Source organism: Camellia sinensis, chromosome 12 (genome assembly GCF_055761805.1).
Source record: "Camellia sinensis isolate YWXY chromosome 12, ASM5576180v1, whole genome shotgun sequence".
Taxonomy (NCBI): Eukaryota; Viridiplantae; Streptophyta; class Magnoliopsida; order Ericales; family Theaceae; genus Camellia; species Camellia sinensis.
Genome location: NC_138972.1, coordinates 75,730,876 through 75,802,964, shown reverse-complemented (window position 1 = coordinate 75,802,964; position 72,089 = coordinate 75,730,876). Strand labels below are relative to the sequence as shown.

The window sequence follows — 72,089 nt, the reverse complement described above, 5'->3', positions numbered from 1 at the left end:
TAATAATTGGAATAAGAACACATAACGTTTTCAAAATTGGATATCACGGTCAGTAGAGGCCGGTCTTCAGACCGGGCGAGAGGGGGTGCTCATAGCTGACCTTCCCCGATCGTACCCAAGCTCCCGAGCCGAGACAACTCCGGTGATGACGGACATGTAGCCTTCGGCACCGAGTCAGGGTTTCCTAAATTTCCCCATTTTAAAAATATTTAGGTGGCGACTCTGTATCTGGCAAAGCAGTCCATCTTTGGCATTACTTTTTCAAAAAATCTGTTTCTCAAAACGATTTGCCAGATTTGGACTCTTTGGTTCAGATTAAGAACCGTGACACAAATCGAGTCCGAACTGTAGCAGCATGAGGCCCCTCTCCGCGGGCGCGTCTACAGTTTCTGGCGACTCCGCTGGGGAGTTTTAGAGAGCTTGACTCGAACTCATGATATCCTGTTTTGATCTCATTTATGTGTTCCTTTGCATTGCATGTGTATTGGTGCGCCTAGGAACACAGTGTTTGCCATCTGCCATTCCTGAACGGTTTGCCGGAGGCTTGTCTTGTCAAGGCATGACCATAAGGCTGACCGGTTATGGGCTCTGACAGCATGGGAACACAAACCCCGGTTTTACTGGGGCACCCTTTTTGACCATTCGACCTAGTGCATATTGAAATCTATAGTGACCATTCCAAACTAAGACAGGTTGCTCACCCGATGTTAGGTTGTTTGAAAACTGCTGCGTGCATAGTGAAACCCTAGCTCCTGACAAAATAGGACAGGGAAACCCTACCCCAACATAGGGGTGTTTTGGCTCTCCTTACTTGCTATGTGCTTTTAGAGTGTATCTCTACAGGAACGTACATACCAGTTTGCAAGTTTGGGCATCAGGCCTGCGGGCACCAGTTCAGTATTTTGGGATTCAGTTTACCTGAGGGTATCAGTTTACCGACAGAATTTTGGGCAGAATTCAGTAGAGAGCACAGTCGTTCAGCTATGTGCATACCTGTTCTAGTGAAATCAAGCTGAGATACTGTCTGTTTTCTCTTTTGCAAGGTAGTCCTGGAACCATAGCTTCAGAAGGCTCCGATATCCCCCGAGGTTCATCGGACTTGTGCTGATAGACTTTGTCAGGTCAGAGATTCAGTTCAAGGGTAATCAGGGCTAGAGAAGGCTAGTCAAGCACAGACCACCAGTACAACAGCTACCAGATCAGTGATCTTTGAGCAGTCGGGCTGAGATTTCCGAGCCTATTACCAACACAGATATACCGGTTGCTCAGTTAGATTAGAACAGTATGTCGAGTCTGGAAGAGATGGTGCGCCAACTCTAGGATAGTATGAAAGCCATGCAGCAAGACACTGTCCGTCAAGCAGAATTCGCCAAGCAACAGGCTGTGGTCATAGCCCAACAGGCAGAGACAATTGCCAGATTGGAGCAGCAAACTGGAGTATCTACTTCGCACCAGGCTCCTTCCCCACCAAGAGTTCCCATACTCGGGGAGGCAACCCATGTCCAGGATGATACGGACATTCCAGTCGGGCCAGCTCCACCCCCGATTCTGCCTCAACTATCCAAGGCACCCACTCCTATCAACCAATCAAATTCTCCCTTCGAGCCCGAGGTGGAGCCCGTGGCATTAAAAATGCACAAGCTTGAAAAGCTGTTCAAAAAATCTCAAGGTGTGAAGTGCATTCCGGACATTGGAGACGGATACACTGACGCAGCCGTGACGCTGCCGGATCGGTTTAAGATGCCGCAAATCGATCGTTTTGACGGATTTGAGGATCCCATGGTACACCTGCGACTATTTTCAGACGTCCTAAGACCAATGGGCCTCACTAGACTGCAGAAGCTATCTTTATTTGGCCGGACCCTGTCGGGTATAGCGGCCACATGGTATGCCAAATTGGAGGATGACGTCAAGAGAAGTTGGGACGAGATGGCTGAGGCCTTCATCCTGCAGTACTCATACAATACGCAAATCGAGATCACAACCTAGGATCTCGAGACAACGAGGCAAGAACCCAAGGAGAACTTTTCAGAATTTGTAGCCAGATGGCGGGCTAAGGCCTCGATGATGACCTTAAGGCCCACTGACAAAAGATCAGATTCGGATGATTGTGCGCAATCTCCAGCCCAAGCTCATGCAGAAGATGATCGTTCTTCCCTTCCCCACCTTTTCAGATTTACATGAGATGGGGGTACAAATTGAGGATGCTATGAAGCAGGGCCTCATTGACCAGGAGAAGGAGCAGCCTAGGAGGGTGTTTTCCCGCAGTTCGAATGCAACCACCAGCGGTGATGCAGGTGCAAGATCTTCTGAAGTAGACATGGTTACCACCACTGCATCAAAAACAGCTACCCTATTCACCGGTGCATCCGGAAGTAGCTCACAAAAAACCAAATATCCACCTCGAGTCAAGAGGATTTTCACCCCACTCCATATGCCTTTGTCAAAGGCTCTGGAGGTCTTACTTCGGAAAGGACATCTGAAACCGTTGGAACAACGGCCCCTACCCGATCCTATCCCTGCAAAACATGACCAGACTAAATACTGTGCCTACCACCAACAAACCGGTCATGAGACCGATAGCTGCTTTCGTCTGCGCCATGATGTACAGGATTTGTTTGACAACAAGGTCATTGCCGCACCAGCTCAGTAAAGTCTATCACCACTGGATCAGTGAACTCGGGGGATAGTACGAATATGTGATTAGGGGATGAACCACCTGTGGGCGGCACTCGGTTTACTCCAGATGTGACGTGTGGCACGCACTGTTTTGAGCATTTGCAAATACTGGTTTTTGTAGCTTCTGACTTGGGTGTTGAGTCAGTTTTGTGGTTTTGTTTTAAGTCTGTCTCTTTGTTTTGAGTCAGTCTTTTTGATTAAGGGTTTGTCTCGTTGTATCGAGTCAGTCCTATTGTACAGAAGTCGGGTGATTCCGGGGGTGTTACTTCGGATATCACTATTTTGCTTTGTGTTTGTCCTTTTGAGTCTGTTTCTGCCAGGGAGCCAGTTGTGCCAATAGATTTGAATGAACAGTAGTGATTTTCACACTCTTGTGTTTGCTTCTACCGTGTGCCAGTTGCGCTAGAAATTCTAAACGAGATGGCAATATTTGACTAGAAGCTGTGCCTTTTTTGTGCCTTGAAGTCATTGTAATGACCTAAGCTTTTCAAAACCTTTTTGAACACTGTGGTGATAAAAATGAAGAGGAAGGAATTCTTCAGATTTTACAAAATTTGATCAAACTGAGGGAAAGAGAGGCGTGCTAAGCCCTTAATGAATGAGATCATGTTTGTTAATGTGAGTACTGAAAAGGATCCTGGCTTGATCCAGATTGGTCCCACACTGTCTTCAGCGCGAGCGATTTGTCGCTTTCTTAAAAACTTTCGAAAAATGTTTTGCGCAGTCCTGTGAAGACTTGTGTGGAATCGCTCTTGAGATTGTGCAGCCTAGGATCGCTCTCAGCCTCAAGATTCTGTCCATTTGTTTTCAAACCTCAGACTTAAATTCAGAATGTTCAATGGTCAACCGCCATATGAGGCCTGTGTGGCCAGATTCGAAGCAGCCCTCGGACAAGAGGCAAGAAAGTCAGATCAAGAAGATTAGACCTCATCAAAAGAAGCTTGCAAAGCTAGAACAGAAGTACCCTTCAAACTAGGGGCAAAGATGTCAGACGTGCTCGAAGAGCCGAAGATGAGTCCTCTTGCAAATCAACAGCCACTCTCCTGGATACGGATGGCTTCAAAATCCTACAACCATTTGGCATGGACCAAATTACGCTTTTACCCTTTGAGAGGCTCGCTGGGCTGAAAACCCGGAAGGGCGACCCAGGCAAAAGTTAGAGCAAGAGAAAAATACAAAAAAGAAAAAAAATGCAAAGAAAAGAACAGAAAATCAAAAAAAAAGGAAATGAAATGAAAAGAAATGAAAAGAAAAGAAATGAAAAGAATTGAAAAGAAAAGAAAAACAAAGCTCGCAAGGTCGAAAACCCGCATCGGGCGCCTTGGCAAAAGTTAGGGCCTAAAAAGGAGAGGTTAAATACCCGAGTGTACCTTCACCCCGAACTACGTAAGGCTTGATTCCCATGTTTGGGATACGTAGGCAACTTCATTCTGAAGTCCAGCCGTAAAATACTTCAAATTCAACTTGTGTCCATGTGATGGTTCTAGTCATCTTTGTCTTTTCTGTATCCGGGAGTTCGGTTGCAATCATCGCTCTGAGGACTGATTACAATGCGCTACGGTGCCATTCAGACAAGGGGCAACTTTCCGTTGCCATTCAATGCGCTGCGGTGCCGTGCAAACAAGGGGCAACTTTCCGTTGCCATGTAGCTCTCTTCGAGCAAGGAGGCAATTTTCCTCCAAATCTGAGGTTGTGCATCTCAAGAGTGGGTTCCGTGCTTGTTAAGCATTGGCCGTTTGCAAAAATAGTTTTTGAGAATTTTTACTGAAGCTGACTACTTTTCTCGAAAATTGTTCCACCTTTTCCAAAAACTGGACCATTTCTTGGACCCAAAAAGGAAAATCTTCAGTGCTCATAGCCTAACTTGCATGATTTCAAATCAAAAATCAAACAAGTGTGTTAATCTAACTCTCATATTGGTCAAAAATTGTTTTCGTAGAAAACAAAATAAAAAATGGTCAAAATGATGAACTAGGGGCACAATTGAGTCAGGCTTCCTGTCTTTTCCCCATTTTCAACATACTTGCCAAGAAGGGCACTCTACTTGCCAGAAAAGGGCACAACTGAAGTCAACAACAAAGGGCTAAAAGCTCTCTCATCCTCCAAGCAACGAGGAATCAAGTCAAGTACGAAGCACGAACTGGAATGGGGCGAGATATTCCACTCCCTCATCTGGACAGATCTAACCACGTCCAAACTCCCCAGCAGGGCATCATCAACCAATGTTAGCTGCAGATTTGCTACACACCCAGTTGTAGCACAACCCCTCTATGGGAAAAACTTACTGTTGTGAACAAGAGTCTGGTAAAATACCAGGGGCAAGAGCCCACAATTTCCAGCTTATCCATCAACCACCCAGGGGAGGGATGAAAAACGAGAGATTAAAGAATAGAGAGAAGTGCGCTGAGAGAAAAGCGAGAAAAGGGTTTTGAGAGAAAAACCGAGCTTGAGAGCCGAGTGATGTGAGAATCACAAATAAGAAAGGGTGGGAATAATACCCGGTGAAACAGGCTCCCTGTGCACGTCTGTGTGTCGTGTCTTTTGTTTTTTTTGTCTCGATTCTTGCTTTGAGTCGTCCCGAGCGTGTCTCGACGTGTTTAGGTTGTTTACCTTTTGTTTTCCGTTGTTGAGTCTTTCTCGCTATGTTCAGTCGTAGGCTCAATACCTGGTCGAAAACTCATCTCTCAATTTCAAAAATAAATCGTTTTGTGCTCAGAGTGTTGTGCCATCCTTCACGTTTGTGCAAAACAAGATTCTTTTTTCCATAAAACTGCAGGGTCCACCCCCGATAAATGTGAACGGTGAAACCAGGACCTATCTGAAGCTATGATGGTTCCAGACTGCAAAGCAAAAACAAAAGAGCGAAAATCGAAGTATCTGAGTTTGTGTCAACTTCAGAAAATTCCGTGATTGTACTCCGGACGTACCTCTTCAGGGCCTTGTCAATGCTCCGAAATATGAGTGTACCTCTACCTCAGGCGCAAGATCAATCCTGCTTCAAGGTTATACACTCTTCCACTTACATTGTTATGCACCCACTTCACTTGCATTGTAATGCATTATACCTATCAAGTTTCTTCCTCAGTCATGCACGATATTGTATGCACGGTTCATTCAAAGAAGTTCCGTTTTGAGGTCATTCACTTTTGTGTATCCATCACACACACTCACTTTAGTGTATCAATCACACTTCATTCGCTTAGTGTATCAATCACACTTCATTCACTTAGTGTATCAATTACACTCTAATTTCAATTATACTCTAATCTACTTAGTGTATCAATTACGCTTCAGTTACGCTCTCATTCATATAGCGTATCAATCACACTTCATTTGCCTTAGTGTATCAATCACGCTTTACTCGCTTTGAGTATCTATCACCCACATTCTCATTTAGTGTATCAATTACACTCTCTTCACTTAGTGTATCAATCACATTTCTTTCATTTTGTGTATCTATCACACATTCTCATTTTGTGTATCTATCACGCACATATTCGCTTTTGTGTCTATTGCACTCTCACTTAGTGTATCAATCACACTTCTTTCATTTTGTGTATCTATCACACACATTCTCGTTTTCTGTATCACACTTCATTGATTTAGTATATCAATCATACTTGTTCACTAAGTGCATCTATCACACTTTGTGTTCACCTTTAGTATATCAATCATACTTGTTCACTGAGTGCATCTATCACACTTCGTGTTCACCTTTAGTGTATCAATCACACTCTGTTCACTAAGTGCATCTATCACACTTCGTGTTCACTTTTAGTGTATCAATCACACTCTGTTCACATAGTGCATCTATCACACTTTGTGTTCATTTTCAGTATATCAATCATACTTTGTTCACACTTTGCATCTATCACACTTTGTGTTCGCTTTTAGTGTATCAATCACACTCTGTTCACACAGTGCATCTATCACACTTTGTGTTCCCTTTTAGTATATCTATCATACTTGCTCACTAAGTGCATCTATCACACTTCGTGTTCGCTTTCAGTATATCTATCATACTTGTTCACTAAGTGCATCTATCACACTTCGTGTTCGCTTTTAGTGTATCAATCACACTCTGTTCACATAGTGCATCTATCACACTTTGTGTTCATTTTCAGTATATCAATCATACTTTGTTCACACTGTGCATCTATCACACTTTGTGTTCGCTTTTAGTGTATCAATCACACTCTGTTCACACAGTGCATCTATCACACTTTGTGTTCCCTTTTAGTATATCTATCATACTTGCTCACTAAGTGCATCTATCACACTTCGTGTTCGCTTTCAGTATATCTATCATACTTGTTCACTAAGTGCATCTATCACACTTCGTGTTCGCTTTTAGTGTATCAATCACACTCTGTTCACATAGTGCATCTATCACACTTTGTGTTCATTTTCTATATATCAATCATACTTTGTTCACACTGTGCATCTATCACACTTTGTGTTCGCTTTTAGTGTATCAATCACACTCTGTTCACATAGTGCATCTATCACACTTTGTGTTCCCTTTTAGTACATCTATCATACTTGTTCACATAGTGCATCTATCACACTTTGTGTTCATTTTCAGTGTATCAATCATACTTTGTTCACACTGTGCATCTATCACACTTTGTGTTCGCTTTCAGTATATCTATCATACTTGTTCACATAGTGCATCTATCACACTTTGTGTTCCCTTTTAGCATATCTATCATACTTGCTCACTAAGTGCATCTATCACACTTCGTGTTCGCTTTCAGTATATCTATCATACTTGTTCACTAGGTGCATCTATCACGCTTTGTGTTCACCTTTAGTGTATCCATCACACTACGCTTACCTAGTGTATCCATCACACTCTCTTCACTTTTGTGTATCTATCACGCATGTTTGTCCACTCAGTGTATCTATCACACTACGTTCACTTTTGTGTATCTAACGCACATGTTCGTGAGAATGGCATAATCCTCTTACACCCTTTCTGCATGAGATGTAGTTTGGTTCATGTCTACTTGCTGGCATAGCATTCGCTTAAAATGTTGCATTTATTTTGCATAATTGCTTCATCACAGCTACATTCGTGCTATTTTGCGCATCGCACTGTTTTGTGCACCTTACTTGCATTTTGCATGCATCCTATCGCGCTATCTTGCGCACCTCGCTTGTACTTGTAGGTACATTGCATTGTTTTGAACACAAACCGGCTTTGCGTAGCGTATAAGTCCAATTGTCAAAATCTTTTTCGCATCTTATGAGGCATACGTGTCTCATTTGTATCACCTTACATTCCGTATGGCACGCGTGTCGCACTTGCATCATGTGCATCTCAAAAAACAAAACAAAAAAATCATAGTGCATTGTCATGCATTTGCATTGTAGTTTGCATGCATTTATTGCATCACCTTCCGCCTATGGCTTGCGCCTTTCCATGTTGAGCTTGGTCTGGTATGTGCCCTTACTGATCATGTTAAAACACAGTTCTGCATGTGTATCGCGCCGATTCCACGCTGATATGTTGGTTGAGGGTTGCAGCACCTTTTCTGTGTTACACATGGCTCGTACGTGTACATGCCTTTCCTAGGCAAGATTTGGTTTGGCTTGCGTGCCATAACCATTGTATCCACATCCATCCCATTGCATATTTGTAGATATCGCATTGTAGATTGCATGCATTCACTGCATCGCCTTCCGCCTATGGCTTGCGCCTTTCCAGGTTGAGCTTGGTCCGGTATGTGCCCTTACTTTTCATGTTAAAACACAGTTCTGCATGTGTATCGCGCCGATTCCACGCTGATATGTTGGTTGAGGGTTGCGGCACCTTTTCTGTGTTACACATGACCTGTATGCGTACATACCTTTCCTAGGCAAGATTTGGTTTGGCCAGCGTGCCATATCCATTGCCATCTTCCTAGCATATCCATACATATTACATTGTAGTGTAATTTTTGCATCCGGCATTAGGATCGTAGTCCTTTTTCCAGCGGGTCATTTCCCCACTTATGTCAATTCCACCCAATACTTGTTCTTGCGTCTGTCTACAATGCTCACAGTTCAGTTGACCGTTCTGTGGTAGACAGACTTGTTATCTCCATCAATCTATTTGACATAGGTGTGGTTTCGAACCGCTCATGATTGGATCATGATTCAAATGCTTTGCATGTAGTTTGTATTATTTCAATTACATTGCATCTTCATTTGCATTGTTTATACATTGTTTTGTATATATTGCATTTCGTTTTGCATCCACATTTGCATTGTCATGCATGTTGCTAACAATATTGTACTTGTTAAGTTTGTTTTCTTTTCAGGCACGATATTGTATGTACGGTTCATTTGAGGCTGGTGCAACCAGACGAGCCACACAGGTATTGTATCTCCCGAGTGAGACGTATTGAGAATTGCATAATTCTCTTACATCCTTTCTGCATTGTAGTGTAGTTTGGTGTATGCTAGCTTAAAACTGTCGCATGTATGCTTCATTACAGCTTTCTTTGCATGATCATAAGTTATGTTCGGCTTCGTGCATTGTCTTGCATTTCGCCCCTGCCTTCGGGCGCATATCTTGATTGTCTTGCATATTTGTCTAAGTCTTCGGCCTTGTCAAAAATGGGTCGTCTCTGGGCTTTGACATTCACTCCCGTCATTGTTATGACTTTCGAGTTCTGTCAAAGAGGGGCAACTGTAGACACCCCATTTTTGACCGTCCTCAAGACTTGGACGTCACCGTTTGAACAATCGGTGATCATCCATGTTTGTGTTCGTTTGGAGTTCCCGGAGGCCTCGGCTCGCGTGCCTTGCCTCAGGATCTCCGAACTTGACTGTTTAGTGTCTGGTTTCACACCAAACACTTGTGTTTTTCCTTAGAGAGGCAGGGTAGGGCTTGTAGACCATCCCCACCCACCACCGGCAGTGGCTAGAGGCCACCGGCTGGTTTTTGCCTCCACCGGCACTGTAGTTTGCCGGTCGGCATAGTTTTTTGCTGGTCGGCACTTTTTAGTGCCGGTCGGCAATCCTTTTGGCCAAGATGGCATTTTTGGCCGGCCGATTACTGTGCATCTGCTTTTGCAGATATTTTAAGACAGCTGTCTTGCTTTTGCTCCCCTCCATCCCTCTTGTGAAGCTTGTCTTGTAAGCTTTACAAGACAAGAAGTGCCATATAGAGAGAGGGGGGGTCTCTTGGCTTAAGGAGGGGAGTTTAGATATTTTGAGAGCAAAAACAGCCATTGTTAAGCTCTGGTTTTAGGGTTTGAGTTAGATACACTTCCTATATCTCTTTCCCTCTCTTTTGTGCTCTAGGTGTTTTGTGTCTCACTATTGCACACAAACACCTAGTGTTTCACCTTCTTCTTGGAACTGAGGTTCTAAGGGACTAATTTTGAATTTTTGGTGTTGGATTCAAGCTAAAGGAGGCCATTGGAGCACCATTTGTGAAGGGGTCTTCAAGGGTGAGAACCTAGTCTCCTTTTTCCCCATTTTTGCATTGATTTTCTACCTATCTTAGAGCTGTTTTTGTGCTTATTGTATAGCATAAAAAAGTTCTGTTTTTTAGTCCTCTTGATTGTTTATTAAGAGTGTTTTGTGGTTTGGGGGTGTTTGAACACCCTTAGGCCTTAAAAGGCCTCATTTTGTGCCCTTTTGTGCTAGCTCCGGGATTTTGGTGTTGGGGTCTCTTCACCACTGAAATCTTGAGGGATTTCAGTGGTGAAGATGATGCCTTGAAGTCCCAAGAAAGAGAGGGCCACCCCCTCTCCTTGTTGTCCTTGAAAAGGACATATTTTGGTCTCTAAAGAGAGCCTATGCTTGAGTGTGTGTTGAGCATGTTTAGGATGTTTTTTCATGCTTATATATCCATAATATAACATGATTTTAAGTTGGTTTTGGTACTCCATGCATGCTTAGCATAGTTGCCTTGTAATGCCATGTTATTGCCTCAATGTGCCTTAGGTTGTTAGCCTTTGTTGGAGCATGTTTTAGGCTTAGTCTCGTGAAGATTTTGTGCATGTTTTGCCATGTCCTAGGTCTGTCCTAGGTTGTTTGGATCAAATTTGGCATGCATCATATAGCCCCTTTGCATTCCGGCTTGTTGGCCTTAAGTATGTGAATGTATAGCATGCTATCCTTGCATTGTTTTGGTGATTTGGGACTATCTACCATGCCATTTCAGACCTTATTGTATGCTTGAGAGCTCGCATTTGATGTCCCTTTAATGCCTTGTAAGGTTGTCATCTCATGCTCCATGTTTTGGTGATTATGCATGCCTTTGTTTTTGAGTCATTTGGATGCCATCTAAGTGGTCCTTAGGCCTTGTATTAATGTCCCAAAACTCTGTTTTTGGTCAATGAGTTCATACCATGTTTGGTCTTACTAAGTGTAGTTCAATGCCTCATTGGCTTGCTTTGAACACTTGGACTATTTGTTGCATGTTTGGCTTGATTTTGTTGCTTGGTTTGGCACCATCCTAACATGCATTTTTAGAGCTCATGTTGCATGCTAATTAGTCCATGTTCCACCTTTCAAATGTGTTTGAGGGTTGTTCAATTTGTGCTTAAGTGTTGGCCTTCAATTAGGTGCATGTGTGCATGTATTTGGTCCCTCATATTGTAGCATTTTGGCTACTATTTTGGGCCCTATTGGAGCTGCCCAAATCATGTTTAAGACCACCTTTCCATTGGCTAGCATTGCCTCATGTATGCTTGTATGCTTGCATAAGTTAGTTGCCATGACATGTTGCATCCTTAGCTTGCATGCTTAGGTTGCATTGCATCTTGCATGCATGCCTTGTTCCTTGACTTGATGATAGGAATTGGGCCTTGTTTGGTTTGATTGGTTTGCATTGCATTTGATATGAAAGTTGCATACTTGGTTCTTTGGGCCATCATGCATGGAAATGCGTGATTGGTGGTCCGAGAATTGAGGCACATGCCCCTTTGAGTCATTAACATGATAAGGGACATGGTTGGTGCATATATGCCTTGAATTGTGCTGCCATGCTTTGCCTTGCCCTCTGTTGCTGTCAATTGCAGGTTCTGCAGGCATTCCTTGCCGACCGGCAGTAAACGAGCAGCCGATGGCTTCATTTTGTGCCGGTGACTACACCACACTGCCAGTGGCAATTATATTCAGCCGATGGCACTCCTCAATGTCCAGGGAAGCAGTCCTGAGGTTTCGGCAACCTCCAGAGGAGTAAAAGAAGGAAAACAGAGGCAGCCTATGCATGGCGACGCGTTTCCCGAGGCTATTTTCTGTTTTCCTTAGTTTTAGTTAATTTGCTTAGTTGATTAGGCAATTTGTAATGTTAATTAGCTTGCGTAGTTAATTAATTTGTAATATTTATTTGGTCCCTCCGAGTGAGGGCAAATCTGTAATAAGTGTGCGTGAGTGTGTGTATGTCTACCAACCTCACGTCTTTCTTCCCTTTTATTTACCTGCTTACGATGGTAGATTAGGGCACGTTTAATTTAGCATACCTTATGCTATGCATGTGTGCATCCATGCATTTGTATTGCATGCATTAGGCTCGGTACATCACGCTAACTGCATTTGTACTTCAATTCAAAAATTGAATATGTGATAGTTGATCGCATTTCATATGCCATGCTTAGGTTAGCCGAGCCTATCTAATTGCATCATGTATGTGTTGCATTAGGCAATTTAAACATGAACAAGGACACGCATGTTTGCTAACTAGTTTACTGTTTTGGCACGGAGTACGATGTAAGTATTTATGCTTTAGCATCTCGCATATGTGTAACATGACAGTATGCTTGCCATGCGGCTAAATGCTTATGTGTTAAACTGTTTGAATGCCTGTGGGTGGAGGTTGGATTGTTTGAGTTGGAAAAACTCATTGAAATCCGTATTTTAGCCTACTTGCGAGTAGCAAAATTTAAAGCATTTTCAAAACGAACGGATATGCAATGTTTCTTTCCAAATTAGGCAATCTAGTCTATACTTGTTTGCTGCGCGCAGAACATAGTAATTCTAGGCTAATAATTGGAATAAGAACACATAACGTTTTCAAAATTGGATATCACGGTCAGTAGAGGCCGGTCTTCAGACCGGGCGAGAGGGGGTGCTCATAGCTGACCTTCCCCGATCGTACCCAAGCTCCCGAGCCGAGACAACTCCGGTGATGACGGACATGTAGCCTTCGGCACCGAGTCAGGGTTTCCTAAATTTCCCCATTTTAAAAATATTTAGGTGGCGACTCTGTATCTGGCAAAGCAGTCCATGTTTGGCACTACTTTTTCAAAAAATCTGTTTCTCAAAACGATTTGCCAGATTTGGACTCTTTGGTTCAGATTAAGAACCGTGACACAAATCGAGTCCGAACTGTAGCAGCATGAGGCCCCCCTCCGCGGGCGCGTCTACCAACTAGAATTAGAGTTAAATCATGGCAAATAAACACCAAAAATGGGCTGAGACTAAGCCAACACATGCTAGAATAACAAGCTAACTCATTAGGCATGCAAGGCTAGCAAAGAGGATTTACACTACAAGTGTAAGGAGCATGCAACAAGTGATCAAACCAACTAAAAACAGAGTTATAACATGTTAAAAAAGTCACAAAAACATGCTCAAACTAAGCCTCAAGAAAGGAGAAATACATACTCATTTGATAGGCCAACAACACATGCTAACAAGACAAGAGGAGAGGGGACCACCCCCTCCTATTTGGGACCTCAAAACATGGTTTTTTTCACTGAAAAACCTTTGAGTTTTAGTGGCAAAAAGGCCCAAAAATTTGGATTTGAAGGTGGTGAGAAGTTGCACAAAAGGCCTCACAAGCCAAGGAACAAAAAGGGAGAACAACCCCCTAGCCAAACAAGGCACAAACCAACACTTTTAGGACTGAAAAACAAAGGGAAAATAGAGTTTTTTTTTAGTTCAACACCACCCCAAAAACAGCCCCAAAGTAGTTGAAGAAGATGGCAAAACAAGCTATGCAAAACAAGTTTAAAGGGTAGAGTTTATACCTCTTGAAGCCAAGCACCAAAACAGGCAAAAATCTGAGCTCAAATCACCTTTTGGAGCTCAAACAAGGCTCCAAAGAATGTCAGCCCAATGGTGATCAAGTTTGAACAAGGATGCCTAGGCAAAGGAGAGATATATCTCCAAGTATATCTCTTGCATGCACATAAGGGCAAGAGGGAAAGCAAACTAGAGAGAAAAGCTGAAATTTAGCTCTGAAATTTGTAGAGAGAGAGAGAGAGAGATTTTAGTGTGAGAATCTCCTGCAATTGCTCAAAATGTTCTTTTCTTGCAAAATGAGTGATATGGTTCATATATAGCAAAAAACAAGAGCTTCGTCGAAATATCTGATTATAGAACAGCTGGGGGTTGTGGAAGACAGTTGGAGGGAAAATATCTTCAAAATTTGGACTTTCTAGGCATAAGTGGTCTGTCAGCCACATTTTCTGGTCGACCGACCACCTTTTTGGGTCGACTGGCTACTTTTCTGGTCGACAGCCCATTTTTCTGGTCGACAGGCAAAATTTTGCTTTCCAGGTTCAACTTCAAATGGTCATAACTTCTTCGTATGGACTATTTTTCAGGTCAATATTGTGTCCAAATTGAAGCCCCAGAAGTAATCTTTCCAATGGTGGCAGCCTTGCATCAAAATTCCAACTGTGTAAAAAGTTATGCCTATTTTGGTGAAGCCGCTTAGTTTCGATCCTACCCGGATTTATGCTGAACTTCTCCTCAACTAGTTTTCTTCTCTCCTCTCTCATTTTCTTCAACTCCAAACCCCTAAACATGGTGTTTTGAAAGATTTTTCAAAGATTTCATCTCTCTTTCATTCATTTCCACTTTGTCCTCGCTCGGTTTACCGAAAAGGGCAACATTTAACGAAATGCGAGCCTCGGAACATCGTAGGAGCTTTATTTCAAAAATATTTTGAAAGAGAGGGTTTTAAGGTCTAAAAACCATTCAAAATAACTTTGGTCCAAAATGAGGTGTAAGGTTGGGATTTGACTCTCCTCTTGCCGAAGGAATCGAACCTTTGCACTACACAACTTTCACCACCAAGTAAGCAATTAGTGACGCTCAAGTCTTAAGGGCAGTCAAAAATAGGGTGTCTACAGTCGTTTGAAAAGTGGGAGCCGCCAATGTTGCATCAGGGTAGACCCATTTCTACTTCTAATTCAGTCATTGCTTCTGGGGACTTTGCTGTTGACCTGACCAAGACTTTGCTAATGCCAATGGACATGGCAGATCACAACGAGCCCCGTGATATTCCGGTTCTAAAGGAGACCCTTCAAATGATGACTACTGTAAGTGTTTTTGAATTTTTTTGGTGCTCTTTTACTGTTTGCTTTCTTTTAATATCTTGTTATCTGTTGTAGTGTATTCAGAGGATGCACCTGTCGATCACCAGAGCTAAGAAGCTGGAAAAGGCCATACTGGAGGCCGCCATGAATGCTGAAAGACTAACAGTGAATTTGGAAGTCGAGAAAGAGGGACGCAGGACTACTGAGATGGAGACATTCCGTCTGACCAAGGTTATCACCTTGGCTGAGAAGTCCAAGGAAGCTGCCATTGGGGTACAGGCCCAACTTGAAGGGAAGGTGGCTAAGCTGGAGGCAGTTATTGCGGTGATGGCCGCTGAACGTTTTGCTTTGGAGGCTAAGTACTAGCAGCAAGGTTGGGATGAAGTTGAAGCTACTTATAAAGAAGAGGTGTTGGTGTTGCGAGATAAGCTTTTTCTGAAGGGTTGGACAAATGCTCTGGCCGCCGCTCAGATTCCTGAAGGGTTTCCCTTGTTTCAAGATGTTCCTATTCCCTCAAGGTCCTTGGGTCCGAAGGTTGCTGCTACCCCTGTTATTCTTCCAGCTAGGACTTCCCCAGGAACTGATTCTATAACCAAGACTCTGGAGAGCGATACTGCCAATGAGACAGTGAACGTTGAAGAGGGTGAAACCTTGGAAAATAAAACTGCGGGAGATGTGGTTAAGTAGGCTTCTACTTCTCAAGAAGTTGGAGCTACCTCTACTTTTCCTCCCCAACATGGCCTGGATAAGATTATGGATGCTACTCTTGAAGTTCTTCCTGTTGATGAAAGTTGAAGTCACCTTTGGAATGATTTGAAGTTTTTCTTTTCACATTTTGCTTTTTCTCTTTCTCTTTTGTTTTTATTTTTCTGCTATACTGGGGCTCGTTCTTCCTGATGAGTTGCCCTCTTAAGTTGGTCAAGACAATTTCTCTTTCTTCTTGCTACTGTTTTGTGGGGCCAGCTGTGCCTTTGATAGAATTTCACTTCTGATCTTGCAGTCTGATATGTTTTGTTTTCATACTTTCATTTGTTCATACTGTTTGCCCCCAGCCGAGTACTGTTGGGTCCACGGGGCCGAATAGATGCTCGGTCTGCATGGTTGCACTAATCTTTGTAATTGAATGAGGGTAACTTACTAAGGTCCAGATTGACTTCAGGAAAAACGATTGTTTGCCCCCACTTGGAGTTAAGTGAGATTTGTACTGAAGAATTTGCTCTTTGGGGGAGCTTTTTAAGTTGAAGTTGATGTTGATAGTATAATTGCCATTGAATGGGACAAAAAGACATAGAGAAAAGATGTCATACTTAGGTCCAGGTTGGTACCAAGAAAATAATTGTTTGCCCCTGCCTGGAGCTAAGTAAGACTACTGTTGAAAGTTTGATCGTGAGAGGATTTACCCAAGTCTGTCCCAACTTTATTTGGGTGTAGCAGTACTGGGGTGTTGATGTGATGATACTTAAGAAATTCTATGATTGCCAAGAGAAAGAGTTGGGCATCAAAAAATTTGTTAGGGCGGTTTCCACCAAGCAGTTCCACTTGGCTAAGATCCATTTTGGTGGTCAAACATAACTCTACCAAGCAATTCTACTTGGCATGTTTGAGTGCAGACCAAAACTAAATTCCGTTCGGTCGTTCCAAAACTTTTTCCGTGTGGTTAAAACCAAAGCTAAATCTGTTTGGTAAATACCAAAGCTAATTTCATTTGGTAGACACCAAAACTAAATTTGTTTATTTTGAAATATGCCTCTAGGGCTTAGGTTATAAAATCCAAGTTAGGCAATAATCTGTTCTGATCACAAAGCTTGTACAAATACTTGGAAATAAAAGTTCAAAGAAATGGGGAGGCATTCTTATTAAGCAAAGGATAGATGCCTTTACACTTGAGAGACAACTGTAAGGTTTAGTCTATTGATAGTACTTTTTGAGGTTTGCTACATTCCAGGCCCGAGGTATGACCTTGCCCCTGATGTCCTCCAAGTCTCCATTCCAGCGACGACTGTAACCTTATATGGACCTTCCTAATTAGGTCCTAATTTTCCTTCACCAAGCACCCTTTTGTGATCCATGATTTTCCACAAAACTAGTTTTCTAGGTGTGAATTGCCTTGGGAAAACTTTTTGGTTGAAACTTTTGATGAGCTACTGTTGATAGGCTACTAGTCTGATCAGTGTTGCTTCTCTTCGGCATTCTGCCATATCCAGTGCTTATGCAATAGCTTCCTCATTACTTGTATTTTCAAGCAGTTCTGATCGGAAGGTTGGGAGACCAACTTCGAGTGGGATAACAACCTCTATTCCATAAGTTAGGGAGTAGGGTGTTTCCCCTGTTGAGCACCGTGTCGTGGTTCGGTAGGCCCATAACACGTGGGTAACTCTTCAACCCACTTTCTTTTTGCACTTTCGAGCCACTTCTTTACTCCGTTGATGATGGTTTTGTTTGATGCTTTTGCCTACCCATTACTCTGTGGGTAGCCTGGAGAGGAGTTCCGATATTCGATCCTGAGGTCGGTACAAAATTTCCTGAAGATCTTTCCGTCAAACTGTGTTTCATTATCTGCAATTAGTACCTGCGGGATATCGAAACGGACCACGACGTTCCTCATGACAAACCACTTTGTGTCTGCTTCTTTGATACTTGCTAATGCTTCAACTTTAACTCACTTGGTGAAATAATCGATTGCAGCAATGAAGAATTGTCTGTTCCCAGTGCCTCGTGCCAAAGGTCCAACAATATCCAGACCCCACTAGGCAAAGGGCCACGGGTTGGTGAATGGAGTAAGAGTTTTGGCTGGCTGATGAATTAGTGGAGCAAACCTCTGACACTTGTCACACTTCTGAACGTACTGATGTGCATCTTGCTGCATTCTTGGCCACCAGCACCCATGAGTGAGAGCTCGGTGTGCCAATGATCTTCTACCAACGTGGCATCCACAAATCCCGTCATGAATTTCGCAAAGAACATTTTCTACTAGATTTGGACATAACAGATAGGTCCGAGGTAAGAGCGTCGATATAGCTTTCTAGATAGTGAGACCCAAAATCGTGCTGATTTGTGTCGAATTTTGTTGGCTTCTTTCTTGTCTTCAGAAAGAGTGCCAGTTTTCAGAAAAACAAGTATCGAATCCATTCAGCTCGGTTCTAGGTTATTGCAGAGGGCTGGGGATGTAATGCTTGGTTCTGGCACAAACTCAACCCAAACTTTTCTAGCATCTTTGGCATCTACTACTGAGCCGAGGCAGACCAGAGCATCAGTGTGACTATTTCTGTCCTGATTAATTCGTTCCACCCGTATGGATTGGAATTTTTTAAGTAGATCCCTTGCCCTGTCTGCATACATGGTCATGCTTTCGTCTCGTGTTTCATAGACCCCGTGAGTTAGTTGACGACCAACTGAGAATCACTAAAAACCAATAGTTGTTCTGCACTGAAGTGTTCAGCACTGCATAAACCAGCTAACAGTGCTTCATATTCTGCTTCACTGTTAGAAGCCTTCCAACCATGCTTGAGAGCTTGCTCCTAGATGAATCCTTCTGGGGATATAAGTACTACCCCTGCCCCTAAGCCTCGATTGTTAGATGACCAGTCAACGTAGAGCTGCCAGATATTACCAATGAAGAGTTTCCATGCTTCTGAAGCGCATTGCTTTCCTAGTTTGGTGGTGCGTGGCACCTGTACCGAGCCGTAGTTTTTGTGCTCAGTGCTATGGGTGTGAGAGAATTCAACGACAAAATTCGCCAAGATCTGGGCCTTTATTGCTGTTCTGGGTTGATATCAAATGTCAAACTCACCAAGCTCAACCGCCCATTTCGTTATTCGACCGGAGAAATCAGCTCAGCTGAAGACAAATCTAAGGGGGAATTCAGTGAGGACATTGATAATGTGACCTAGAAAGTAATATTGTAGCTTCCTTGAGGCGATCAGTAGTGCGTAAGCTAGCTTCTCCAAGGGTAGGTATCGTGTCTCGACATCTAGTAGAGTCTTGCTAATGTAGTATACTGGCCTTTGTTTCTTTTTAACCTCACGAATCAGTACTACACTTACGGCGTGATCTGAGACTGCCAGATACAGGTACAGTTCTTCTCCTGGTTCTAGAGTGGATAGGAGAGGTGGTGTACTAAGATACTTCTTGAGGCTTTGCAGTGCCTCGGTACATTCAGGACCCCATTCGAATGTAGTCTTTTTCCTTAGTAGCTGAAAGAAGGGCTTCGTTCGATCTGAAGACTTGTTAATGAACCGATTCAGGGCGGCTGCCATTCCAGCCAGCTTCTGTAGCTCCTCAGCCTTTGTTGGCACTTCGAGCTCTTGTATAGCTTTGATTTGATCCGGATTTACCTCGATTCCTCTGTGAGTCACCATGTGCCCCAAGAACTTCCATGTTCCTACTCCGAAAGCGCATTTCGAGGCATTAAGGCGAAGCTGATGGTTTTTCAGGATATTAAAAACTTCTCTCAAGTCTGTAAGGTGGTTTGTAGCAAGCTTGTTTTTCACTACCATGTCATCTATGTAAGCTTCCATGGTTCTTTCGAGCTAATCCTTGAACATTCGAGTGATCATTCGCTAGTAGGTTGCCCCAGCATTCTTGAGGCCGAATGGCATTACTTTATAGTGGTAGGATTCTCTTGGAGTAATAAATGTTGTTTTCTCTTAATCTGGGCCGAATAGTGGTATCTGGTGATAGCCGCTATAAGCGTCCAAAAAGCTCATACGCTCATGTCCCACTGTTGAGTCTACTAGTTGATTAATGTGAGGCAGAGGGAAGCCATCATTGGGACAAGCTCTGTTAAGGCAGGTAAAGTCAACGCAGACTCTCCACTTTTCGTTCTTCTTTTTTACTATGACTGTGTTGGACAACCATTGTGGGTACTGAACTTCTCGAATTGCCCTCGATGCTAGGAGCTTATCGACCTCGGTAATTATTGCTTCGGTGTGCTCAACCAAGGATCTTCGACTTTTCTGCACAATGGGCCAAGAAGAAGGGTTAATGTTGAGTTTATGGCAAGCAAAATCTGGACTTAACCCCGGAGTATCATATGCTGACCATGCGAATACCTCCATATTTTCCCTCAGCAAATCCAGCAACTGAAGTTTCTCATCAACACCTAATGAGGTACCGATAAGGAAATACTTTTCTAGGTCATCTTTCTTCATTAGGACTTTTTCCAAATCTTCTACTATCTTCTCTGATGGGGTTCCTCCGACATCCTCCAAGACTGGCTGTTCGGCTACATCGACTGTCTGTACTCGATTGCAGAGTTGTTTAGCCTTCATGGCTGCCATGAAGCAATGTTTTAATGCAACTTGGTCCCCTGAGATCTGCTCTACTCTGTGTTCCATTGGGAAACGGATGAGCTGGTGGTAGGTTGTGGGGACTGCTTTTATTTGATGAATCCAAAGACGACCGAGTGTGACATTGTAAGGAGATGGTGTATTAATAACCAGGAATTCTATGTCTTTGTCCCAGCCACAACTGGCAACATTATCTTGCCAAGTGGCCATTCAGGTTGTGAATTAAAGCTGACTAGTGGAGCTATCGTCGGGGTGAGGTGCTGCTCAGAGAGACCGAGCTTCCTGAACAAGTCGTAATTCAACATATCTGCTGCACTACCCTGATCTACCAGGACTCGTTTTACATCAAATTGTTTCCCAATTCTCACAGTTATAATCAGTACATCAGTATGTGGATGCTGAATACCTTCTAAATCCTTCCTAGTAAATGATACAGTACATAAGAGGGGCTTAGGTACTGTTCGTACCTTTTTCGGCGTGAGCCCTACTGACATGACTTGCTGAATTTGCACAGCTTTGGCAATTTCTTCTTGAAGTGCCTCTTCGCACTCGTGGCTGGTTGTACCATGAATTACATTTATTACCAACCAAGGTGGGTGCTCAATGTTCGGTTTTGATAGAGGGTTCCCTTGTTCGATCACCACTTTGTCTTGATCAATGTAGTCTCGGAGGTGCCTAACAACTACCAAGTCTTCCAGGTGTTGCTTCAATGCTCTGTAATTCTGAGTCATATGCCTCCTGTCTTGGTGATAGGTGCATCTGAGCTTCTGGTTGCTCCGAGCTGGATCTCCTAACATTTTTGGTGGCCAAGTAAAGAATGACTCTCTCTTGATTTTTTCCATAATATGATAGATTGGTTCCTTGAATATAGTCACAACTGTTTCATGGGATTTAGACATGTCTACTTCATTCACTGCGAGTCCTCAGTGTTCCCTATTGGTCTGCTCTTCTTTTGTTCCGAGCTGTTTGTTCAGTTGATGCTATCTCGATAGGCATCTAATCATCTTCGAACCGAGCGTACTGCTCAATCCTGGCACGCAAATCTTTCAGTGTTGTAGCTGGGTGCTTGGTAAGTGACTGTCTTAGCTTACTTTCCGGACGCATACCATGTTTAAAAGACATTACAGCCATCTGTTCACTGACGTTTTCCTCCAGATCATTATGCTCCTCCCAATACCTTCTAGCATAATTACACAGCATTTTCTCCTATTCCTTTCGGAGACCGAACATGGTATTTAGCTCTTTTGGGATCTTAGTGTTTGAGACAAATCTGGCCAAGAACTCTTCAGAGAGCTGCTTCCAGTCTTAAATCAATTCAACGAGGAGACGATTGAACCATCGAATCAATTCACGGAAAAACTTTGCACATCAGTGCCTTGTCTCGGCTCCATAAGGACATTATCTACCGATAATGGCTGATATGTGTCAGTGGGTCTAACTTCCCATCGTATGACGTGAACTTTGGTGGAGTGAATTTCTTAGGGGGTCTCATAGCTTCGATTTCTGGGGAGAATGGAAAGGAGACGAGCCGATCTAATGCTCGGTGCTCTCTCTGATGGACAATATGGTCAAGATGATCTCCTCGTTGCTCATTTTGTCTGTTGCCGACCAACCAAGTACGAAGATCCTGAGGAGGATACTCTGTCTACTGGTTGGCTGTTTTTTGCCTCTTAGCCCTTCTCCGGCGTGAACCACGAGTGTGGTTGTTCGTTGCCTTATTTTGTACTGGGATTGGCTGGCTTTGCTGCCCAGATTCATTTCTGGGGGCCTTCTTCACTGGTGGTTCACAAGATGGGCTCCTCTGGCGCAAGCGAAAGGGCTCTGCGTCGGTCCTCTTCTCCATCGGGTCGCCCATCACCCTTTTGAATTGTGCTTTCAATTCCTGTATCTCCATTCCCATGGAGTTAATGATTCGATCTCTGTAATCCTTCTCTAGTAGAAAATAATGAGAAGAACCTCTAGGGAAGGGCAATCGATGCTCAATAGATTCGGGAGTCCGGTTGTTGTTTCTGGTCTGTTCTTCCAGAACTATCGGGAGTGAGCCTTTATCCTTTGTCTTCTCCGTTTGTGGAGTCAAAGCCGATGTGGAATGTCCTCAATCCGCAGTGCTAGAATCAAGTGCAGAACTCAGAAACGAAGCCATTCACGATCACCACACCAATTGTGCGTACCAAATACCGTACTAGATGATTGTGCATCGGAGCTCCGCACCTGACTGGACTATCCAAGAATTAGGACCCTGCAAGAATGAGCACTGTTAGAGTTGCCCGGCCGGATAACCCCTTCGGTGTGGGAGTCAGTGATCGGAGAATATGGAAGGTACTCTCTAAGGGTAGAGAGTTGTGTTTAAGTGAGTATGCTTCCACTTAGATCAGTTACCTTCAGTGTGAAGTGAATGTTGTTTATATAGTGTCACGACCCGCTCCTCGTACCCAAGGGTTAAGCATCGTGATGGCCAGTAACTAGGGTTACCTCCGGCCAATTCTTAAACAAATAAATAAACGCGAGCGGAAATAATATTTAAATGAGGGTACCAAAATAATCATTGAATCTTCTATTTAATTAAATTGTCAGAACTGGACTATCTCTACAAAGAGCTTCGTGCTTACCCCACGCGCTGGCCCTGACATATCACCTGAAAGTGGTAAACAACTATAAGCATATGGTAGAGTGAGAAATATTATACTAAGAGTATAAAGGCATAAAATTCACCATGGATAATTATTGGCTAAACAAAGCTTGATATTAAAATGCAGAATATATAATACAGAGATCAAATACGGAAATCATATACATAATCATAACCACGATACAGAACGGAACAGAACAGATGTATGGACTCAAGAGATGGTTCATACGAACTCTAAAGGTGGCTCCCACCATAGTGTAGCACTTAGTTCCGTATAGCATTTTGCTCTACACCAGAAGTCATAACCACGATACAAAACTGAACAAATGTATGGACTCAAGAGGTGGCTCGTACGAACTCTAGAGGTGGCTTCGCCCATAGTGTAGCACTTAGCTCCGTACAGCACTTTGCTCCACTCCAGAAATTCAGAGGGTCAATGGATCCATAACAGACTGAGGGTCACAAAGTGACTAGTCAGAGGGCCAATGGTTATTTAAGTCCCCCAAGGCATGAGACTCCCGTGGTGGTACTTACAAAACATAATTGTATATAAGGTTATAGTCAAATATTCTTTAAAATATAAACAAACATATCCATGAGTTTCATTTTAAGCAAATAGGGTTCAGAAAATAATCCACGTAACTGAAATATTAATATAGTTTATAATAATTTATAAAACATAACTTGTATAAAATAAATAATGGTAAGTCAAAACATAAGTAAAATACATTTTGGTAACTCAAGATATAATATAACTAACCTTAACTTTAATTCTAACTTTTACTTTTCACTCATTGCGACCTACTAGATATTCTAAACTAAACTCAAAGTTTTATATATAACAAAACACTAGAGAGAGAGAGAATAAGAGAGAGTTGGAATGGTGAGGATGAAAGAGCTGCTGCGCATCTATATATAGGGGCAAAGCGTGGGGAGCAAGTGGCTTGCAGGCACGCTTTTCTTTTTTGTACAGAAATGTTATATTTTAGTGTATTTTGATTTAGAAAAAATATAATAATAATATCATAATATTCAGAAAATAATATCAAATAATAATATAAAATTTAAAATTATTTTTTTTGAAATCATTTATAATTAAATAATACTAATATAAAATATAAGGGAAATTTAAATTTTCGGGTTGTTACAATCTTCCCTCCTTTTAAAATTTCGTCCTCGAAATTCATCATATGTGCAAGCTATCCGCTACGCACTCTGATAAATATATATATTAGATGACTAATCTGATAGAAAATATTTAAAAAAAAAACTTTACCAAAAACAATTTACTGTCTAGCTGTCAAAAATTATTTTGGGCCAAAATGAGAAACAATTGATGACTTTAAAACTTATTATTAGTTTTGTAATAAAATAAAATAAAATAAGAACATAATTAAACAAGCGACTGAAAATAAAATGGCAGAACCACATGCAATAGTTGAACGAATTTAAGATGCGCTTCCATTTCTTTTATCCGTGAACTTTCTACTGATGGAAAATAATTTCAAAATTAACATCTTTATAATTTGAACTCACTTATTATTATAAGTAAAATATATAATTTATTTTGTATTATTATATGTAATTTTGTAAAATAATATAAAGAACTTTGGGGGTCAAAGCATAAATAAGTCACTAATTTCTAAGGGACAAGATTAAAATCTACGGATGATGATGGCAACTATATATATATATATATATATATGCAAAAAGAAGACTTTATTGATGGAATATAAGAAAATTTATATCAATAAAGAGGAGTTTGGAGCTATAACAAGCTCCAACCTCCTAGTTGGTGAGAAACCAACGCGCAAAGCAAAAGCATAAAAACCAAAAGATTAAACCAGCAGCCCTTCCATGCTGTGGCTCTACAACAACACAACCAAGCACCAAAACCTCCAAGCACCAAACAGATCAGGCAACACCAAAACAGAATAGGCAGAGTAGACAACCAGCCCTTCAGATAATCTACAGCAGCCCTTCATTCAAAATTACTCCAGCAGCCCTTTAATCAATCCAAGCCCCATTTTTGTTTAATCCAACACAGCAGCAAAACAGATGAGGCACCTGATCATAGCATTCACCAAGAACACCCCATTCACACAGACCAGTAGCAGAACACCAGCTCCCAAAGCAAAGCATTTAGAGCCTCACACCAGCAGCACAACACCAAAACAGAACAAGCAGAGTAGATAACCAGCCCTTTAGATAATCTACACAACCTTGAACTATACTGCCATGAATTACTACAGCAGCCCTACATTCAATCCAAGCACCTGGTTTGTTAAATCCAACACAACAGCAAAACAGATGAGAATTGTTTGAAGGGGAATAATCAACCAAAGAATTGTACAATTGGCATTAACAAATGGTACAATTCAATCCAATCCGCTGCTTTGAAGGGGAATAATCCTGCGCAAATAACTAGCAGATTTGATTATTCCCCTTCAAACTAACCAACCAAAGAATTGTACTCTTGGTGGAGCAGGGGCCTTCCACAAAAACCTAGAGATCAAACTATTAGACCCAAAGCCCAATTCGAACCACTGATAGACAGATGATACACTGAAGCAACCAGATGTATTAGCATTCCAAGTCAGACAGTCAGCAACATTAGCTCTGAGCAAAGAGGGGCTACTTAGATGCACTAGCAATCTACTCAATTCTTCTTCCTCCCAAGCAAAGAGGGGCCTTCTAAAATTAAACACCCAATTCCCATATACATCTCTATTGCTGTGAAACATGAATACAGACCCTTGTTTATCAACTGATAGAGAATATAGTCTAGGAAACTCATCTCTAAGACAAATACCCTCTGCCCAACTATCAGACCAAAATCTAATTCTTCTACCATCCTTAATCTTGACCACAGCATTGCTCCTAAAAAATTGCATAAGATCTGCCCTAGAAGCCACAGTGTAAATAATGTCTGCCCAAATCTTGGAGAAGCTGCTAGCCCTCTCAGTAGAAGGAAACCATGCCCACCCTGACTCCCTGTACTTACCACATATAACATCCTTCCAGAGAGAGTTCTCTTCAATACCAAACCTCCACCACCACTTCATTAAAAGGCATACATTCATAATTCTAGTTCTCTTAACACCCAACCCTCCTATGTTTTTACTTTTAGAAACATCCTCCCATTTCACCAAGTGCACTTTCCTCCTCAGATCTGAGCCACCCCAAAGAAAAGTAGACTGAATACTTTCCATCTTTTTTGCTACCTTCTCAGGCATCTTAAAGATTGAGAGATAAAAAATAGGTAAGCTGGCAAGAATAGTCTTAATCAAGGTCAGCCGACCTGCAAATGATAGATATCTTCTCTTCCAAGAAGCAAGTCTTTGTTTACACTTATCAATCATTGGCCGCCAAGTTCTACTACTTCTTGGGCTGGCCCCTAATGGCAGCCCCAAGTATTTGATAGGCAATTTCTGAAATTTATAATTCAACCTACTTGCAAAATCTTAACCTAGCTCATCTGGAATCCCCACCCCACATGCCACACTTTTATTAAAATTAATTCTAAGTCCTGACAAGACTTCAAAGCACCTGAGAATTCATTTTATAATAACTATTTCCCCCCAATCAGCTTCACAGAACAAAATGGTATCATCCACAAATACAAGATGAGTAATCCGAAGACCACTAGGCCCAACAGACGCCCCTCTAATCAGGCCCAAATTTTTAACTCTACCCAGCAAGATATTAAGTGCTTCAGCCACAATGATGAACAGGAAAGGTGACAGTGGGTCTCCTTGACGAAGTCCCCTTTTAGGACAAAATTCAGGAGTTGGAGACCCATTAACCAACACTGAAGTTCTCACAAAAGCAACACATTCCTTTATCCAACTAACCCACTTAGGACCAAAACCAAATTTAAATAACATAGAAAACAAGAATTCCCAATTGACCGAATCATAGGCTTTATGGAAATCCAGTTTAAGCACAACTCCACTTCCTCTAGCCTTCTTTCATCCATCTACTATCTCATTAGCAATAAGTATGCCATCTAAAATGTTTCTGCCCCTAAAAAATGTTGATTGAGTTTCACTTATGATCCTAGGCAGCACCTGTTTCAACCTATTGGATAGTACCTTGGCCAAAATCTTGTACGTGTCACTAAGCTTGGTGGGCAAGTATTTCCCCTGGTATAAATGGAGGTGATTCAGCTGGGTGGAAAAACAAAAAAGGGAAAGGAAAAGTAAGAGAAATGAGAGAAAAGAGAGGAAAAAAAGAGAGAAAAAAAAAATAATGGAAGTTGAAAGGATCTTTGGTGGTGGAAAGAAAGAGTGAGGTATTAAAGTTAAGGTGAGTTATATTATACCTTGAGTTACCAAAATGTATTTTACTTATGTTTTAACTTATCATAATCTATTTTATATAAGTTATGTTTTATAAATTATATTGAGTTATATTAATATTTCAGTTACGTGGATTTATTTCTGAACTCTATTTGTTAAAAGGAAACCCATGGATATGTTTGTTTTATATTTTAAGAATATTTGACTATAACCTTATATGCAATTATGTTTTGCAAGTACCACCACGGGAGTCCCATGCATTGGGAGACTTAAATATCCATTGACCCTTTGAATTTCTGGTGTGGAGCAAAGTGCTGTACGGAACTAAGGGCTACACTATGGTGGGAGCCACCTCTAGAATTCGTACGAGCCACCTCTTAAGTCCGTACATTTTTCCGGTTCTATACCGTGGTTATGACTTCTGGTGTGGAGCAAAGTGCTATACGGAACTAAGTGTTACACTATGGTGGGAGCCACCTTTAGAGTTCGTATGAGCCATCTCTTGAGTCCATACATCTGTTCTGTTCCATTCTGTACCGTGGTTATGAGTATGTATATGATTTCCGTATTTGATCTCTGTACTATATATTCTGCATTTTAATATCAAGCTTTGTTTAGCCAATAATTATCCATGGTGAATTTTATGCCCTTATACCCTTAGTATAATATTTCTTACTCTGCCATATGCTTATAGTTGTTTACCACTTTCAGGTGATATGTGAGGGCCAGCACGTGGGGAAGGCACGAAGCACTTTATAGAGATAGTCCAGTTCTAACAATTTAATTAAATAGAAGCTCCAATGATTATTTTGGTACCCTCATTTAAATATTATTTCCGCTCGCGTTTATTTATTTGTTTAAGAATTGGGCGGAGGTAACCCCAGTTACTGGCCATCACGATGCTTAACTCTTAGGTACAGGAAGCGGGTCGTGACAAGTTCCCTCCTTTTAAAATTTCTCTAACAACCCACATTAATGTCCTAGTCATGTTTGCATGCATTTGTATGTTTTGCCATGTTAAGTTGCTGTAACAACCCATATTGATGTCATGGTCATGTTCATGTTCATTTACATAACTTCGTCTTGTTAAGTTTGCATTCATGAATCTTGTCTTGTTTGCTTAAGTGTTGCTTGCATGCTTTGTTCCTTCCTTGGTATCTCAAGCCAAAGTATGTTAAGCCTAGATCATTCCAAGCCGAGGTCGTCTTCAGTCTAGAATTTATCTCGGAACCACTTTGTTTGACCTCCACCTTCGCCCTGACATATTGGCCGAGATGTCATTATCTAGGCCGAGGTGTTCATCACCAAGGCCGAGATGTGTATTATCTAGGCCGAGATGTTACCTTTGCACCTAAGTGATCTGGTCCTGGAGTGGTATGACCTAGACCGAGGTGTGGTACATCTAGGCCAAGGTGTGGCACAGCTTAGTCAAGTATTGTCCTTCCTAGCCGAGGTCATTGTCACCTTAGTTACCGAAACTTTGTCCTTAGCCGATGTCATCACTTGCCGGAGTGCCTTGCCGGGTAGCTTGTTAGATACACTTTGTCTTACACTTGTCTTGTCAATTTATCACCTTTTTTAGGAGAGCCAACCAGCCGTTGCCACGTGTCCGAGCTGAGTGTTAAATCAGCCGGCAGAGAGAGAAACCTATCATTTGTTATATCCTTGTTTTGAAGAAGAGAGAGAAGCTCTAGGAGAGGAAAAGGAGTTCTTGAGGGAGAGTGGATTCCAAGCTTGATCCCTAGAGATCGAACCGTTAGATCCGTGTTCTAAGGTTAGATTCTTGATTTGCTCATGTCGTTCCTTATGTTCATGTTATTGCATTGCATGATTGAATATGATTTGTAAGCCATGCATTGCTTTGAAGTTCGGTTTTAGAAAGAGAAAATAGTATTCATGTGTTCTTCAAGAAAAGTCATGTTTTGATCCGAAAGCTCATGCCAAGATCTATGTTTTTGTGTTTGTTTTCATATGATTTTCAAGTATGGGTACCCAGGTCCATGTTTTCGAACTCATAGCATGAAATCCCAAATTTTGTAATAAAGAAGTTATGATTTTAGCATTCATATTCTTCATGATCTTCATGTTCATGTTCTTCCTGTTCTTCACGGGTGGAAACCCAGATCTCCAGACCTCACTTCCCTAAGTGTAGTCGTCGAGATTACTCTTACCTAGACCTCACACTTAGGCCAAGCATCATATCTCACCTTGGCCTACATTGCATGATCACTTACACCTTTAGTTTGTCTTGTGCGCACCTCGGCGTGCAGCCGCACGCTGAAGCCTCGGTAACCACACCTCGGCCAGGAGGTTTGGGACCTCGGCAAAGACCTGGTTGGTACCCAGCATGTCTTCCTGACATGTAAAACAGTGTTTTGACTTCCAACATGTTTTCCGAGATCATTTGTATGCATGTAAGACTTGTTTTGTGAAGTGTATTCAGTAGACTTTGCCATGTGTTTGTAGGACTTGAACACTTGCCTTGATCCCGACGTTCGAAGAACTATGTGAGTGGTATTTTTAATAAAATTATGTTATAAAGATTTGATAAAGCCTTGTTTCGTTTTGATAAAAGCATTTGATCAAGAATGAATGATTACCCCTATTTTTATGTATCAAGTAAGTTTTGTTTTGATGACATTCTCGGAAAGTCCTTACTGCCAGAGGACTATAATGCAACTGCACATCTTGTTTTGAAAGTCCTTAGTACCAGGGGACTATAATACAACTGCACATCTTGTTTTGAAAGTCCTTAGTGCCAGGGGACTATAATGCAACTGCACATCTTGTTTTGAAAGTCCTTAGTGCGAGGGGACTATAATGCAACTGCACCATTGTTTGAGATATCTCCCTGGTTTTGTCTTGTTTTGCCACTGACGGTTTACCGCATGGGTCTTGTAAGTCCGGAATGTCATCCCTTGTATTATGTAGATGCTATTAACATCCAAAGTAAGTAAGTAAGTAAGTAAGTTTTGTAAGATCAAATTGATGAACTAGATTCATCCCACGTTTTGTACAAGATATGATATGTATGTTTTGCAAAGACTTCGAGTATCATTCATTAAAACCTTTATTACTTATACCATTCACTGAGTATCCAAGCTCACTCTCCCTATGTATATATGTAGGTAACAAGCAAGAAGTCGGCTACGCCGAGATGTGTGTGTTGTATGCATGTTATGTCGGCAGTGAGGATGTCGGCAATCTTAAAGCTTATGTATTTTGAACATGTCGGCTCGAGAAGCCTTTTACCAAGATGTAATATGTATTTTTGTATTTCATTTTATTTGTATTCAAGTTGTAAAGCTACGTAAAGTTGTATGCCATTCCATTTGACTTATGCACAGCTCTTATGGACTAACTAGATTTGTATATATATTGCTTCCACACTTGTGAGCCCCATATATTTATACTCTGATTGTGTGTGAATTTTGAAAGTTGGCCTTCGGTAATCTCGGATTACTGGCCATCACGGCACCATCCTACTAAGGGCGGTTTGGGGTCGTGACAATTTCGTCCTCGAAATTTGTCATATGTGTAAACTATCCGCTACGTACTCTGATAAATATATGTTAGATGATTAATCCGATAGAAAATATTACCTCAAAAAAACTTTACCAAAAACAACTCAGTGTTTAGTTGTCAAAAATTGATTTGGGCCGAAATGAAAAATAATTGGTGACTTTAAAAACTTTTCACTCGTTTTGTTTACGATAAAAATAAATAAAAAATAAATAAAATGATAACACAACAACATAATCATATGTAAGAGTTGGAAAAAAAAAATTGAGGTGAACTGTTCATTGATGGGAAATAGTTTCAAAATTAGTATCTTTATAATTTGAACCCACTTTTAAAAAAACATCGAAATAATTTTTTTTTTAATACTGAACTGAAAATTATATGTATTTAATTCTATTATAATTTTGGTGGGTGCTTGAGCCTAACACCCTTCGTTTTTTTTTTTCCTTCTTTTGCTATAACAAATATAAATTATATTTATTATCCTTCACAAATTATGCACCAAAAAAAAAATTATATATATATAATCGTATAAAATTATAATATAATTAAATTGACGAATAAAATATAATATTTAAGTACTAATTACCCGCTATCTCACTTCTTAAATGTGCATGTGTTCTATGCTCCAATGATGATTTATTTATTTATTTATAAACCATTGCTCTGATACCATTTGTCACGACCCGCTCCCCGTATCCAAGGATTAAGTATCGTGATGGCCAGTAACTAGGGTTACCTCCAGCCAATTCTTAAACAAATAAATAAACGCGAGCGGAAATAATATTTAAATGAGGGTACCAAAATAATTATTGAAACTTCTATTTAATTAAATTGTCAGAATTGGACTATCTCTACAAAGTGCTTCGTGCCTACCCCACGCGCTGGCCCAGACATATCACCTGAAAGTGGTAAACAACTATAAGCATATGGCAGAGTAAGAAATATTATACTAAGAGTATAAGGGCATAAAATTCACCATGGATAATTATTGGCTAAACAAAACTTGATATTAAAATGCAGAATATATAATAGAGATCATTTAACATATAATGCGAAAATCATATACATAATCACGACCACGGTACAGAACGAAATAGAACAAATGTATGGACTCAATAGGTGGCTCGTACAAACTCTAGAGGTGGCTCCCACCATAGTGTAGCACTTAGCTCAGTACAGCACTTTGCTCCACACCTGAAATAAAACCATGGTACAGAACCGAACAAATGTATGGACTCAAGAGGTGGCTCGTACGAACTCTAGAGGTGGCTCCTACCATAGTGTAGCACTTAGCTCCATACAACACTTTGCTCCATACCAGAAATTCAAAGGGTCAATGGATCCATGATAGACAAAGGGTCACAAAGTGACTAATCAGAGGGCCAATGGTTATTTAAGTTCCCCAAGACATGGGGCACCCGTGGTGATACTTACAAAACATAATTGTATCCATGGGTTTCCTTTTAACAAATAGGGTTCAGAAAATAAGTCACGTAACTGAAATATTAATATAGTTTATAATAATTTATAAAACATAACTTGTATAAAATAAATATGGTAGGTCAAAACATAAGTAAAATACATTTTGGTAACTCAAGGGTTAAGCATCGTGATGGCCAGTAACTAGGGTTATCTCCGGACAATTCTTAAACAAATCAATAAACGCAAGCGAAAATAATATTTAACTGAGAGTACCAAAATAATCATTGGAGCTTCTATTTAATTAAATTGTCAGAACTGGACTATCTCTACAAAGTGCTTCGTGCCTACCCCACGCGCTGGCCCTCACATATCACTTGAAAGTGGTAAACAACTATAAACATATGACAGAGTGAGAAATATTATACTAAGAGTATAAGGGCATAAAATTCACCATGGATAATTATTACCTAAACAAAACTTGGTATTAAAATGCAGAATATATAATACAGAGATCAAATACGGAAATCATATACATAATCATAACCACGGTACAGAACGGAACAGAACAGATGTATGGACTCAAGAGATGACTCATACGAACTCTAGAGGTGGCTCCCACCATAGTGTAGCACTTAGTTCCGTATAGCACTTTGCTCCACACCAGAAGTCATAACCACAGTACAGAACCAGACAAATGTATGGACTCAAGAGGTGGCTCCCACCATAGTGTAGCAATTAACTCCGTACAGCACTTTGCTCCGCACCAAAAATTCAGAGGGTCAATGGATATTTAAGTCCCCTAATGTATAGGACTCCCGTGGTGGTACTTACAAAACATAATTGTATATAAGGTCACAGTCAAATATTTTTAAAATATAAAACAAACATATCCATGGGTTTCTTTTTAACAAATAAGGTTCAAAAATAAATTCATATAACTGAAATATTAATATAATTCAATATAATTTATAAAATATAACTTATATAAAATAGATTATGATAAATTAAAATATAAGTAAAATATATTTTGATAACTCAAGGTATAATATAACTCATCTTAACTTTAATATATCACTCTTTCTTTCTACCACCAAAGATCCTTTCAACTTTCATTATTATTTTTTTTTCTCTCTTTTCTTCCCTTTTTTTTCTCTCAATTCTCTTACTTTTCCTTTTCCTTTTTTGTTTTTCCACCCAGCTGAATCACCTCCTTTTACATTAGGGAAAATGCTTGCCCACCATGCTTAGTAACACGTGGCCATGCCACCTACCTCTCTCTATATATAGTTGTCATAATCATCCGTAGGTTTTAATTTTATTCCTTAGAAATTAGTGACCTATTTATGATTTAACCTCTAAAATTTTTTATATTATTTTATAAAACTATATATAATAATACAAAATAAATTATATATTTTTTAATTGTAATTAAATAATATTAGTATAAATTTTAATAATAATATAAAATAAATTATATTTTTTTAACTGTAATTAAATAATATTAGTATAAATTTTATAAAATAATTAAAATTTTAAATTATTACAATGGACTTAAATATAATTAAGTAGCTATTCAAACTTATCTGTTGGAAGGATAATCTCAAATCTAGCGTGTAATAATGGTTGGGATATAGGAGTAACGTGTCACCTAAACCTTGGAGAACAAGCATTAAACTTTTAGTATAAAAGGAGGAGCTGCTGTGAAACAAAGGAAAGGAGCAAGAAAGAAAGAAAGAAAGAAAGAAAGAAAGAAAGAAAAGAAGAAAAAGGAAGAAAAAATAATGAAAGCTGAGAACTTTTTTGGTTATAGGAAGAAAGAGTGAGATATTAAAATTAAGGTGAGTTATATTATATTATGAGTTATTAAAATATATTTTACTTATATTTTGACTTACCATATTTATTTTATTGAAGTTATGTTTTATAAATTATTATAAATTATATTATTATTTTAGTTACGTGGATTATTTTCTGAACCCTATTTGTTAAAAGGAAACCCATTGATATATTTGTTTTATATTTTAAGAATATTTGACTATGACCTTATATACAATTATGTTTTGTAAGTACACCACGGGAGTCCCACGTCTTGGGGGACTTAAATAACTATTGGTCCTCTGATTAGTCACTTTGTGACCCTCTGTCTGTCATGGATCCATTGACCCTCTGAACTTCTGGTGTGGAGCAAAGTGCTGTATGGAGCTAAGTGCTACACTATGGTGGGAGCCACCTCTAGAGTTCGTACGAGCCACCTCTTGAGTTCATCCATTTGTCTGATTCTGTACCCTGGTTATTACTTTTGGTGTGGAGTAAAGTGCTATACTATGGTGGGAGCCACCTCTAGAGTTCGTATGAACCATCACTTGAGTCCATACATCTGTTTTGTTCCGTTTTGTACCCTGGTTATGATTATGTATATGATTTCCGTATTTGATCTCTGTATTATATATTCTGCATTTTAATATTAAACTCTGTTTAGCCAATAATTATTCATGGTGAATTTTATGCCCTTATACTCTCAGTATAATATGTCTCACCCTGCCATGTGCTTATAGTTGCTTACCGCTTTCAAGTGATATGTCAGGGCCAGCGGGTGGGGTAGGCACGAATCACTTTGTAGAGATAGTTCAGTTTTGATAATTTAAATTAAATAGAAACTCCAATGATTATTTTGGTACCCTCACTTGAATATTATTTCCGCTCGTGTTTATTTGCTTGTTTAAGAATTGGCCGGAGGTAACTTCAATTACTGGTCATCACGATACTTAACCCTTGGGTACGGGGAGCGGGTCGTGACAAATGGTATCAGAGCAATGGTTTATAAAAAAATAAAAAATCATCATTGTAGCATAGGATACACGCACATTTGAGAAGTGAGATAGCGGGTAATTAGTACCTAAATATTATATTTTGTTCGTCGATTTAATTATATTATAATTTTATATGATTATATATATATATATATAGTAATTTTTTTTTGTGCATAATTTGTAAAGGATAATAAATATAATTTATATTTGTTATAGTAAAAGAGGGGAAAAGAATCAAAGGATGTCGGGCTCAAGCACCTACCAAAATTATAATATAATTAATTATATACAATTTTCAATTCAATATTAAAAAAAAAATTATTTCGACTTTTTAAAAGTGAGTTCAAATTATAAAGATGTTAATTTTGAAACTTTTTTCCATCAGTAGAAAGTTCACGGATAAAAAAAATGGAAGCGCATCTTAAATTCGTTCAACTATTACATGTGGTTCTGTCATTTTATTTTCAGTCGCTTGTTTAATTATGTTCCTATTTTATTTTATTTTATTACAAAACTAATAATAAGTTTTAATGTCGTCGATTGTTTTTCATTTTGGCTTAAAATAATTTTTGACAACTAGACAGTGAAATGTTTTTGGTAAAAAAAAATTTTTAATATTTTTTATCAGATTAATCATCTAATATATATTTATCAGAGTGCGCAGCGGATAGTTTACACATATGACAAATCTCGAGGACAAAATTTTAAAAGGAAGGAGATTGTAACAATCTAGATTTTTAATTATTCAATAAAATTTATACTAATATTATTTAATTATAGTTAAAAAAATATATAATTTATTTTGTATTATTTTATATAATTTTATAAAATAATATAATTAGTTAAAGATTTGGACTTAAATATAATTAAATATAATTAAGTAACTATTGAAACTTATCATTTGGAAGAATAATGTCAAATCTAGCGTGTAATAATGGTTGGGATATAGGAGTAACGTGTCACCTAAACCTTGGAGAACAAGCATTAAACTTAAAAGGAGGAGCCGTGTGAAACAAAGGAAAGGAGCAAGAAAGAAATAGAGGAAAAGAAAGAAAGGAAAAAAAATGATGGAAAAATAATGGAAGTTAAGAAAGTATTTCATACTGGAAAGAAAGAGTGAAGTATTAAAATTAATGTGAGTTATATTATATTTTAAGTTATCAAAATATATTTTACTTATATTTTGACTTATCATTTTTATTTTTTACAAGTTATGTTTTATAAATTATTATAAATTATATTATTATTTCAGTTACGTGAATTTATTTCTGAATCCTATTTGTTAAAAGGAAACCAATGGATATGTTTGTTTTAAATTTTAAGAATATTTGACTATGACCTTATATACAATTATATTTTATAAGTACACCACGGGAGTCCCACGTCTTGGAGAACTTAAATAATCATTGGCCATCTGATTAATCACTTTGTGATCCTCTGTCTGTCATGGATCAATTGACCCTATGAATTTTTAGTGTGGAGCAAAGTGCTGTACGGAACTAAGTGTTACACTATGGTGGGAGCCACCTCTTGAGTCCATACATTTTTTCGGTTCTGTACCGTGGTTATGACTTCTGGTGTAGAGCAAAGTGCTATACGGAACTAAGTGCTACACTATAGTGGGAGCCACCTCTAGAGTTCGTATGAGCCATCTCTTGAGTCCATACATCTGTTCTGTTCCGTTCTGTACCATGGTTATGATTATGTATATGATTTTTCGTATTTGATCTCTGTATTATATATTCTGCATTTTAATATCAAGCTTTGTTTAGCCAATAATTATCCATGGTGAATTTTATGCCCTTATACTCTTAGTATAATATGTCTCACTCTGTTATGTGCTTATAATTGTTTACCACTTTCAAGTGATATGTCAGGGCCAGCGCATGGGGTAGGCACGAAGCATTTTGTAGAGATAGTTCAACTCTGACAATTTAAATTAAATAGAAACTCTAATGATTATTTTGGTACCCTCACTTGAATATTATTTCCGCTCGCGTTTATTTATTTATTTAAGAATTGGCCGGAGGTAACCCCAGTTACTGGCCATCACGATACTTACCATTTGTCATGACCCACTTCCCGTACCCAAAGGTTAAGTGTCGTGATGGCCGGTAACTGAAGTTATCTTCGGCCAATTTTTAAACAAACAAATAAATGCGAGCGGAAATAATATTTAAGTGAGGGTACCAAAATAATCATTAAAATTTCTATTTAATTAAATTGTCAGAGCTGAATTATATCTACAAGTGCTTTGTGCCTACCCCATATACTGGCCCTGACATGTCACCTAAAAGTAGTAAACAACTATAAGCACATGGTAGAGCGAGAAATATTATACTAAGAGCGTAAGGGCATAAAATTCACCATGGATAATTATTGGGCTAAACAAAGCTTGATATTAAAATATAAAATATATAATACAGAGATTATTTAACATATAATACGGAAAATCATATAAACAAAATAATCATAACCACGGTACAGAACGGAACAGAATAGATGTATGGACTCAACAGGTGGCTCGTACAAATTCTAGAGATGGCTCCCACCATAGTGTAGCACTTAGTTCCGTACATCACTTTGCTCCACACCAGAAATTCAGATGGTCAATGGATCCATGACAGACAGAGGGTCACAAAGTGACTAATCAGAGGGCCAATGGTTATTTAAGTTCACTAAGGCGTGGGACTCCCGTGGTGGTACTTACAGAACATAATTGTATATAAGATCATAGTCAAATATTCTTAAAATATAAAACAAACATATCCATGGGTTTCTTTTTAACAAATAAGGTTCAGAAATAAATCCACGTAACTGAAATAATAATATAGTTTATAATAATTTATAAAACATAACTTGCATAAAATAAATATGGTAAGTTAAAACATATGTAAAATACATTTTGGTGGCTCAAGTTATAATATAACCCACCTTACCTTTAATACCTCACTATTTTTTTTTTTACCATTAAAGACCTTTTTAACTTCCATTATTTTATTTTTTTCTCTTTTCTTCCTCTCTTTTCTCTCATTTTTCTTACTTTTCCTTTCCCTTTTTTGTTTTTCCACCCAACTGAATCATCTCCTTTTATACAAGGGGAAATGCTTGCCCACCAAGCTTAGTGACACGTGGCCATGCCACATACCCCTCTATATATAGAGTTGCCATCATCATCCGTAGGTTTTAATCTTATCCCTTAGAAATTAGTGACTTATTTATGCTTTGACCCTCAAAGTTTTTTATATTATTTTATAAAATTATACATAATAATACAAAATAAATTATATATTTTCTTAACTTTGATTAAATAATATTAGTATAAATTTTAATAATAATACAAAATAAATTATATATTTTCCTAACTGTGATTAAATAATATTAGTATAAATTTTACAAAATAATTAAAAATCTGGGTTGTTACATATAGAACTCCTTATTTGTTGCCCAAGATGGTTTCATGGAGCTTTGGTGCTGCCAAGTTTCTTTTAACATTACTCAAAGTAGGGGACCATCTAGTAGTTGACAAGGGGTGTATATACTCATTGTAACCGTGCTTGTAACAGATCACATTCCCTTGATCAACTCTTTCCGTGATTCTAGGGGGAGAAGACCAGCTGATGTGACATCCTCCATGTGCATGCATTCACAGCTTCCATGTTTCTCTGATAGGTTCCTCAGGCTCGACACCGTCGTGCCTCGGCTCGGCCCTCTTATGAGATTGCTTGTAGAGATGAACTAGCCCAGTATGATATCTTTATATGGGCTTGGCCCGATTAAGCCTGATCAAGCCTGAGCCTAACTCGAGACCTTAGGCTTGGGTTGTGTATTTTGGAGCTCGGTCTGGCCCGTGAGGTTGGTCTGTGTGGCTCAGCTCGAGGCCTGGTATCATTTTTTATGAAAAAAAAAAAAAAGAATTCTACTCAAAAAAAAAAAAAAAAAAAGTGGCCAGGCCCTTTGGCTTGACTCACTAGCTTGCCTACAACCTGAATACTTCTTGGGCCTAAGCTTGGCCCTGGGCTTGGTTATGTGGCTTGTGGATTGGCTTAGCCCGAATTTTGGTAAGAGTTTCGTGGCTCAATATGGACGAGACCAAATTTACATCCCTATCCTCAATCATTAAGTAGCCAAGTAGAACCACATAGATCTCTTTTACTTAATTATTTAGTGATTTGTGGCCTTCTTGATTTCAAAATAATAACATGAGATTAGACTATTAATTCTATCAAATTTATATTTTGATTTTTGAATCACACTAACGACATTCGATTTAGTAATACGTAGAACTCTTAATCCTACAAAATTATAATGTATTTAATACCAGAAAGGAGTAGATATTAACAACCCTACACATAATCATATGAGATTGTTAATCCAATCACTAATACCCCAACTAATCAAAACAACGCATTGGAGCATTAATCTACAACCACTTTGTCGAGAAATTATTCAATTCTTTAAGTGTTGTTTTAAATGAGTAGTTATTAGGATTAATTTGGCAACTCAGTTAAAAGTTAGTTTTTAATTTTTAACTCATTTTGAGTAATATCACCTTTGACATTTTTTATACACAAAAGACCAAAAAAAAAAAAAAAAAAAAAAAAACACTAAGAAATCAATTTTTAATCAACTTCATAAATCACTCCTTAATCTAAATCATGAAATCCACCACTTTTAATTATCAATGTGTAAATGAAATAAACCCCAAAGACATTGAATAATTTCTTCATTTTATCTCTCAAATATATATATTCATTTTATCTCTTAAATATATATATATATATATATATTGATAAATCTCAGTATTTTAACCAATAAAAACCAAGTTACTTTACCATAACACTACCAAATAATTTTCCCTCAAAATTGCAGAGATAAAACCAATCCACGCTTCTACTAATGGCGCGTAGCTAACGAACATTTTCCGAGAAACCAAACACAACGGGAAAATGAAATTCCAAGATCCACCACCGGGTTATTTTGAAAAAATGATTATAATTAATTTTTTTTAGTAAAAAAATACTTATAAACAATTTATAAACCGTTTTTTTATTTTTTTGTGAAGGTGGAAGTGGATTATAATCTAACGAGCCCCGCCGCCCAAAATGAGTAAGGATCCTCTAGAGTGATTTTTTCCTAAAGTTTCCTACAGTGCTACATTGTGTGGTTGAGATTTACTGACAAGTCACATCAATTTTTCTGATGTGACTTGCCAATAAATCTCAACCACACAATGTAACACTCAAGGAAACTTTAAAAAAATTTCGCTCTAGAATCCTTGGTGGCCCAAAATAGGCCCCACTTCCTTCCTTCCTGTTCTAAATAACTTCCCAAACTCGTCTCTCTCTTCTCGTGTCTCTCTCTCTCTAACTCACCAAGAACCAGTCGCAGATTTCTCTCGCTGCCGGTTCTAACTGCTAAAGGTTAGCCCTCTCACTTTTAGATCTACCAGTGTCCTTGCTTGTCTTTTTCATTTCATTTGGTAATAGTTTTTGATCAGTTTTTTGTGCTTTTCAGACCTGTTTTAGTTTTACATATCCATGTATAGATACATATGTGATAGATCAAGTGTGTTATGATGTTGGAACATGTAGATCTGGTTTTGAATCTTGTGTTTGCAACGGATCTGATATAAAGTAGCTACTCAGAATTATGGGTTCAGGAAAAAAAAACTGTCTGCATTAGGTACTCTGTGCACTTGCTCTGTTTTTTATTCTAGATCTACATTTCTTATTTGTAGATCTAGTCTATAGTTATTTGATTCCATTCGACTTGTGCTTTTTTACTTCATGTTTGCTCAAGTTTGGTCATGCTTTGGAAACACATAATATGTCTATATTTTCTTTGATCTAAAGGCTAGTAAAGTTGATGTTGCAAATTTGCATGATTCATGTGCTAAGGAGTTTTTAAATAAATGAAGCTATTTAATATTGTTGTACAAGTGAAATTGAATGGAAAAAAATGATCTTGGATCATGACGTATAGCATTGATTTCAATATATTTTTTTTTTCTGTTATTTTGCGTATAAATTGGATAATCTATATCATCAAATTGGGTGATGAATCTGGTGGTATTTGGTTATGACCTATGGTGTTCGTTTATCAACCTAATAGTGTTTGGTTATAAGTTATAACCCATACGTTGCTTATGAACCAAATCAACATCTCAGATTCAATTTTTTTACATCCAACGATTACAAGTGTCAGTGCATATGGTATGCACTATTTTGGGAGATTTGTATAGTAGTCTTTCCCATGAAATACATAACCTAATTTTTTCTATTTGTCTGTATTTGTTCCTTAGTGGGATCAGTCATTTTTCTTAAAAAAATAAAAAAATGGTCAGGCCTGAGCCTAGGCCCGCTACTTGCCCGAGACCTGAATGCTCCTTAGGCCTGTTTTTTTGGCATGTGGGTCGGTCCAGCCCGAATTTTGATAAGAGCCTGCGCAGCTCAATATGGGCCAGACCAAATTTACACCCTCAACCACCAAGTAACCAAGTAGAACCACATGGATCTCTTTGACTTAATTATTTAGTGATTTGTGGCCTCTTTGATTGCGAAATAATAACATGAGATTAGACTGTTAATTTTATTAAATTTTTATTTTTATTTTTTAATTACACCAATGAGATTCGATTTAATAATACGTAGGATTTTTAATCCTACAAGATTGTAATATATTTAATACTAGAAGAGGGTAGATATTAACAATCCTACACATAATCATATGAAATTGTTAATCCAATCACTAATACTCCAACTAATCAAAACAGGGCATGAGAGCATTACTCTACACTATTTTGTCGAGAAATTATTCAATTCTTTAAGTGGTGTTTTAAATGAGTAGTTATTAATCTAAATCATAAAATCTACCACTTTTAATTATTAATGTGTAAATGAAATAGAGTATTACCCCAAAGACATTGAATAATTTCTCCATTTTCTCTCTAAAAATATATATATATATATATATTGATAAATCTCATTATTTTAACCAATAAAAACCAACTTACTTTACCTTAACACTACCAAATAATTTTCCCTCAAAATTGCAGAGATAAACCAATTCACACTTCTACTAAAGGCGCATAGCTGACAAACATTTTCCGAGAAACCAAACACAATGGGAAAATGAAATTCCAATATCCAGCACCCACTCACCCACCACTTCTCTGCCTTCTAGTCTATAAATAACTTCCCAAACTTGTCTCTCCCTCCTCATGTCTCTCTCTCTCTCTCTCTCTCTCTCTCTCTCTCTCTCTCACACCAAGAACCAGTCGCAGATTTCTCTCTCTTCCGGTTCTACCTCCTAAAGGTTAGCACTCTCCCTCAAGTCTCTCTGCACTCTCCGTCGCTCACACCCCCACATTTCTCGCTCAATTGTTCTATTAGTATCCCGAGCTCTACTGTATTACAATCCAAGTTCCCAATTCTTTCTCTTTCAGTCAATCTTCAATACCCATATTGTTTGTAGCTTTTTTTTTGCATGTATCTTTTCAACCCAGAATTGTATTTTCACTTTTAGATCTACCAGTGTCCTTGCTTGTCTGTTTCATTTCATTTGGTTATAGTTTTTGATTAGTTTTTTGGGCTTTTCACACCTGTTTTAGTTTTACATGTCCATGTATAGATACATATGTGATAGATCATGTGTGTTATGATGTTGAAACATGTAGATCTGGTTTTGAATCTTGTATTTGTAATAGATCTGATATAAAGTAGCTACTGAGAATTATGGGTTCAGGAAAAAAAACTGTCCGCATTAGGTGCTCTGTGCACTTGTTCTGTTTTTTATTCTAGATCTACATTTCTTATTTGTAGATCTAGTCTGTAGTTATTTGATTCCACTTGACTTGTGCTTTTATTTCTGTCTCATTATTGTCTATCAATAGCTAAGCCTTGATTAATGTGAACACCTTTTTTTACATCAAAGTAATCTTTTTTTACTTCATGTTTGCTCAAGTTTGGTTATGCCTTGGAAACACATAATATGTCTATTTTTTCTTTGATCTAAAGGCTAGTAAAGTTGATGGTGCAAATTTGCATGATTCATGTGCTAAGTAGTTTTTAAATAAATGAAGCTATTTAATATTGTTGTACAAGTGATATCGAATGAAAAAAAGATGATCTTGGATCATGACGTATAGCATTGATTTCAATATTTTTTTTTCACCTTTTTGTTTCTGTTATTTTGCATATAAATTAGATAATCTATATCATCAAATTGGGTTATGAATCTGATGGTATTTGGTTATGACCTATAGTGTTTGTTTATCAACCTAATAGTGTTTGGTTATAAGTTATAACCCATACGTTGCTTATGAACCAAATCAACATCTCAGATTCAAATTTTTTAGATCCAATGATTACAAGTGTGAGTGCATATTGTATGCACTATTTTGGGAGATATGTATAGTAGTCTTTCCCATGAAATACATAACCTAATTTTTTCTGTTTGTCTGTATTTGTTCCTTAGTGGGATCAGTCATTTTTCTTAGTATATTGAGTGTAGATTAATGAATTGGGAGTTCGTGATGGGTGTTGGGAGCCCCACCATTTATGCACGTGTGTTATATGTATACATTAGAATTTGGGTCAATTTGTATACTGGCAATTAAAATCTTGTTTGATTTGTTGAATCTTGATGAACCAGAAAAAATGGCCTCCCACATCGGTGGATGTCCTCCCATGGGCCCCGAGGGAGGGCTCAAGTTTGCATTGGAATCTTTCTGGGATAAGAAGAGAAGTGCTGAGGATTTGAAAAAGGACGCAGCCTATCTGAGGTCTTCCATCTGGAAGCAGATGGCCAGTGCTGGCATCAAGTATATTCCTAGCAACACATTCTCTTATTATGATCAGGTGCTTGATACAACCGTGATGCTCGGCGCTGTTCCCCCTAGATATGGTTGGACCAGTGGTGAGATTGGGTTTGACACTTACTTCTCCATGGCTAGAGGAAATGCCTCTGTACCTGCTATGGAGATGACCAAGTGGTTCGACACCAACTAGTAAGTAATGAATCAATGTTGATTACCAAAATATGTTGTTTCGGTGATTTTGACTTTTATGCTAATGAATTGTTGTTGATGTGTTGATCCAGCTGTTTCATTGTCCCTGAATTGGGACCTGAGATCAAGTTCTCATATGCTTCCCACAAGGCTGTTGACGAATATAAGGAGGCTAAGGCGGTATGCTTATCGGAATGCTTTCCATCCTATAATTGTCCATTTTTGGTATTATTAATTCAGCATTTGGTAACTTGAATTGGAAATGAGTTGTGAAGAAAAGTGGTATTAGGTTAAAGAGAAGTTTGTAAAAGACCTGCATATATTTGACTTAGACTTGGCTTATATTAATTAAGTTTGAAGAGTTTATTCATCCACTCATTTATCCAACTTGATCATCCAACAAAAAAGAAGGAAAAAAATGAGACAAAGAAAAACATAAGCTATGATATTCCAATCATTCAAAGGATATTTAGGAGAATTTCGTATCAGTATCTAAACTAATTTTTGTGAGCTTCACATCTATTATTCCATACCCTTTTCTTTTTCCTTTTTTAAATTTCTTATTGCATTCCATTGATCTATACCTTGCTATCTTTCATGCCTAGAGGTACAATCAATGTACCTATCAACAGGAATGTTCCGGAAATCAGATTTTGATTTTGTTTTGCTATCCCTATCCATACATTGCCAAACTATCATCTGAAACTCAACAGGGTGTTTGACAATCTTCTCGCTGAATTGTGAATACTCCTCTCAATTCCAAATAAAATATTTCTTTCATTAGATTTTTTGGTGTTTCACATTTTCGAATGAGTAATAAACCCAACAGAACTTAAATGCCTCAAAGACATCCCAACAATTTCAAAATCCATTCATTGTCTTCGTTAATATATTAGCACATTAAATTTTAGCATCTGCTAAATATAACATTGTGTCTTTTTTTCTAATTGGAATCTACATGAGTAATATATAACCTTTGAATTGTTACTAATTGTCACATGTTTACTCTCTTGTTTCATGCAGCTTGGAGTAGATACCGTTCCAGTCCTTGTTGGCCCTGTCTCCTACTTGTTGCTCTCAAAACCTGCAAAGGGTGTCGAGGAATCATTTTCTCTTCTCTCCCTTCTAGACAAAATCCTTCCAATCTATAAGTAAGGAATTGAACTACTTTATCAATATGGTTATTAAGTTTTTGCATAATTCTGTGACTCTTCCAATATGCTATTATAATGAGAAAATCTCCTGCAGGGAAGTTGTTGGTGAGCTAAAGGCCGCTGGTGCATCATGGATTCAGTTTGATGAGCCCACCCTTGTGATGAAGGATCTTGAATCTCACCAATTGCAAGCATTCACTGCTGCCTACTCTGGGCTAGAATCAGCTTTGTCGGGCCTGAATGTTATTGTCGAGACTTACTTTGCTGATGTTCCAGCTGAGGCATTTGAAACCCTCACCAGCCTCAAGTGTGTCACTGGTTTTGGTTTTGATCTGGTTCGGGGAGCACAAACTCTTGATTTGATTACAAGTGGATTCCCGTCAGAAAAATACCTCTTTGCTGGAGTGGTTGATGGAAGAAACATATGGGCCAATGATCTTGCTGCACCTCTCAGCCTGCTGCAGACTCTTGAGGGCATCGTGGGTAAAGGTATCATTGTCTACCCATTTCATTGCATGGCAAATAATGTTGAATGCCTGCAGACAGTCAAGAAAATTACCATGAATGCATAAATGTGTTTGAGATTTAATTGGTGTATTGTGTGGTCCATGTAATAATGAATCTGAACCACATTGATGTTTGAGTAAAATTCTGGGTAAATATTATGGGTATGTAGTACTGATAATTATAATTCTTTCATGCAGACAAGCTTGTTGTCTCCACCTCTTGCTGGCTTCACCACACTGTTGATTTAGTTAATGAGACTCCGTTTGACAAAGAGCTGAAATCATGGTTGGCATTTGCTGCTCAAAAAGTCGTTGAAGTCAATTCATTGGCAAAGGCATTGGCTGGTCACAAGGATGAGGTATGATTATTTTTGTTTTTTATTTTTTGGCATATGTAAAATGAGCTTTTATTCTAGTTTTTATGCTTTCTAATGATATACCAATTCTATATTGCTAACCATATGGTTTTAATCCTCTGGTTTTGCCTTATCTGCGAATGGGTGGGTGCAATCCTATGGATGTCGTTGTGTGAAGCGGCCAATCATCTTTGGTGGTGTGAGCCGCCAAAAGGCAATGAAAGGAAAGCTTACTGGCTCCATGCCCTTGCTCGACAGGTCGGTCTTCCGTAATGACCAGCCCACGTATTAAAATAATAATAATAATAAAGTTATTTTATTGATTGGTTGACATTAGAATGTGTAATAACGTGATTTGTTTTCGTGTTCCCAGATTTGAAACTAGCCATCAGGCCATCAAGGATGAAGTAGTGGAAGATCCACAAGCCGGTGTCACTGACACTGCCACTGACACTACCCAGGTTCTGCCATCCCTCCTTTCATTCACAGTTCCTTGAACACTTTCTTCATTTCCTCTGTGTTGTGTTTTTTGGCTGACGCTTATTTTTTTTCTGTAGATCCACACCCACACGTGCTGCGTCCACGACATCATTCAGATGATCATTCACTCTGACGAGGAGCTCCTCTTCAGCGAGGGAATGAAGTATGGTGCTGGAATTGGCTCCGGTGCTGATAAAAAAGTATTTTGGGAGGTTGGTAAAAAATCAACTTTTTGGCTTTTTGGCTTTTTTAGTGGCTTTATGGCAAAAAAATTGACTTTTTTGACAAAAAAGACTGCTTTTTTGGCAAAAAAGCCGGCTTTTTTGTGTGGAAAAACTAAAAAGCCAAAAAATTAGTTTTTTGGGGGATGTTTGTTTGGTTTTTTTTTTAGCCAATTTATACTTCTAGTTTTAGAAAAGTTATTTTGGACTGTTTGGTTAAACTTAAGGGTTGTTTGGGATGTTCTAAATAAGTGTGGTTTTTGACTTTTTATGAAATATGTATTGGGTTTGAAGTGATGTGACTTAAATAAGATGATGTGAAAAATAAAATAGTGACTTTTTGATTTTTTTTAGAGTATGTCAAACTAGGCCTTATTTTATTCAACTTTTTATTCTAACAATTTATTTTAACTCAAAAAAGTTGATTTTGAGAAGCTGTTCATTTCTTACTTCTGATTATTAGCTTCTGCTGTAGATATGTTAATTTACGGTTATACTTTTAGATTTTTTTAATTTTTTTTTTTAAAATAGAAAAAGACCCGAATAGATTATAGATTATTATTATTATTATTATTTTTTATGAAAAATGTAAACAAGTAGTGAATAACAAAACATAAAAGTTAATTAAAAAAAAATTTCATAGCTTATTTAACATATACTATTTAACAATTTGAATTTATAATTTAACAGTTACACTAAATAAATTAATAATTTCTGGTTAAAGTTATAATTTATAATTTGTTTTAACAGTTATATCAAACGGGGACTTTAGCTTGTTGCTAAAAGACCCCAATTACTATTCTATATAGGGAAAATTAGAATTAATACTAATATAAGTTCTATTTAAAGTTGAGGGTTTGGCAACCTATTAAAATAGTTAAAATGTCAAAAAAAGTCATGTACCATTTGGTAGAGTTTTAGAATTATAATTTGAGAATAGAGTGTATTTTGAATTTATGAGTTTTGAAATTATGATTTGAGTGAAAAATTTGTTTGGTCATAAGTTTTGATAAGAGTTTTGAATTGAGTTTGAAATGAATGATGTGACATATGATATTTGATCTAAAAATTTACAATTTATAATTAAATACACAATTCAAAATTTTATTTGAAGCTCATAATTTTTTTTAAAAAAATTTGAAAATATTTTTTATTTAAAATATAAAAATAACTATCGTTTATAACAAAATCACATCAAAATTTTGCATGCAATGACAATTAGGATCTTATCAGCTGTTCAGGGATTTGAACCAAATTTCTCATTCTTAGGACAAAAGCAAATGTTCTAATTTGTAATTATTAAAAAAAAAAAAAAAAAAAAAAAACAAAACAAAACAAAACAAGCAAGTATCAACAATTTGCAAGATAAATTTTGTAAGTTTTATTTATGTATATAACACTATTTTTTTTGCAAATTGAGAAACAATAATAAATCAATAATGTTAAGTAGTTCGAAAATTTATGGCTTGAATGGCTCGAAACATCCAAAATAATATCATTTTAAATGTAAAACGATATCGTTTTTACACATTCAAACTATTCGAGTCACTAAACATTTTTCATGATAAATATGAGTTCAGCATATCCACTAACCTTATTTTTGAAAGAGAATCTTTACAATGGCTAAGTGATCGGTGCTCCCGTGAGGGTATTTATCACACAAGACGTAGTAATCCGGAAACTAAGTTTGGTCTTGAAATTCTAGATGTGCGATGGTTATGAATATGTGTAAAAAGAAATCATTTTGCCAATGTATTTATAATCACAATGGTACCCATTTGCTAAAAGTCAACCTTTGGAAACAATGCATCCATTGAGTTCAAATTCAACTTACCAGATTAATTCGTTCTAACAGGAAGATATACACATGTTAATTGGAAATGATCAAGTATGGAGAGGCACACCATATTATGATGTGGTCACATTTAATCTAACATCTCCCACTTGATCACATTATAATGATGTGAAAATTCCTGAGTTGAGCATGTTTACCTTGATACCAAAATTTTGCCTTATGTCAACTTTCATTTATGAAATTACCTCATAGATCGACGTCTGATTGTGACTTGGCCACAAGTGCGCACGTTTTTGTCACCAATCTGACCGTACCTGTACGAATGCATTCTCCCATTGATAACACATTCCAGATGACTTCAATTCACTATATAATAAGTGAACGACATCAATTTTCAGTGATGTGTTCATAGTCCATACCCAATCACCATTGACGACTTTAGCCGTACACATTTTCATGTGTCGACCTGCACTAAAATTATTGTTAAGTACTTCCTTTAAGACCCATTCCTGAAAATTTTCCTTAACACACCTTATCAATGAGTTTTTGCTGATCAAGCAGACAATATCATCTAGTTAGCACGTTTGCATATTATGGACTTTACATCTCATGCTAACTATGATATCCGTACCTTGGCAGTTCCTCTATCTTGTTACCTGAGCAAACACATGTTTTTATGTAGGATAGAGTCGCAAAACATCGGTTATCTAGGCGTCCCCAAAGTCATCCGACTATGCTCTTATAGAAGTAGCTAAATCACCTAGCTAGGCATTTTTCAATCCCATATTAGCTATATGTTCTCTAAATTTTTCCAGAGACAACCCTTTGATCATAAGGTCGGCCACTATCTCTTATGAGGAAATATAGTTGACTTTAATTTCACCTCTCTCCACTATGTCCTGAATATAGTGGTAACTTACATCAATATGTTTTCCCTTAGAGCTATTCGCTCCACTTTTAATTAATGAGATGGCAGACTGATTGTCACAAAACATATTGATCGGTCTGGCAGGTATACCTAATTGTAAACTGTCAACAAATCATTTTATCCAGACCGTATTACTAACGGTTGTGCTGCAAGCTATGTATTCAGCTTCCATAGTATACTTTGCAACACAACTCTGTTTCTTACTTAACCAAGAAACTGTTGTTCCACCAAACAAGAACACATGACCACTAGTGGATTTTCTATCATCTATATCTCCTACAAAATCCGCGTCAGTGTATCCTTTTATGTCTAAATCACACAAACCAAAACATAATTTCAAATTTTTAGTGCCTTTTAAATATCTGAATATTCTTTTAACTGCTTGCCAATGTTCCTTACCTGGATTGGATTGAAACTGACTTACCAATCCGACTGCATGACAGATGTCAGGTCTTGTGCTTGTCATAGCATACATTAGGCTGCCTACTGCCTGGACATACGGGACATTTCTCATTTCCTCAATGTTAGACTTAGTTTGAGTACTCATACTTTTACTAAGACTTTGTCCCTTGCAAACATGCGTACTTAAAGAATTACAGTTATCCATATTAAATCTTTTGAGCACCTTGTCTAGATATTTCTCTTGATCTAGATATAATAATTTTGAATTTCTATCTCTTGAAATTCTAATTCTTAGAACATAGGTTGCAAGACCCATGTCTTTCATTTCAAATCTAGATGCTAAGAAAATTTTGATTTTTATAATCATATCTAGACAATTTCCTGCTAACAATATGTCATCCACGTATAAAGACAATATTGCTAACTTGTCATCATTTTTCCAGATATAAACACAATGATCTAATGGACTCACAACATAGCTCATTTCTAAAATGGCTTGGTGGAATTTCAAGTACCATTGTCTTGAAGATTGTTTAAGTCCATATAGAGATTTCTTCAACTTGTAGACTTTATCCTCATTGCCTTGGTTTTGGAAACCATCAGGTTGAATCATATAAATTTCCTCTTTTAATTCTCGATTGAGAAAAACAATTTTAACATCTAATTGATGTAATTCCAAATCCATCCTGGCTACTACCGCCATTATAATCCTTATAGAGGCAAATTTTGCAACAGGAGAATATATATCTACGAAGTCTATTCCAGGTTGTTGAGTGAATCCCTTGGCTACTAACCTGGCCTTGTATTTCTCGAAACTTCTATCTACTTTGAATTTCTTTCTAAGAACCCATTTGCAACCAATGACTTTTCTTCCATTTGGGAGATCGGTTAATTCCCAAACATCATTTTTCTTGATCGAGTCAAGTTTTTCATTCATTACCTCAAGCCATTGTGTAGCATCATTGCTACTCACTGCTTCATTATAACTAGTAGGATCATCTACTAAATTATTAAGTTTTTTAACTTGAAAAACATAATGATCTTTCAAAACCGTAGATGGTTCGGGGAGAATATGTGGACTGTGTGACAAATAAGGAAGAGAAGAATTCGGAGATACGTTAGAGAGCAATTCAATTTGTTCAATAGGAGTAACAAGATCAGTGAATTCAAGAAAAATAGCATCTCGACTTTCTATCAATCCACGTTCGGGATAGTAAAAACGATAACCACTCCCATTTTCGACATAACCAATAAACTTGTATTCCCAAGTTTTGCTTCCCAATTTATCCCTTAAAGGTTTGGGAATAAGGACATGTGCCTTACATCTCCAAACTTTGAGATTTTGAACATTAGGTTTAGTTCTATCCCAGCATTCATAAGGAGTTAGAGGTTTGGCTTTTGTTTCGACTCTATTTAATATGTACGCAGCGGTGGACAAGGCTTCCCCCAAAAAATGAATAGGAAGATTAGTATGAGCCATCATAAACCTTGTCATTTCCATGAGAGTACGATTGCGTCTTTCTTCGACCCCATTTTGTTGTGGTGTATATGGCATTGTAAACAAATGTTTTATGCCATTCTCCTTGCAGAAAGATTCCATAGCTTCATATTCGTCACCTCTATCATTATTCAAGTGTTTAATGGACCGACCAAGTTGCTTTTCTACCTTTAATTTATATTCCTTAAACTTTTCAATTGTTTTTTATTTGTGTTTAAGAAGGTAGATATGTCCATATCTTGAATAATCATCAGTGAAAGTAATAAAGTATTCCATGCCTCGATGAGTTTTAGTTCTTAAAGGTCCACAAATGTTCGAATGAATTATTTCAAATAATTCTGATGATTTCCAATGTTTAAAAAATGGCTTGCTAGTCATTTTGCCTTTGATACATGGTTCACATATATCAAAATCATCAGAACATACTTTAGGCAATAAGCCACTTTTAAACATTCGAGACATTTTATTTTTATTAATGTGACTTAACCTTAAATGCCACAAATAAGAACTATTACTAGTAGAAATATGCAAATAATCAGAAATACATATTTTATTATCAATAGGAAGAGAGTACATGTCATTCATTCTTACACCTTTCACTAATACACTTCCTTTCTTAATCAATACTGTGCTAAACCTAAAAGTAATCTCAAAACCTTTTTGAGTTAATACTGGAACTGAAATTAAATTTCGCAGAATGTTGGGTACATAAAGCACATCATGAAGCACAATAGAAGTTCTATCAATAGAGAATTGACAATTGCCGATGCCCAAAACATCACTATAGGAGTTGTTGCCCATGTAGATTCTATGTTCACCAACCTTCTTTTCAGTAAAATCCACGAACATGTCTTTATTTTGCACAATATGTCTAGTTGCAGTAGAATCAATCCACCATGAATTTGATGAAGGCTCAAGCACCATTGCTTCAGAAATTGTCATGGCAAGAAGGTTATTATCCTTTTTCTGCTTCTTTTGAGGGCAATTGGCTTTGATATGACCTTTATGACCGCACGTGTAACATGAGCCTATCTGATGCTTGTGATGTTGTTGTTTTTTCCGTTCTTGCGATTTTTTCCATCATTTCTAAAATCCTTTCTTCCATTTTTTCTTGAAAAAAGTAGTCTTTTTCTTGTTGAATGGTGTGTGGGTATTATTCTGTGGTTGTGGTGAAGATTGTGCCATCAACAAGTTAGAAGACAATCCTTCTTTACGCCTGCACTTCATTCTTTCTTCTTCCAAAACTAAGAGTACATGCAATGTTACCATTGAAATCTCTCGTCCGCTATGAGTTAGAGATGTGATAACATGATTCCAAGACAAATGGTCCCAAGACAAATGGAAGACTATTAAGTATGGTTGTTACTTGCATCTTGTCCGACAAAGAATGACCAGTGTTGGATAATTCTTTAGCAATTAATTCATTTGATTAACATGATCACCAACACTATCATTATCACTCATACGAGTGTTATTATATTTGTCCAAGAGCAATTGAATTTGAGTATCCGATCGAACTCCATACTTACTTTCTAATGCTTCCATTAGTTGTCTTGCAGTTTCATGTTTTTCAAAAAGCAGAATAATGTTATCTTTCATGTTATGTAACATAGTTGCCTTTGCCATTGCATCATCTTCTATCCATTTAGTTTGGAACCAACTAGAATCATCATTTGGTTTAGAAGTGGATAAAGTATGCAATGTTTTCTCATGTGTAAGAAGATAAGAAATGTGGCGTTTCCATGCTCGGAAATTATTTCCATTAAGCATTTCGATCCTTGAAGACTCCATAGTATTTTTAATAGCCATATGAAAAACAAAATGTGTTACTATGTAAATTCAAATGTGAATATTACAATACTAAAATAAAAATAAAAATAAACAAAATTAAAAACAACAACAATAAGGAAAAGCCTTGTAGTTGTTGAATCAATCCCTGTGATAACAATGATGTGAAGGAATAGAACGGTACTGTTGCCTTGGGTAAGAAGAATGATGAAAACCCAAAGGCCTAGTAAACCCAATACTTTGCTTATGAGTATTGTAATAATAGTTACGAGCCCAAGGAACACAATGGTGTCTTTTAAACAATGTTTCTTTGAATATTTTCCTTGGTAACACCCTTGGATAGCCTCCTCCTCGAATTTTTTCTTTGGAAAATGTAGTATTAGTACCCACAGAAAAATTCTTAGAAAAATTCTAGAAATTTTGGCTTTTGAATGACTGAAAACGGCCTTGAAATGAGCGAGAATGGGTCGAAAAACTCCTTGAACCAATCTGCCAGTTCAATGTTTTGGCTGAACTGGCTTGAACCGCTGGTCAACGCACGGGTCAACGCGCGGATCAGGGCGCCAGCACGCGGGTCGTGCGGAGTAGACAGACATGGGTCTAGGCGCGGTGTGCTGGGCGCTAGGTTGACGCGCGGATCTAGGCGCACGCTGGGCTGCAGCGTTGGGTTGCTTGGTTGGTTTGCGCACTGGGCTGGCTGCGTTTCTGGGCCGCTGGGCTGCTGGGTCACGCCTATGGCTATGGGCTGCGCCTGGCTGTGGGCTACGCCTGGACTTTTGGGCTGAAGAAAATTCTTTTTAATTTTGCAGCCCAAAAGAATTGATTTCCTTGCAGCGATCCTTATTTTTGGGTCTTTTCTTTTAATTTTTGAATTCAGCCCAAGGGAATTTAAATTCAACTCAGACGCTGCAACGACTCCAAAGGTATTATTCCGGTTGTCTTCTTCGATAACTGGAGTCGAAGACCACAGACTAAAATTCAAATTTTGAGGATCAAATCTTCGCCATTTTTCACAACGAATATCGCCGTTGTGATCAAAATTCTGAAAAGAACAAGATGGTGCCAATTTGGAGACGCAATTCGAACTGAAAAATATTTTATAAAATTGTTTCCAACGATACAATTTGGACTCACTTTCGGCAATGTTTGAAACAATGGCACCACCAACAGTTATTTTCTTCGGATAGTTTTCTAGAAATACAATACGTTGGTGATAATTAAATAAACAAATGGAATTAACCAAAATCGAAAATTGATGATCGATTATACTTTGAATTTTCGGTAAAAACTTTTCAGAAAATTTTCGTTCTTCCGGACTGTAATTCGACATCTGCGGTTATGTGTACAAACTTGCTCTAATACCACTGAAAGATAATCTTTACAATGGCTAAGTGATCGGTGTTCCCGTGAGGGTATTTATCACGCAAGACGGAGTAATCCGAAAACTAAATTTGGTCTTGAAATTCTGGATGTGCAATGGTTATGAATATGTGTAAAAAGAAAACATTCTGCCAATGTATTTATAATCACAATGGCACCCATTTGCTAAAGGTCATAGCCTTTGGAAACAATGCATCCATTGAGTTCAAATTCAACTTGCCAGATTAATTCGTTTTCTTACGGGAAGCTATACACATGTTAATTGAAAATGATCAAGTATAGAGAGGCACACCATATTATAATGTGGTCACATTTAATCTAACAATTTTTTATTTTTTGCTAGCTCGTCGTGGACCAATCATGCTCCAAGATCTTTTGACATTGCACCACTTTTGACATTGTTCCTCACGCACTTCACAAGCGCTTCGACCCAACAATAACAAAAAATAAAAATAAATAAATAAATAAATAAACGAATGAAAACTTATTTGTAAATCAGTTTAAAAATTTATAATTCGTAATATCATTTTTAGTTTTTACGGTTTCGTTTGATAATTACATATTTTAATTAAAAAATTAAAAAGTCACTATGAATTATTACATCAGTCTTTCTATTTTTCTACACATTTTTTCGTAAAAATAAAAAAATTACTAAAATAATTTATTCCCAAATGATATTTCGTTGATTTATACATTTATTTTATGTATATGATATTTATTCATTAAAAATAGTAGGAAAAAAAAAAGAAAAAATTATAATTCAATTTAAGTTTTTTTTTAAATTAAAAATTCCAATTCAGTTGTAAACTTTATAAATATTAATAATTAAAGTCTTAATTTTTTTTTTATGAATTTGTAATTATTTTTTGAAAGTATCGCTGAATTGTAATTAGGCTATAAATGAGACGAATATTAAGTTGTTCAAAATTGATTTAAAAATTTAACGAGTTTTAAATATATTTAAATTTTGCTTCTTTACAAAATCAATTTCAAATGAGTTTTTAATAAGTCAAACACGAATGAAGTTTAAATAATTTTATGTTTATAGTATATATAAGTTTATCGAGTCAAATAATAGATTATTTAAATCTAGTTTAATAACTTAATAAATTTTTAAAAATATGTTTAATTGTAATTTACTCACATAATTAAAGGATATTAAACAAATTTTAATGAATTAAAATTTTAAATTTTAAGATGGTTGGATTAATGGCCATAATTGTAATTTTTACTAATAGTGGAAAAGTAACCATGAAAGTTGTTGGCTGAATTGAAGTTGGTTGGTGGGATTGGTAGAGAAGGCCCCACAAGGCACTATATGTGAACAGATAAAATTTTTTAGGTGGTGTTTGGCAAGTTGGGTTGGGGCTAAAATAGCCACAAAAGACAAAACAGGCTATTTTAGCCACAACAAACAAAACATCACATCCAACCCATAATCATTACACTCTTCTCTCACAAAAAAAATCAAAAAAGCCAAAAAGCCAAAAAGCCCTTCCCAAACTAAACTTTTTAGCCCAGGCTAAAATAGCCAAAAAAGCCAAAAAGCCAAAAAGCCAACCCACTTCCCAAACGGAGGCTTAATTAACACACAATATATTTTCTCTTCCTAAAGTAATCCTCTTGGTTAGTGCCAAATGACTAAGAATCAAGAGACTGGGGTAGTTGGGTCAGTAGGTGAGGTGGGACCACCCTCAATACAGTATATACCAGACAACCTTATCATGATAGATATTTTCACAAAACACAACTCTCAAAATGATTTGAATTATTCATGTTACTGTCAGACACAATTCTAAAAAAAAATTTAAACACATCAATAATAAAATAAATGATTAATACATCAGTAAAGATCGTGAGAGTTCCCTTTATGAGTCCCAAACATTTTCCCAATTTTATACACATGATGGATCATATATATATGATCATGATGGTAGGTTTTAGGCACCACCAATCCGAGTCCGGATCCTCAGCCGCCCATTCCTGCGGCCGTTCCTGCGGTACCCCAAAACGACGTCGTTTTGAAAAAAATTTCAATTAAAAAAAAAAAATGAAAGAAGAAGACAGAACAGAATCAAGGAAGAAGGGAGAAGAAATCTGCATCGCTTGAGAGAGAGAGAGAGAGAGAGAGATGGATAACAGATGCCATCCATCCACTTTGTGTGTTCCAAAGTGGGTTTGATTCATGGATTCACTTCATGGATTTGATTCATGGATTCATGGATTGATTAATGGATTCAACTCAGTACCATGGATTCATCTCAGCATCATGGAATCAAAGTGGGTTTGATTCATGGATTCAATTCAGCACAAAATGGGTTTGATTCGGACTTGACTCAAAGTGGGTTTGATTCATGGATGCAACTGAAGGTGTTTGATTTGCATTCAAATGGGTGGTTTGATTCATGGATTCAACTTAGCACAAAATGGGTTTGATTCATGGATGCAACTGAAGGTGTTTGATTTGCATTCAAATGGGTTTTTTTGAGGACATTCAGGGCTTGTTTTCAATGCTTCGAAATGTTGAGTTTGTTAATACATGTTCTTCTTCCCCTGAATGTGAAGAAACTAGATTGAAGAAAAGAAAGCAAATGTATCATCATCATCAATATCTTCATTTTTGCTCAACACACAAACACCGATTGAACAGAGCAACAGAGATTGAAGGACCCAGAGAAGGGGATCTGCGTTCTCCTTCCTTCTTCTCCTTTATTCCTTCCTTCTTTGATTCTGTTCTGTCTTCTTTTTTTTCTTTTTTTTTCTTTTTTTTTTTTAATTGAAATTTCTCCCAAAATGACGTCGTTTTGGGAGTGCCGCAAGAACGGCCGTAGGAATGGGCAGCCGAGGATCCGGACTCCCACCAACCCCCAAAAAACTGACTCTTTTTGGAAGGCTAGTATGTAAAAATAATGATTTAATTTAAAAATAAATTTAGTTTAACTTTCAAAATGATCTGAACTATTTATGTCATTGTCAGACATAATTCTAAAAAAAATTCAAATACATCAATGATCAATACATCAATAAAAATCGTGAGAATTCCCGTTAGAAGTCCCAAACATTTTCCCAACTTTATACATAGGATGGATCATATATATATGATCATGATGGGTAGGCTTTAGGCACCACCCCCCCCCCCAAACTGACTTTTTTGGGGGGCTAGTATGTAAAAATAATGGTTTAATTTAAAAATAAATTTAGTTAGTCATTATATATTATGTAAAAACAACAACTTAATCATCTTATATTTGATAAGTAGGTGAATAAAATTCTCATTTCTAATTAGTTAAAACGGTAAGATGATTTCATTCCTAGCAATAAGCTCTGTTGTTTTAACGATTAAAAATGAGAGTTTTGATTGTTCAGTTTAAAGGAAAATGCAAAACAAAAAATAATAAATTTTCAATTTAGTGGATCTCAATATGGAAAATTCAGTGGATCTCAATATGAAAAATCCTTATTAAAAATAAAAAATAAAAAAATTGACAAAAGGGTTGGTGATGCCCTGACATTTGAAATTTGACACATGCAACAAAAAGTTGGTGAAGCCTCTCCAATAAAGTACATGCCATCGGTCTATTTACATTTGAAAAATGACTGAGACCCCCAGCTGGGGGTGCTAGGGGTCAGCTCCCATTGGACAAAAAAAATTGTTTTTTTTTTTTTTTTTTTTTGAGATTTTCGGCCAACCCCAGTGCGACACGTCACTGGGGGTCGTCAGTGGGGGTCACCCCACTGGGGGTCTGTAGCATGGCCCTATAAAATTTAAGTCAAATAATACGGATATTCAAAGTGTAATTTACCCTAAAAATGTAAATGGGCCATGCTTAAATTTTATATTAATCTCTATGATTTAAATTAAATAAATTGATCCTTACAATTTAATTCTAATTTTAATTTGATGCTTTCATTTGAGTTGAAAGTTAAAACAAACAATTTTGAGACATTTATTTATTTTCTAAAGTGCACATATAGAAGAAATTAACAAAAATTTAAACAGAATAACCAAATTAAAATAGGACCTAAAGTATAAGAATCAAATTATTAAAATTAAAACAACAATCAGAGTAAAATTTAAATCAAATTACAAGAATGAAACGTGTAATTTACATACAAATTTCATTTTGAATAAAGCTTCAGATCTCTAATTAGAGGTACCACTAGTGATGTGGCAGTCGGTCCCACCCACTGCCACAGTGTATGCTGTTTTTATTTTTATTTTTTCCCCTCACTAGTGGTGGATTTAGAATTCTATATTTAGAGTTCTAAATCATTACTGTTTCATTTTTTTGGGAGAGTTAGTTTTGGATGTTATTGTCTACCTATGCAAAATTAAGTGGGTGTCACAATCTACATGAACTCTCTAAAATTGCTTGAGATCTACAATGACTAGTAATCAAAATAGGGTTCCAATTTAAATAAAGAAATGATATGGCTGGATTGATGTTGAGTTGAGGCATCTCCAGCAATGGTCAGCATAAAGTGGCCAATTGTTTCTCAATGTAACATGTGTTGAGTGCTTCCTTGGAAAATTTAACATGTTTTTTAATGACATTTGCTGACATCGTCAAACTATAACTACCAGAAAAAATAACGTTAAATATTTACCTATTAATAATAACTCTTATAATATTAAAAATCAATTTTATAAACTTTTTGTGTATTTAAAATTATTTTTTGAACTGTCATTTGTACTGTTATTTTTCCAAATAAAAAGAAGAAGAAGAACAAAACCATTATGTGAGATATAAAAAGGTAATAAAGAAATGTTTTTTGCGTGGTATAGGATGCTCCCAGGCCTTCATTTTCTCTCACCGGTCTTGAGATCCTCGGAGCTTAAGGTGAAATTTTAAAATTGATGTCCTTTATGTATATATAAAAAAAAATTATTTATTCAAAATTTAAAGTTAGTTTAATATGAGTCATATCTAGAATGAATGAGATATATAAATATATTTTTTGAATTAATTTTTAAGAGTATATATTATTAATATATACATAATCACTAAAAAAATGGTAGATAAAATGGTAATTAAGTACATGTAATTTTTTTTTTTTTTAATACTAATATACCCACACCCTTTCATCAAATGTTTTAAATCAGTATAGATTTTTTTTTTTTCAACAAATTTGATGAAAACATAAATTTGCTGTAAGGGAAGAATTTTTAAAAAGTTTTTAAATTTTTTTTGATGAAATGGTTAGAATAGTTTATATCAAATTAAGTTTTTTATTCAAATTTAGAATCAAATTAGATGGGAAAAAAAAAAAAGTAATGAAGAGTTAGAGATACTCTAAGGATCTTTAATTTGAACTTTGAAGTTAAATTAATTAATTTGGGTCTTTATTTTTAAACATACTAACGTCATAAGAGCTAAAACTAATTGGGGACTCTTAAAATTTGATGAAATTTGGGAGCCCAAGGCGATCTTGCTCGCTTTGGACCAGGGCTGGTTCTGGGGGGCACGTGACCCTTCATTTTCTGAAGATTATACTAGTGCCCATGAATACAAAGAGTATCTTTAATATCAAAAATGCTAGAGATTCCAAAAATTCTATCAAAAGTTTTACCAAATGTCTCATATGGATGTAGGACCCACATGGGACCCACATTGTGTGGGTCCCACACCCATATGAGACATTTGGTAAAACTTTTAGTAAAATATTTGAGGTCTCTAGTATTACCCTTAAAAAGTACCCCCTATATGATGTTTTAAGAAAAATGTAAAATATACAAATGCTTGTACAAAAATTCTATAAAGAATGAGCTGGGGTTTTGTGATTCACTCATTTTCAATCAAAACATCTACTATTATCTTTGGAATTTCACAAATGTCATTGATACATCATGTTGATGAATTTTTTATATGAATTTTAACTAGGGCATTTGGCATAATGGTGGTGTGGCACTTGTAATGTAAAATCTCAGGTTCAACTCCTATGGGGAGTAGTTTAATATCATTTGTGGTGGTTGGTTTATTTATCCGAGAGTAGAAAGTGCCCCATATATCAAATTCTTATATCTGCCATTAACCAGATGTGTTTGTTGAGTTTTTTAAGGTAGTAATTTTTATTTTATTTTAAGAGTTTGTGCCAAAATATTTTTCTTGTAGTTTTTTTTTTTTTTTTTTCCATATAAAATATTATAATGAAACTCAATAAATTACAATCATGTAGGTGGGAAAATTCGAATCACTAATTTCTTAGTGAGGTGTAGAAGTTCTTAACAATTAAGTTAACCCCATTTATTACTTATAATTTATTACTTAAATAATTTAAATAATTGAAAAAATTTATTACTAAAAGATAGAAAATGAGTGTTATAACTTCCACTTATAAAATAAGAGTAAATTACACTCACATTTGCTGAAATTTTGAGAAAAAATAGTGACCCTACATTTTAATATGATTACACTAATTTCTCTCAAAATTTTAATTTACATAACACTTGATCTTTTTTCAAGTGAGTTGTATGGATAAAAAAATAATGTTGTCATTTATTTATACTAAATTGTATATTTACCCTTCTTTATTTTAGGAGAGATTTATTAGAAAATCTTTTTTCAATTGTTTACATCCTAATTAGTCTATAAGATATTCTTGTATTTCAATAAGTCATATTATTTGAACATTTGATCTACCAAATTATAATTCTCATATTTAATGTATTTTATGGATATTTCTACAATTACAAATATTTTTTTAACGGTTAGCAATTTGGTGATGTGAATATGTATATTTTACAATGAGAATATTCACATTGACGTGTGAATGTTCACATTAATAGTATGAACATTCACATTAATGATGTGAACATTCACATTGACCGTGTGAATATTCACATCATGAAACATTCGCATTATAAATGTGAATATTATTAGAGATATTTTGGTAACTATGTCACTCATATGACTTATTGGAATATAAGAAATAAATGTGGACTTAATGGAATATAAATAGGTAAAAATGGATTTATGAAAAAATAAAACATATTTTAGTGTCTACCCTTTTCTGAATTAGTTTTAATCATATCAACTTTTTTTTAAAAAAAATAAAAATAAATCTAAGTGTCAACTTTTTAGTGTCAGCTTCTTCTTTTTTTTAAAAAAAAATATAATTATATTAAACTTGTAAGACTAAGTATATTTTTTTGAAAGCTAAGTGGCAAGTGTGATGTACCTTTAAAATAAACAGCAACAAATTAACAATTACAACAAAAGTAACCTATGGTGACGAAAAGTAGTGAAGAAAATAAATTTCGTCACTAAATAAGAATAATCCGTGACGAATTATAAAATTTTGTCACATATAATAAAAAAATAAAATAATAGGTGACGAAATTTATTTTTGTCAACAAATATTTATTTTTAGGTGAGGAAAAATTAATTTTTGTCATTGAAAGTTTTCCCACTAATTTTTTTTGGTGGCGCCAAAATTTTGAGACTTTTGGTGAGAAAAAAATTTGTCACAAATTATAAAATTATTAGTGAGGAATATATTTTCGTCACCAATAATTTTGTATATATTTTTTTTTTAGAAACTTGATTTTTAATATTTTAAGACCATTTGGTGAGAAATATATTTTTGTCATTAATAATTTTTAATATTTTGAGACTTTTTAGTGAGGAAAAATTATTTTGCCACTAATTTGGGAGGAAAAACTTTGACATATTGGGCGGTAATGGAAAAAAATAGACTACTAACTTTTTTTTCCTTTTCATTTTTGTTTATCAATTTTCCACTCTCTCTCTCTCTCTCTCTCACACCCAAAACAAAACACAAGTTAATTAGCTCTCTAAGTAATTATGGTGACAAAAAACAATGAATAAAATAAATTTCGTCACTAAATAAGAATAATTCGTGACGAATTAAAATTTTTTGTCACATATAATAAAAAAATAAAAATAATAGGTGACGAAATTTATTTTTGTCAATAAATACTTCTTTTTAGGTGAAAAAAAAATTAAATTTCGTCACCAAAGATTTTCCTCCTAATATTTTTGGGTGACACCAAAATTTGAGACCTTCAGTGACAAAACAAATTTGTCACCAATTATAAAATTATTAGTGATGAGTATATTTTCGTCACCAATAATTTTAAATATTTTTTTTAAAAAAAATTAATTTTAAATATTTTAAAATTATTTGATAAGAAATATACTTTTATCGTCAATAATTTTCATATTTTGAAATTTTTAGTGATTTTATCACCACTTTTAAAGGAAGAACTTTGAGATTTTGCCGTAATGAAAAAAATAACCCTACTAATTCCCTCCCGTTTTTGGTGCTTCAGTTTTCTCTCATCCACTACTAAAAAAATGCTGAATCTGAGGGAAATTGATCGACTCTCTCTCACTTCTCTCTAAACCCCAATCTCTCTCAATCGATCTCTCTCGATCGGTCGATTGCAACGATCTGAAATTATCTGAGTTTCTGGTCCTAATCTCTCTCAACCGATCGATTGCAATGATCTGAATTTCTGGTGCGAAGTGGAGGTCTCGCAGTGCCTCCTCGAAGCTTCTCACTGTAACGATCTGAAAACTACGTTTGATTGCATCTCCGATTGGTTCATCGATGTCAACTTCGTCGACGCTGTGTGCTTGATGGTTTGAAAGGCTCTTACATCTGGGATTGCAGGCTATACTGCAGCCTCTTTCTATTGCCAGCTGGAAGGAATAAATTGGGTATGTGGCCTTGGATTCTGCTTCTAACTTTTATTATGATTTTGTGTAGATTTAGTGCCAAGACTCATGAGTTCCTGTCTCCAAGTTTTGGAGACTTTGTATAGCCTCATTTCTTGTAGTTGTTTCTTGTTTTAGTACCTTTATAATATATTGGCTTTAAGGTTGTTTGTTCTTTAACATTTGAATATATAGAACCTGTTCTACTTGGAATTAAAGAATTAGAGAACTAGGGCTTTCATGAAATAAAAGTGCTCCCCTCTGTTCTGCCATTTGAAAATATTGTATTCTTATAAAGTATGTGCTTACATTGTGTTTTTTGACCAATCAAGTGGTTGATGTTTTTCTCTTTCACACACACTTGCAGAGAGTTTGGATTTTTGTATTGGTGTATCTGAGAGAGAAGTTTGATATCTTGAAAAATGAAAATTTAAGAAAAATTTTATTGTAATACACTTTTGTACAACTTCAGTTGGTACCATGGAAAAGCTTATAAAAAAAATGGTTAGTAGGGAAATCTACTTTTGCATTGTCTAGTTAAGAAAGATGTAATTTTTTTTTTGTAGGTTTCTTTTAAACATTACCTGGGACGATGAAAGTAGAGTAGCCATTCCTACTGATTTTTAAAAATGGGGTCTGGTTACTTCATGTTGGAGTGAATAATATGAAATTCATCACATGCATATACTGTCTAGCTAATAATAAACTTAAATTGTCGGAAATGATCAAAATTCAATTCTCTTTTTTTCTTTTGGGAGTTGTTTTGAAATGGGACAACAATAATATATTCTTCACCCAATCAATGTGGTGCATGATGGAAGTACCATCATGATGATCAGAGAGATGTAGACAATTGGGATTTCTGCTATTTTTTGATTTTCCCTTGTTCTACTTTTGTGCATATCAAATGCTGATCTAATTTTTAATCCCTGACTTCGTAGGTGAGAAATTTGTTTTTGACTGGAAGCCTGTTTTGCGGACCTCTGCATGTCACATTCTGTTTCCTCAACACTGTTGTAATTTTTTACAATGCCACAGCAGCACTGCCATTTGTTACCATTGTGGTGATAGTTTTCATATGAACTTTTGTCACATCACCTTTGCTAGTGTTGGGTGGTATCGCAGGAAAGAATAGCACAGTTGAGTTTCAAGCTTCTGTTCGCACCACAAAATATCCTAGAGAGATCCCGCCATTGCCTTGGTATCATGGAGCACTTCCTCAGATGGCAATGGCTGGGTTTTTGCCTTTCAATGCAATCTATATTGAACTCTATTACATATTCGTGAGTGTTTGGGTCACAGGATTTACACTATATACAACATCTTATTTATAGTCCTCATCATTCTCCTAATTGTTACTGGTTTCATCACTGTGGCTTTGACATATTTTCAACTTGTTGTTGAAGACCATGAGTGGTGGTGGAGGTATGTGTGCAGTTCCCTGGTTTATATTATTTATTTATTCTGCTCAGTGAAATATTTCTCATGCTTTGAAAGATTCTGTTAAGTGGTGATGCTTTTTTCTTGTCTGGTATATTTTTTTGATGATCATTTTTCCATAGGTGATTATATTGTAGGGATTATCATTTTTATTGCATATTTTCTAATGATCAATTGCAGCTACAAATATTGTCACCTCTATTGTTTGATTTTGGTGTTTGTGTTCAAATGGTTGCTTGGTATAGTTTTTTGCATGTAAACAGTATTTTTCAATTCATTAGGTGTCCATGTCACTTGTTCTGCAACAAATCATGTTGATTACTTTGTTAAAATTGAACAAAGTCCTCCTGAAGTTCATGCTAATGTAGCAAAAACTTTAAGTGATATAACTCGTAATGCCTCGTCAACTCTTGCTGCTAAACTTTCTAGCCTAAGGTTTATAGGGTTTTTGTTTTGATATCTCCTTCTAACTAGTTTTTGGTCTCTTGCTGGTTTTAATTGGCTAGAAACCCACCAAATGGTTCTGATATTTTTATTTTTTTGCAGTTTTGTTGCTAGGATATTTGATCATGCACTGGAAGACTCAATTTCAAAATTGGGCCTTGTCCACTCTTGTTTTGCAACAAATCATGTTGACTACTTTGTTAAAATTGAACAAGGTCATCCTGAAGTTCATGCTAATGCAGCAGAGACTTTAAGTGCTATAACTCGTAATGCCTCGTCAACTCTTGCAGCTAAACTTTCTAGCCCAAGGTTTGTAGGGTTTTGATTTTGATATCTCCTTGTAACTAGTTGTTGGTCTCTTGCTGGTTTTAATTGGATAGAAACCCACCAAATGGTTCTGATATTTTTATTTTTTTTTCAGTTTTGTTGCTAGGATATTTGATCATGCACTGGAAGACTCAATTTCAAAATTGGGCCTTGTCCACTCTTTATCTGTATGTGTATATTTGTTGGTGCAATGCTGCCCAAGCTTGGTAAGTGTGTCATAAAATTTGTGTAAGGTTTTTTCTACCTTATGTTAAATTTGTTCCTCTACCACTTCAGATGCTTAGAATATGAATTTAAGGCTATAGCCTGTGCACAGATTGGATGTTTATGTACTTGTCTTAAATGGGAAACGTTTTCCCCTTTCTTTGTTTTGAAACTGATATTTCTGAGTTCCTTTTCTTTGGTTTGAGGTTACTTTGCTTTGTTCTGTGTAATATCATGAGCTCATTTGTTATGATAGACCATCTGCATTCTATTGATGTGAATTGGTGGTGGAAAATACTCCTATTGACTGATGTACATTGCTTATGCTAATGTTAGAATATGGAATGATGATGAATACTGGCAAAGTTACTGAAGTAGTGATGAATCCTATCAATAAAATGTGTTCTATAGAGTGTCCACTTGTTCTTAACTCTTCAGTGTAAATGGAAAATCGAAAAAATATGTGGACTTTTATATAATCCTCCACTAGTGATGAATCCCATTAGTAGAATGTGTTCTACAGAAAGGCCACCTATTCTTAAATCCCCAGTGTAAATGAAAAAGTTTGTATATACATATTGCCTGGTTGTTAGACTTTGGTTGTTTGTTATGACTATCAAACCTAAACAATATTCTCACCTATTTAATTAAGTCTTGACTTGATGAGATTGAGTCTAAGACTAAGCTTCGAAACAGAGAAGGAGACTAGTGAATAGAAAGCAATAGTAGTAGGGAAAGAAGCAGCAGTTGCAGCAATTGAGGAATTCTTTTATTCGTGTTGCTTTATCATCAAGGATCACCTCAATTATTTAAAGTTTTGGATTGTTATGTGCATTTCTACTAAATTGGTTCATAAAATAAAATTATTTATATATGAGTTTTGATGTAATTCATAATATATTAATATTTTTCTTGTTTATTTTTTTTGCAGATTGATTTTTGATAATGTTTGGAAGCATACTTGCAAATCAAGATCAAGTGTTGAATTTTTTTTCCTGAACTGATACTTAGTTCTAGTTTTAAACCTAGTCGAGTGTTATTTATTTACTTGTGGACTTCACGTTAGTTCATTTGGAATTTGCTGTTTGCTGTGATGGTTTTATTTATTTTACTTAATGGATTACTATTAAATTTGTTTGATGGATATATTTTCATTTATAATATAAATTGTTTATTGAATTTTTTTGTGGAGTGGTGTATAATAGCTAGTGGATTTCTTAGTACATTTAAAAAGCTATTGGAATATGAGCAGGGATATTTGTAAAATAATAATTTAAATTGAAATATAAAATATGGAACAAGTTCAATAATGAATTTTTTTCGTCATTTGAACTTAAGTGATTATTTGTCACTAATAAATATTTTTTGTGACAATTTATTGCAATTTATATATGAAAGATTTCATTGTTTTTGTTGTTTGGTGACTAAAAATTTCGTCACGTATATATATATTTGTGACGAAATATATTTCGTCACCCATGTATGACTTTTGGAGACAAAAAATTTCGTCACCTTTATATCTTACTGTGACGAAATTATTTCCTCATCATTGATCAACATGTGTGACAAATTTATTCGTCAACTAAAGTTATAAATATGATACTGAATAATTATTTGGTGACGAAAATGAGAATTTTTGGGGACAAAATGTTGTTTTATTGGTGACAAAAAATTTTGTCACTGAAGTAATCTCATTGGTGACGAAATTATTTTTCGTCACAGTGGTTTTTAGTGACAAACATTCAATGACGAAACCGGTGACGAAAATATTTCCTCACAAATATCTATAGTGACGAAATTAGCTCTTTGGAGACAAAAAAATTTCGTCATTCAAGGCCCAACTTGTTGTAGCCATTGTTGCATGCAAAAATTAATGTTAGCCTATCACCCCATTGACATTACTAACATTACTATAATTTCATACTTCAGAAGGTTATTGCCTTTGAAATTCCTTCCCTTAAGCCAGCATCATTAAGTACAGCCTGTCTGTTTGATTCTTGAATTTATTCAAAAATTTGTAAAATAAAATAATAAAGAAGGTAAAAAATTTTAATTCTAAATTTATTCACTTTCCTCTACAAATTTAATATCCAAACAAAACTTTAACAAAACATCTCAAATTATGGCTACATCGACCTGTTTTGGCTAACCAACAGCATTGACATGTTGCCATCAATGTGGGCAAACCATGTGACTGAGGAAAACATGTAGATATCAATCGAAGCAAGTGGTTTGTGTTCCCCAATAAAAAAAAAGAAAAAGAAAAAGAAAAAAAAGGGTTGTTAAATGTATATTGAACATCAAAAGCGATTTTTATTGGTAAATCTTATTTAGAAGTATTTTAATCTAAGAAGTCTATAAAAGAATATTTTAACCCATTTAGTCCTATATATTTATATTTTTATTCCATAAAGTTATTTTTCTTGATTTACATTATTTTCTTGGACAAGGGGCACCTGCTGTGCTTAAGCACAGCAGGGTGCGCCGTGCATGCAACACACACCAATAAAAAAGAAAAAACAAAGGAAAAATTATATTAAAAAAAAAAAAAAAACAAAACCATGGGTCGAGTAGGCACGGCAGTGCCTGCTGTACAGCAGGCACCCCTTTTCCTATTTTCTTAGACTTTTATGCCCTTATATTTAATATTGATATTTAATGTTGACATTTAACGTGGAGAGAGAAGGAAAATGACCAAAGCATATGAAATTTATACACAAATTAAATAACATTGATGTTATTATTTTATATTATTATATAATGCGAATATATTTTTAATTGACGACACATTAAAAATAATGTGAACATTCTCTCTCATTTGATGTGAATATATTTTTAATTGACAACACATTAAAAATGATGTGAACATTCTCTCTCATCTAATGTGAACGTTCACTACACCTTTTCGAAAAATTCTTTTTTATCTAATGTAGTGATGTGAACGTTCACAATATGTGAACTTTTTTATTTTTAATTGACAATATATTAAAAATACTGTGAACATTCTCTCTCATTTGATGTGAACGTTCACAATACTTCCCGAAAAATTCTCTCATCTAATGTAGTGATGTGAATGTTCACAACATGTTAAATTTTTAATTGACAACACATTCTTATTCACAACATGTAGTGATGTGAATGTAATTAAAATCATGTTTGGATTAATTTATAAGAAAAATTATTGAAAAGACTCATTTTGAAGAGTTTTGCTCTAAATGGTCCCTCGTTTTTTTTTGTTTTTGTTTTACACCATGAAGTCCTATTCGGGAAAATATGACCCAGTAGGTCCTGAAGGGGAACATGGTATGGATGCTGGTGACGATTTTGCCCCTTCATTGTTGGGGGTGGCACGTTTAGCAGGGATTTTGATTTCCTTCAATCATGTTGGGATTTTGATTTCTTTGCAAACGTGATTAATTTATTTTTCAAACGTGATCAATACATAATAAATAAATAAATTTTTTTTTTCAAATATGACTAGTGTTTCAAACGTGGCTAATACAGAACAAATAAAAAAAATCAAACGTGGCCAGTGTATTTTCCAAACGTGGCCTTTAGTGTATTTTTCAAACATGGCTAATATAGTAACAAATAACAAATCTCTTAGGGCATGTTTGATTAGAAGGATTAAAGCATGGGATTAGGATTATTAATCCGTGGGCCTAATCATCCTATGTTTGTTTTGACATTTTGGTTTAGGATTATTAATCCAATGGATAATTAATCCAACAAATTTGTAGGATTATTAGTAATGGGGTAGGAGTGGGATAGTTAATAACACACTAATTTGATAGGATTATTAATACCTCACTATTAGTATTGTGAATCAAACATGACCTTAGTGTACTTTTTTCAAACATGACTCTTAGTGTATTTTTCAAACGTGACCCAGTGTATTTTCCAAACGTAACTAATACAGGATAAATACAAAAGTCTTTAGTGTACTTTTTTCAAACGTGACTAATATATTTTCCAAATGTGGCTAATACAGTAAACTACATGGGCAAATATGTTAATTCCCATTCAATGGGACTTCTGTGTTTATTAAAATAAAATTAGGACTAATTGATCCACAACTTTTTAGAATTTATGTGTCAATTGCCCTAATTTATAATAAGGAAAACGAAAAGGCATGGAGGGATTATGAAGGGGGAAAAGTACAAACATTTTAAGTCCTTCATTCCCTTCAAAATTAGAAAGAAACAGAAAGAAAAAGTAAAGTATTTCTTATAATAATATATTAAAATATTTAGTTACGTATATATATCTTATTAATTAACTATTATCTAACAAAACAAGAGAGAGGAAACTTTCCCGCCCTTTCCTTCTCCTTCATTTCTTCCCTCAACAATTAACTCTTTTCTTCACGTCTCTTTCCCTCAAGCCAAACAGAGATAAGTTAATCATATTGTTTATACCTCTCATTACCGAATTGTCAGAGACAAAAAAAGGGAGTATGAATATCATATTTCACTTCAAGTCACTCACACTTTATTTTTGTATTTTTATTTTATTTTTTTTGTTTTTTTAGCATCTCACATGGGAATGTAAGTGACTAAAAGTGGAGTATAAATTCTTTCTAACCAAAAAAAAAAAAAAAAAAGTGAAGTATAAATACAAGCGTTCAATGCTCTTTCTCTTTTATTTGATTCAATGCCTTGAACATAAATAATAATACTATGATAAAATTTGAGTAACATATTTTAAATTACTCATTAAATAATTAATACGTAAAATTTAATACCTACATTTCATCATTATAGCATCAGTAAAATGTAAAAGGCATAAACAAATATAAACTAAAAACTCTTAAATACCTACTCCACACCATAAGCGGTTGTCCGGGGTTGGTTTTCTTACTAATTTTTTTTTGTTAGTTTTTTTTATTTTTTTATATGATAAATTTTTGTGAACATTTTTAAAAAGCAATACACTTTTAGATTCTATTCAATTAGATGGACTAGTAAAGTAATTTAAAAAAAAAAAAATTCGAAAAGGACAAAGAAAATTCCTTTTTTTTTTCCCTTTTTTTGTGTGTGTGTCTCCAATGAACTTTCTTTGAAGTATTTTTTACATTTTAGATTCATTTACACAAGATGAACTTGAAAAAAAAAAAAAATTTGACATAATTTTAAAACAGATCACTAATGATAAAAATAATTTAAAAAACAGATATGATTTTTTAGTTGTATGTCAAACTCTTTGATTTTATAGATTCAATTAACAAAGATTGAATTTTAAAAAGTAAGTTAAGAATGATGGTAGGTCACGTCGAATCACATAAATCGCATATTAAGTCCTGTTTGGTAGTCAATTTCTTTTATTAAAAAAGTTAAAAAATTATAAAAAGTCAAAAAAAAAAAAAATCATACTCATTAATTAAATTTTTTTTACGATTATATATTCAATTAAAAAAATAATTCCAAACATTAACACGTTTGTTAACTTTTTCTTAAAATTAAAAATTCAAAAAAACACTAAAAAAATGTCAAAGTTGTTAAACGGGCACTAATACTTTTGGCAACACAAAAAAAAATTAGTTATATTTTTTAAAAAAATATTTTTTTATTTTTATATATTAGAAAAGAAAAGAATAAGAAAATAGAACATGCAACATGAAAAAAAACAAATTACGAGTTAGTTTGAAAAGTTATTTTTTAATTAAATATAATGTGAAAAAAACTTAAATACTTAGGAATGATTCTTTAACTCTTTTTTTTTTTTTTTTAAAAAAAATGTAAAAAGTAGACAGAAGAAGAAAGAATTTTAAACTTTTTTTTTAATGAATTTAATTTTTTTAAAACTTAATTGCCAAACTATTCCTTAGGTCTTGTTTGTCAATAGGCTAAAAAAATTAAAAAAAATCTTTTTATAAAAAAATAAAAAAATCAATTAAAATATTCAATTTCAAAATAAGCAAAAATCCAAAAAGGTAGAATTGTAGACAATGTATAAAAACGAGGGTTTAACTTCTCTCAAATTGATAGAAAACATTTTGGTTTGGTTGGCTCATTTGGGAATCAATTTCAGTGATTTGAACTATTCACTTTTTAAGACTTGTTGAGTAGAATATTTATGCAAAAAATTAGATATTGATAATTATATGTTTGAATTCAATTTGTATTACAAAAACTGAATGGTAATTATTAAAATTTTATTTGTCGTCTATTTTTTTAAAAATAAATATGGTTCAAATATATAGCTATCGATATCTAATCAACTTGATTTTTTATACGAATATTCTACTTAATGAGTCTTAAAAAGTAAACCATTTAAATCATCGAAATTCGTTCCAAATGAATCTATCAAACCCATATGCTATTTCAAATTAAAATAACAATTTGAGAAAAACTAAACCCTAAAAGCAATTTTTCTGTTGGATCAGGCTTGTTTCTAGTCTAAAATTGGACTAGAGCATACTGTTGGGTCCATAGGCCCACCATGGGTTCAATCTTGATAACCCGAACCATTCAATGTGTAGGACTTGTCGAGTATTTTATTCCTGTGAAAAATCACATTAATCGAATATTGATAATTACTTGATGAGATCAT

The 72,089-nt window shown here is 36.0% G+C and overlaps 2 protein-coding genes and 1 pseudogene across 5 annotated transcripts; 2 read left to right on the top strand and 1 right to left on the bottom strand.

Moving 5' to 3' along the window:
- Positions 1-20,394: 20,394 nt before the first annotated feature.
- Positions 20,395-21,135, bottom strand: LOC145803673 (uncharacterized). The gene has a single exon (XM_082896990.1). The coding sequence runs from the start codon at positions 21,133-21,135 to the stop codon at positions 20,395-20,397; it is 741 nt and encodes a 246-aa protein (XP_082753116.1).
- Positions 21,136-40,207: 19,072 nt separating this feature from the next.
- Positions 40,208-46,994, top strand: LOC114259972 (5-methyltetrahydropteroyltriglutamate--homocysteine methyltransferase). Of its 3 annotated transcripts, none has more exons than XM_028200006.2 (9): positions 40,208-40,346; positions 43,579-43,933; positions 44,026-44,113; positions 44,957-45,084; positions 45,182-45,576; positions 45,792-45,952; positions 46,128-46,207; positions 46,323-46,410; positions 46,507-46,994. In XM_028200006.2, exons 2-9 carry the CDS (start codon positions 43,584-43,586, stop codon positions 46,783-46,785), a joined length of 1,569 nt encoding a protein of 522 aa, XP_028055807.1. In that variant the 5' UTR covers positions 40,208-40,346; positions 43,579-43,583; the 3' UTR covers positions 46,786-46,994. The 3 variants fall into 3 exon arrangements, with proteins under 3 accessions (XP_028055807.1, XP_028055805.1, XP_082755107.1); XM_028200004.2 differs by having other exon boundaries at positions 40,279-40,405; XM_082898981.1 differs by lacking the exon at positions 40,208-40,346 and adding an exon at positions 40,396-40,608.
- A 9,697-nt stretch (positions 46,995-56,691) lies between these two features.
- Positions 56,692-64,841, top strand: LOC145803672 (transmembrane 9 superfamily member 3 pseudogene; annotated as a pseudogene). Its single transcript, XR_014345545.1, has 3 exons — positions 56,692-56,811; positions 63,057-63,125; positions 64,064-64,841. The product of XR_014345545.1 is annotated as a transmembrane 9 superfamily member 3 pseudogene (transcript).
- The last annotated feature ends 7,248 nt before the right edge of the window (positions 64,842-72,089 follow it).

Excerpts from the sequence above, each read along its gene's own strand:
- LOC145803673 (XM_082896990.1), bottom strand. The coding sequence starts at position 21,135 with ATGTCTAAATCCCATGAAACAGTTGTGACTATATTCAAGGAACCAATC.
- LOC114259972 (XM_028200006.2), top strand. The coding sequence starts at position 43,584 with ATGGCCTCCCACATCGGTGGATGTCCTCCCATGGGCCCCGAGGGAGGG. Across the intron at positions 44,114-44,956 it reads AATATAAGGAGGCTAAGGCG|CTTGGAGTAGATACCGTTCC; the intron begins GTATGCTTATCG and ends TGTTTCATGCAG. Across the intron at positions 45,085-45,181 it reads AAAATCCTTCCAATCTATAA|GGAAGTTGTTGGTGAGCTAA; the intron begins GTAAGGAATTGA and ends AATCTCCTGCAG.